General features: G+C 39.9%; 5 protein-coding genes across 5 annotated transcripts; 3 read left to right on the plus strand and 2 right to left on the minus strand.

The window, feature by feature from the left end:
* Positions 1 to 2707: 2707 nt before the first annotated feature.
* On the minus strand, positions 2708 to 7810 carry LOC109095511 (mitochondrial basic amino acids transporter-like). Its single transcript, XM_042773416.1, has 4 exons — positions 7411 to 7810; positions 6855 to 6898; positions 5260 to 5343; positions 2708 to 4310 (listed from the first exon to the last, which is right to left on the minus strand). The coding sequence occupies exons 1-4, from the start codon at positions 7442 to 7444 to the stop codon at positions 3564 to 3566; spliced, it is 909 nt and encodes a 302-aa protein (XP_042629350.1). The 5' UTR covers positions 7445 to 7810; the 3' UTR covers positions 2708 to 3563.
* A 1680-nt stretch (positions 7811 to 9490) lies between these two features.
* On the plus strand, positions 9491 to 12471 carry slc25a47b (solute carrier family 25 member 47b). The gene is made up of 4 exons (XM_042773417.1): positions 9491 to 9586; positions 10637 to 10819; positions 10902 to 11151; positions 11865 to 12471. The coding sequence occupies exons 1-4, from the start codon at positions 9506 to 9508 to the stop codon at positions 12140 to 12142; spliced, it is 792 nt and encodes a 263-aa protein (XP_042629351.1). The 5' UTR covers positions 9491 to 9505; the 3' UTR covers positions 12143 to 12471.
* Positions 12472 to 23614: 11143 nt separating this feature from the next.
* On the minus strand, positions 23615 to 39857 carry LOC109069893 (brain-enriched guanylate kinase-associated protein). Its single transcript, XM_042773362.1, has 7 exons — positions 38069 to 39857; positions 36601 to 36629; positions 30617 to 30778; positions 29941 to 30007; positions 26495 to 26602; positions 25838 to 25921; positions 23615 to 25016 (listed from the first exon to the last, which is right to left on the minus strand). Exons 1-7 carry the CDS (start codon positions 39296 to 39298, stop codon positions 23835 to 23837), a joined length of 2862 nt encoding a protein of 953 aa, XP_042629296.1. The 5' UTR covers positions 39299 to 39857; the 3' UTR covers positions 23615 to 23834.
* Positions 39858 to 55475: 15618 nt separating this feature from the next.
* Positions 55476 to 58866, plus strand: LOC109058850 (protein delta homolog 1). Its single transcript, XM_042773418.1, has 5 exons — positions 55476 to 55914; positions 56142 to 56205; positions 56619 to 56749; positions 56894 to 57044; positions 57752 to 58866. Exons 1-5 carry the CDS (start codon positions 55848 to 55850, stop codon positions 58467 to 58469), a joined length of 1131 nt encoding a protein of 376 aa, XP_042629352.1. The 5' UTR covers positions 55476 to 55847; the 3' UTR covers positions 58470 to 58866.
* Positions 58867 to 69710: 10844 nt separating this feature from the next.
* Positions 69711 to 71559, plus strand: LOC109058856 (thyroxine 5-deiodinase-like). Its single transcript, XM_042773419.1, has one exon. It carries the CDS (start codon positions 69977 to 69979, stop codon positions 70754 to 70756), a length of 780 nt encoding a protein of 259 aa, XP_042629353.1. The 5' UTR covers positions 69711 to 69976; the 3' UTR covers positions 70757 to 71559.
* Positions 71560 to 72089: the final 530 nt, after the last annotated feature.

A 72089-nucleotide genomic window follows, 5' to 3' on the forward strand; every position in this document is an offset into this window, starting at 1 on the left:
TGTCACAACAGCAGCTGGAGATGCGGCTGATGAGCATCAGATATTGATCTGTGCTTCTGCAATAATCAGATTATTTACTGAAGCTGCTGAACTGAATTAGTCTCCGTAAGAGGCTCGTTTTCACATAAACACTCTGAGACTGTGTTAAAAAGGCCGTGTGGTGTTCTTTAATGATGATTACTGGCTTTGGTCATTTTACTGTGCCACACAGTTCGAGTCAGAAGCATTAGAACGACACAAAGCATCCATTCTCCTCGGCCTGATTCCCATCTCACATGATGACCTCATTAAGACGTATGAGACATTTATGTTTTGAATATTAGGGATTCAGTTAAGTAGATGCTGTGGGACGTCCCACAGCTCAGTTCAGAGGTTATTATGACAGCCTTAATGTCACAGCTGGCACACAGGATCTGCAGTTTTCAGAGAGATCCATTTAATTCTAAAGGGACAGTTCACCCAAAAATGAAACCAAGCAGTTGACGGCAGCCATTGACTTCCATAGTATTTTATTCATACTGTGGAAGTCAGTGGCTATCAGCAGCTGTTTGCTTCCCAAATTCTTCAAAATATTATCTTTTGTGCTCAGTGGAAGAAAGAAACCCATACAGGTTTAGAACGACGTGAGGGAGAGTAAATGATGACACATTTTAGGATGAACTGTCCCTTTAATTTTATATTTTGGTTGCACTTAGTTGTGTAAGAGGCGCATAATTCCATAATATCGATCGATCAAGTCACATTTATTCCTATAGCGCTATATACAGGACAGATTGATTCAAAGCAGCTTCACAGTAATCAACAGGAAAATATTAATGTAGAAAAATTCATCAATTATAAAACAAATTCAGTTTCAGCTGTAAAGCAGCTCTACAGAAGACAGTAGCGTCATTATTTAGATCAGTTTAAGTTTTGTCATGAGCACCTAAAGGATGAAATAAATTCAATATCTATTTTCTAAATGCATGTTATTGATCTTACTGTGAAAGTTTCATCCATAAATTTTACATTTATTTTTTACCCTTTTTTTTTACCAACATGTCATACCAGTAAGCGTCAGTCATTTCTATGGTGATCATTTAGTCTTCTTAAACTCCGCCCCTTTCTTACAATCCAGCGCAAACTCTCATTCAGATCCACCTCCAGATGCCACGCCCACATCTCAACATCCAGTCAACTGATGCGTGGAACCAAATCCCGCCTTACATTTTTTCTCTCTTGTTAATCTGTTTTATTCTGATGTATGTCACAATATGGAGGAAAAAATCTTACTCTAATTCCATTGCATTGTGACTTTAAATGACTAATGAAACAAGACTAAAAATATCACCCACAATATCACCTCTGCAGTGAATGGGTGCCGTCAGAATGAGAGTCCAAACAGCTGATAAAAACATCACAATAATCCACAAGTAATCCACAGCACTCCAGTCCATCAGTGAACATCTGGAGAAAGACAAAAGATGAAACACATCCAGCATTAAGATGTTTTTAACTCAAATACATAGAGTCTATAATCCATAATAACACTTCCTCCAGTGAAAAAGTGTTCTGGTGTGAATCAGGAGAGAAATCTGCACAGATCAAGCAGCGTTTAAACAGCTCTAAACAAATATGTGTCTGGATTTTGATGTGAGAGACAACAGAAGATGCACTTTTTCACTGGAGGAAGTGTTATTATGGATTATAGACTCTATGTATTTGAGTTAAAAACGTCTTGATGGATTTGTTTCTAATAAACACACAGCTTTTGGCTTAAAACAGACAGTTTCATCTAGAGTTGCACAATTAATAAAATTTCTAATCATGGTAACAATTACATTTATTTTTATGAATAATCAGGATTATATCGTCCCTTTAAGTGACTAGTTGATGAAACAGTCTGTCTCTGCTTCCAATAAACATTTCAGTGAGAAATACAGATTTTTCTCCTTCCATGTGTTTGAGAGTGTGGGGTTTGTTTCTGGTTTAGAGCCACTAGAGGCCGCTCTTCATCATCTGTGCTCCTCCTCTCCATCATGTCTGTCAGTAATCAGCTGATGGTGGCTGTAAATGGGTTTGTTCTTGTCCTTTCAGGTTTTGCTTCTGTGTTTAGGCTGGCATACACTACACTACACCGGCACGGAGCTGGCATTCACAGATTTCAAAGAAAAATGGTGCAGTGCATGATGGACGCAGACTTGTGTTTTACCCTCAGACTTCGATTCTATCCAGCTGGAGGATATTTAGAGCTGATTTTATGTCACATATCATAGTTTCTGATGCTCTGCTCAGTGCATTTGATTATTGTATTAAAAAAGCCAGCATAGACACTCAGTATATACAGCGGGTACAGAAAAGAATCAGCCCACTTTAAAATAATCACAGTTTGTTGCTTTGTGGCCTGAAATGAAGATGGAAACAGTTTTTGTTTTATCCAGCTGTATTTACTCAGTGCGACTTATAACATATGACAGATGAAAACTAAGTGTCTAAATGTGTGGAATCACAGTCTGAAGCTAAAATCAGAGTCTGTGTCCATCATACACTGAGATTTTCTATGAAATAATTGTCTCGTCCAGATCTGAAACTGAGGATAAAGTTGTGTAGTGTGTTCTAGCCTGAAGTCATTGAGTGTATGATGGTCAGTTTTCTCTCTCATCGTTTACAAAGCTGGCAAGAGCGTAATCCTTTAAATGCCCCATATTCAGTGAGAGACAAATATTCGTGAATGTGTTTCCATATTTATTGAATGTTGAAGGGAAGAAAGTGTGTAATGCATGTTCCCTTGAGCTTCATGAATCAAAAACACTGACAATCCGTCGTCAAATATCTGTCTGCTAAAGCCCTCATACTATTTACATTCATAATAATACTGGTGAACGACAATAAATGATGCACATACAGTATATCATATATACAGGAATATGTCAATTACAGTCATGCCAGGAACTAGTCACATGTTTAAGGTGCATGTAAAGATGAAATAACAATTACACAACTTTGCACTTTATTTAGCCCTAAAAATTACATAGTAGTACTTTAAGAGCACATATTGCTACTCTGAGGTGCTGATATTTATGCATTATTGCATTTCCTGGAAATCGAACCCATGAACTTGAAACCATATGCTTTCCATAATATTCATCTTTGAGGCATAAATAAGGTACAGTCGTCCCTTCACCTGTCCTGTCCCAGCAGATGCACCCCTAAAGGAACCACATGTAGCATGATGTTTTTGACTGTGTGGAAAATAAGTTGCAGACACGTCACAGTTCAGCCTCTCATCCGTGATAGTTTACGTCCAAAGCTCCTGAAGGACGTCACTCTCATCCTTCATCAGCATCAGATGTTTCTATAGATGTTGATCTGGGAGTCCTCAAACACAATGGAGACTCTTTCATCCCAATAATTCAGCGGTACGGTCCATTAAACATAAAATGGTAGAGATAATGCGAGGTCATTGTTCAGCGTTCACTGACCTTTTCTCTCTTTATAAGACAGAATCAGCAGAGAGTCTGTCAGTGCAGTTAATCTGTGGTTTGCATCTCAAGACGATCCGAGTCATTCTTCAGATCTTGGAGTCACAGGCTGCTGTGCTGCAGACTCGGCCGCATGGCCTCGCAGTCCTTCATGCTGTCGGCGTCCTCGCGCATGTACATGAGGAAGAGCGTGACGGTGGCGAATGTTGTGGCGTTGACGGGAAACGCTCTCAAGAGGGTCGAGGTCAGGCCTCGAGTGAAGGTCCTCCATCCTTCCCGCCGCCAGCTCTGACGGACGCAGTCCACGATGCCGTCGTACCTGTTGGCTCCGCCCACTCCGTCCGCCTGGAGGCGGGACTTGATGACGTCTACAGGATACGTGGAGATCCAGGACGCCATTCCCGACATGCCGCCCGCCAGGAGCAGCTTGGGAATGATGTATCCGTCATCAGAGTCGCAGCCCAGCGCACGACTCAGCGTATCGTAGGTGAGGAAGTACACGCCGAAGCCGGGCGTCTCGCGGATGACGGTGGTCACCATTCCTCGGTTTATCCCTCGGACTCCCTCCTTCCGGTGGATGCGGATCAGACAGTCCAGAGAGTTCCTGTACATCTTCCTGGAGGCGCACTTCTCGCCCGTTCCCTGCATCTGCATGCGGGTCTTGGCCAGCTCCATCGGGCAGCAGATCACGCACTGGATGAGTCCGGCCGCCGCGCCCGCGAGGAACTGGTGCAGAGGCGTGTCCGCGCCCAGCATGCGCATGGCGTTCCCCTGCACGCCGAACACGATGGCGTTGATGAAGGTCAGGCCCATCATGGGCGAGCCGATGCCCTTATAGAGGCCCAGCATCTGCAGTCAAACGAGAAACAGAAAGAGTGTGAAGGGTTAACGACTTGAGAACCTGAAACCCCTCGTCTCTCCACCCACGGACAGATATAGATGTTCCCCGTGCTTAATTTAGCTCTGCGTGCTCGTTCCTGACGCACCGGGTCTCCAGTATCTCCTGGTGTCAAACATCTCAGCGTTACTGAACCTCGAGCACATGTACTTCAGATCAACTCAACATCGCTGGATTGATTCGTGTTCCTGGAGATGATACGCTCTCAAAAATAAAGCTTCCACAGTGAACCATTTCTGGTTCCCCAAAGAACCTTTCAGTGATCAGTTCTTTAAAAAAAATCTGTTTTCTTCATCTTTAAAATAACATATTACAAGTCTAAACAACCTTTATCCTCTATAAAGAACCTTTTGTAGAAGGGAAAGTGATTCTGTGGATGTGTAGGAAACATTTTTGGTCCCTAAAGCACCTTGCAGTTAACATTTCTTAAAGAACCATTACTGTGAAGAACATTATTTTTAATGATCTAAAGAACCGTTTTCCACTAGACACTTTTAAAAATAAAGTTTTTTTTATTGACGTAGTTTATTCTGTTAAGAACCTTTAACATCCACAGAGTCTTTCCATTCCAAGGTTCTTTAAAGTGAAAAGGGTTCTATGAAAATATGGTTCTTTTAAGATCTGTTCACATGTAGGTACCTTTTGGAAACTTTTATTATTATTATTTCATCCAATTGAAAGATTCCATGGATGTTAAAGGATCTTCATGGAATTTATTTTTTAAGAGTGTCTTAATTTTTGATCAAAATCTGGTGCCCTCTCTTTCAAGGAATCGGATAAAAATGATTGATAAAAAAATGTGGAAGCCAAATGGTTTTCATCTGTCAGATCAGTGTAAAACCAGCCTGTTGAGCTTTCAAAGACATCAAGAAAATCTTTCATCATTAATCCTGTACTCACCGACTCCTGCCGGACGATGGACTGGAAGCAGTGGTACGTGCCGCGGTACAAGGGCTTGTCCACGCTCTGCACCTGCAGTCTCACCTAGAAAATTGAGTTTTTCCCGTTAAACCTGCTGTGATCAGACACCTCAAACACAGCAGAAATCACACAGAAGTGAATGAATCTAGAGCTGGTGATGCTAGACCATATTCAGTTAGACTCCAGTCCAGTGGAAAGAGGAATGGACCCGGTCTTTACTTACGAGGTTAACCCCCGAGCGGCCGGAGTAACAGCCTCGCTCTCATCTACAACAAAGTGACACTTTTGCTGTAAAAGACCCTTCAGCTGTGAGCTCATGATCAGAACAAAGACACCAAGGCAAGACGTGAGATATTATGGCTCAAACGGCTGATTATGTGATTAATACATGACCTCACGTGAGGAGGCAATGGACTCGATCAAAACCAGATCTTTCTGTGTCTTGCCCTTTGCCTTTAAGTACAACAAGCACACTTTGAGTTTTAGAAAAGTGTTAGTTTTATGGCAGCCGATGACGGAATACACAACAACATTCACAGAAACACACACATGCAACACTAATAACAGCCCATAATCCTCAACACAATACAGTCTGAGCATTCTGTCTCTAATGCAGGAATATTATCTAAGGACGTGATCAGGGTTAATGCAGATTTATGCATTCGGAGGATGCTTTTATCCAAAGTAACTTGCATTGCATTCAAGATTTCTATCTATTTTGACAGGTGCCATTCTCTAGTGTTTGACAGGAACAACCAAACCTCAAGCTCAAACATTGAAAAATTAATGTTATTGATAGTTGTGCATATATTTGTATTGATTGTACAATCTAATAGATGATGATTTGTCAAACCATGAATACAGGAACAGAGCAGATATTAAAGACTGGAAGACAAACGGTCAGTTTGTTCACATGTGTTCAGGGTTTATGATGAGCTGAAATAATAGATGCACTCTTAAAAATAAAGCTTCCAAAGAGGGGTTTTGTCCAGAGGAGCCCAAACTCTTTAATATGAAGAGTTGGAAATCTAACTTAATTGGAAGCTGTTGGCCATAAGAAAATGTTGCATTATACCCAACAGTATCATATTCAAATGTATCAATAATTAAAAACAATTCAATACATTTTTGAATAATAAATGGTTTTTATATTTCCAAAAAAAAATAAAAAATACAATGAATATATGCTTCAATGGCATGTTTTTCTCTATTTTCCCTCACTCTTGTGATAATGGCATGGCTGGTCAAATCATGGTCATCATGGGCCAGTTTTGGTCAACGAGTTTGTGCTTCTCTGCCATAACAGAACCATATTTGGTTCCCCAAAGAACCTTTCAAAGAACTATTTTTTCTTAATCTTTAAAATAGTATTTTATGAATCTGAAGAAGCTTTTTCCACTATAGAGACCCTTTTGCACAATGGAGGGGTCTCGTGGATGTTAAAGGTCCTTCATGGAACCACCAATGAAGAGCCTTTATTTTTAAGAGTGTAAGAAGAACCATTTTTGGTTCCCTAAAGAACCTTTTATTCAGCAGCTCTGATGAGTTTTATAGTTTAGTCAAAGCACACGTACCTTGACCGTATCAAACGGATGTCCGACCAGCACACCTGCGGCTCCTGAAACATGAAGGACTGAGAGTGAGACGAGAGCTGCAAACGACTGATGCAATGTGTTCAGCCTTGACCCGAGCGTTATTCATGCATGAGGCAAGAGCTGTTGACCTCACACAATCACCAGTTACTGACTGCAAAACTCTCTCGCTAACATCTGGAGAAAGTCTTCCTGCTTCTCAAGATCATTCGTGTTTAATGAGCTTCAGTTCTTATCAGAAGGATTGACTGATTCAGCAGCATGGGAAGGATTCTGTATGATGACGTGTTTGATGATTAATTAATGCATTTCAGATCAGCATGATTGTTTATTGGCTCTTCAGCTGCTCACATTAAAGTATCTGGTGGCATTTGTTGGATCCCTGTGTGGGGTATTAGTCAGTGAGCTGAGAGCATACAACGAGTAGCTAGTAATCAGTTACCAGAGCTGTTCTCTGTTAGCTAGATCAGTTATTTGACTCGTGTTGAATGTTTCAGTGAGTGTGTTCAGATCTTCAGACAAATCAAGCACATTTTACCTCCAATACATCCTGCGACAAAGTCCATAGCCATTCCTCAGATGATGAAGATGAAGATGAAGAAGATGAGTGTCTGTGAGCAGCAGCAGCAGTGTTTGTTCAGTCGGTCAGTCGCTGGACGTCTGCGCTCCTGAGCAGCTGCTGCTTCTGTGCTGCTATTTTTACTGAATGAAGTTGATATGAAGGGGAAAGTCCATCTGTGACCAATAGAAGCTCCAGGATGAAGAAACACCCCCACCACCATCATCATCATCATCATCATCATCGAGGCTCATACATGCATGTCTGTGTTTGGAGACACTATTGAGTAAAAAACAGAGTAAAGCACTGTCAGAACTTCAGCTCACTGTGATTTAGTTCTGTACATAATAAATATGAAGCAGGTGCATGTTAATCAGCAGTCATATAATAATAATAATAATAATTATGATTAGAAAGCATGCTTAATAATTCTAATCTATTATTGATTACTGAAAATGAATGTTGATGCTTATGCCAGGTTTATATAGTAAACTAAGCCATAAACATAAAAATATGTGTTTGAAATAAAATAAAAATATTTGAAATTAAATACATAAACTGAAATATATATATATATATATATATATATATATATATATATATATATATATATATATATATATATATATATATATATATATATATATTACAATATGGTCTGCTATGGTTTGATAATATCTGACGGAACTCTTTTCTGTTTGGCTGACTTTTAATGAAGCGAGATCAGACTTGGTTTTATTTTTAATTTTTTTATTATTATTTTATTGTATTTTTGTTTTTTAATCTAATATAAACTTTAAACAGCTTTAGTACATTTTGTTTTTCCCTTTTTGTTGTTTATTTACATATTTATTATTATTGTTGTTATTTAATTTATTATTTATTTATGCATGCACTGAACCTGTTTCTGCTCATGAAAATAGCCGTGGCGTGTCGTTAAAATATAAACAAACAATATTGCGCTGGCTGTTTATTAGTAAAACTGGTCGGGATCTGATTGGCTGAGCGGCGTTTACAGTAGCCGAAGCTGTACAGTAATCGTGTGTATTTGTGTAACACGTGACTCTTGTCCTTCATCATCATCGTCATCGTCAGTGGTGTGAGGGAATGAAGAGCAGCGCCGCTCAGCGGTCACTGCAGGAACACGAGCGCTGCTGACTCTGTCGCCGGTGGCTTTTGATCTGATTCTGATAATATTTCCTGCGCTACAGTGAATCACAGAGCATCAAAGGAGCCGAACATCAGCGCGGATTCACGCGCTACTGTTACACGGCATCGGTGACTCGGAACCTTCGTTTCTGAAGGTGATCGTGACCTTCAGTGACGAAAGCGACACATACACACACACGCGCGCGCGCACGCTTCTCTTCATCTGTGTCTTCTTCACAATCATCATCAGTTCGTTAAACGGCGTTTGTCCGACTCGCGTTCGGCGGGTCGAACCGGATGATTCCGATGCTTCTGCTCGACCGGTTCGGATCGGCTCTGGTTCTTCTGTGTGATCGGTTCTGCTGGTTTCGATTCTTCTGTTGGATCGGTTTGCTCGCGGATTTCGTGGCCGGTTCTGTCGGAGGTCAGTGATGTAAATCAGCTGTTTTTAGTGTCAGTGTGTGTGTGTGTGTGTGTGTGTGTGTGTGTGTGTGTGTGTGTGTGTGTGTGTGTGTGTGTGCGTGGCCGGTTCTGTCTGAAAACAATCATTTAAAACAGCCAGTATTTCTTTGCCTATTCTTTCGTATGTCAGTTATGTAAATCAACTTGTGTGTGTGTGTGTTCAAGTGAAGAACAGTTTGTCCGTGTATTATAGCCAGTGTTAGCAGCTAATTTAAAAAAAAGTGTGTGTGAATGTGTGGGTGTGTGTGTGTGTGATATATCAGGGGCTTTTGGAGTGGCGGTGGGGCAGGGGCTACACTATTCACGGTCTTTTGGAGTGGCGGTGGGGTATCATGAATGCTGCACTTGACACACTGAGGGGTATCCGCTAGACAAACCATCAAACTCAAACCAACATCCTCAACCACATGCATTCACCATATCAAGTTACTGTAACACTTCCTGCAGAGTGTAACACTGATGAATGCTGCAGGTGAGAATGCAGACTCAGACACGTGACTCAGGGGTCTGGGAGTGTGTGAGAAGAACCTGCAGAACTGAAGGAGTGAGTATCTGCACAAACACACAACTATCTCATAGAAATAAATAAAAGGATCTGTGAGAATTTTTATCTCGCAGTCTCACAATTCCGACTTAAAAAGTTCCAAGCATAACATGAGAATTTTTATCTCGCAGTCTCACAATTCCGACTTAAAAAGTTCCAAGTTTATTTTAAGCCTGAGAGTGATTTTGGTGCAGCACAGATATGTAAGCAGTCATACAAAGACAAGAACAAAACACAACATTCTGACAAGGAATGTTGGAAATTAAATTGTGATATGTAAAAAATAAAAAAAATGTCCAAAGTGTGAGATTTAAACTTAGTATTGCGAGAAATGAAGTTCTGCTCAAAAGTGTACACACCCTTGCAGAATCTGCAAAAAATGTAAATTTGAATGGTAACACTTCACAATAAGGTTCATTAGTTAACATAATTATTATTAATATTTAGTTTATTTCCATTTGCACAGGTACATTACAGTATAGGAACATTGAGTTTCTCGTGCGTTTATCAGAGTCAGCTTTATAGAACATAGTCAAATAAATAAATAATATTTCACATTGTTTTAACATTAGTTTACTACTTTAGTTAACATCAACTATGAACAACACTTCAACAGCATTTATTAATCTTAGTTAATGATAAAGTTGTGTTTGTTAACATTAGTTAATGCTCTGTGAATTAACCTGAACTAACAATGAACGACTGTAGTTTTATAAACATTAACAAAGATTAACAAATGCTGAAATAAATGTATTGCTCATTGTTTGTTAATACATGAACATTAACTAATGGAACCTTATTGTGAAGTGTTACCATTTTAACAAAATAAGAGCGATAGTGAAATTACATTTTATTTCACAAAACAGATGTTTACATTTAGTGCACGGGACAAAATAATAATAATATGATGATGTGTAAGTGGCAGATTCTGCAAAGGGTGTGTAAACTTTTGAGCAGAACTGTGAGATATGAACAAAAGTGAGATAAAGTGAGAATTGCTAGATTAAATCACAAATACTCTTTATATATTTTATTTCTGCTGTGTTTCAGGTCAGTGGTTTCTACCGTGGGATGTCCATGCCGCTGAGCACCGTCTCCATCAGCTCCTCGCTGGTGTTCGGCACCTACAGGAACGTCCTGCACCTGCTGCAGGAGCTGCGGCACAGAGGCGCAGCCGATGCACACCGTAAAGCTGATTTATTTGTGTCTGGGTTTGCTGGAGGCGTCGCTCAGGTGCTGTGTGTTCCTCAGCTCTCAGGCAGTGCTTCTCGTGTGCGGCTGCGTGTGTGAGTCTGGTGTGTTCGTCTGCTTCCAGGTGCTGGTGATGTCACCTGCAGACATCGTGAAGGTGCGTCTTCAGTGTCAGAGCGAGCTGCCGGACTCCAGGCCCAAGTACCGCGGCCCGGTGCACTGTCTGCTGAGCATCGCGCGGGACGAGGGTCTGCTGGGGCTCTACAGGGGCTCCGCTGCTTTAGCGCTGCGTGACGGACCCTCCTTCGCCACCTACTTCCTCACGTACAACAGCATCTGTGATGCCCTGCGCTCTACAGACAGCAGCCAGCCAGGTGCAGTATTCAGCTGTCACACACTGCAGGCAGAAACCGCTTTGAGGTCTGTTTTGCTTCTGTAACCCGGCTCTTGTTACAGACTAGTGGAGAGAAAACATACACATTTAATGCATTATTTTATTGCACGTTTGTAGATTTCAATCTTTAAAGAGTTTGTTTTTTCTTTTACAAACACCAAACTTTACAGTTTTATTCCTCTCTATGTTCTGGTGGTTCATTCACACTGATTTCTACACAGTTTACTCCTAAAAACATGGTGAAAATGTGTCGACTGTTTTATAAAGATAACTGTTTCTGCCACAGCATTAAAAAAATGCAAGAAGTACCTGCAAGTTTTTGTTTCACAATTTTTGAATTCACAGTTTTGATGCTTTTTTTCTCTTAATTCTGATGATTCTGAGAAAAAAAGGCAGAATTGTGAAAAAAAAAAAGTCTGTGGTGGAAACAAGCTTCCATAACTTTCTGCTTTGTTAAGTGATTACGAAGAAACTCTAATATATCAACAAAATCAAATAAGAATTTTGAACCTCAGTATCCAATCTTCAGATTTCTGTTCTGGAAATGCATATTTAATTAGATTCACGTCTCATTTGCATATTTAAACATTCCATTTCAGAAAATGTATAATATAAAACCACTGAAAAGCAAAGCGGTTCTAATGGGTCTCAGTGCAGGGCTGTGTGTGAGATCTGTTCTCCGTGTTGTTGCAGGCTGGACGGTGGTTCTTCTGGCCGGCGGTGTGTCTGGGATGTGTGGCTGGGCCGTGGGGACACCGATGGATGTGATCAAGGCGCGTCTGCAGGTGTCCGGTGTGAGCGGCCGGCGCTACAGAGGATTCTTCCACTGTCTCTCACACAGCGTGAGGAGCGAAGGCCCTGCTGTTCTCTTCAGAGGTCTGACGGTAAACTGCATCCGTGCCTTTCCGGTCAACATGTCCGTCTTCGCCATGTATGAACTGGTTGTTCGTTTTCTGCGTTCGCCGTCATAGATCACATGTGATTCCTCACTGAGGACGGTTTGCATCAGTGTTTTATGAACCGCACAGCCAGACGTTTCTGTGCTCCGCTGTGATTTTATCACGAGCTGCAGAAGCTCCTCAAGCACATAAAGTACAGAGTGAATATTTATCCTTTGTATTAATATATATTTTAGTGTGTTTTGCAGTGTCTACCTCCAGATCCATCTGTGCATCATGAATGTTTAAAGGAATAGTTCAGCCAGAAATGAACATTTGCTGAAAATGTGCTCATCAGAGATCAGGATGAGTTTGTTTCTTCATCAGGTTTGTAGAAATGTGGCACTGCATCAGTGTCTCAGCAATGGATGCTCTGCAGTGAATGGGTGCCGTCAGAATGAGAGTCCAAACAGCTGATAAAAACATCACAATAATCCACAAGTATTTGTTTCATCTTCTGTCTTCTCCAGATGTTAACTGATGGACTGGAGTGCTGTGGATTATTGTGATGTTTTTATCAGCTGTTTGGACTCTCATTCTGACGGCACCCATTCACTGCAGAGCATCCATTGCTGAGACACTGATGCAGTGCTACATTTCTACAAACCTGATGAAGAAACAAACTCATCCTGATCTCAGATGAACTGAAAGTGAGGAAGCATTCAGCACATTTTCATTTTGGAGTGAACTATTCCATTAAGGACTTTGATCATATGAACAGGTTTAACCCTTTACTAACAGTCTCTGATGAGTGAGACTCTTCTCTGTGTATTTAATCTCAGTTGGAGTGACTGAAGATGCTCATGTTTCACTCATATCAGGGATTTGCACATTAACACACGCTCTGTGTCTGATGTGTGTCTTGTTTTACAGATGCACTGTGTATCTATCGTGTGTTAAATGGACCATTTATTCATGTGAATGTGCACTGAATCAGCAGTACTGTAATTAGGACATTAAACGTGTCATTTACAGCATCAGAGTGTGATTATTCATGGCAGGCATCAGTTTTATCAGACCGGAGCGGAGCGGAGCGGAGCGGTTAGTATCTGTGGGTCACGGAGGGTCAGAGTCTGGTCTCTCGTGGTTGAAGTGTAGTGTGCGAGGGCTCATGAACTGTTCACGTACTAGACTTCATGGTTACACTTTACAATAAGGTTTCATTAAAAACATTAGTTAATTCATACAATACTTCTACAGCACTTATTAATCTTAATGTTAAGTTCAACATCCACTAAAACATTATTAAAATCAAAAGTTGTATCTGCTAACATTTACTTAATGCACGGTCAACATGAATATTATGAACATTAATAGATTAGTTGGTCATGCATAGTCAATACATTGTTCGTTCTTAGTTTGTTAGTTAATGCATTCACTTAAATTAACAAATTATTGTAAAGTTGTATCATTTTTATTAATATTTAGATTTTTATATTTGCAGTTTTAATTTTTAATCGCAAGTTTTAGTAAGTTTGTTGTGTATCAGTCATTTTTATTATATATATATATTGTTTGTTTTAGTCATTTTAGTACAACAAATTACACTAAATGAACATGATGCATTGGCATCTAGCTGAAATAAAATATTTTTGTCATTTAATTTTTTTTATATGTCTATAAGCTTTTTATTAATTTTTATTTCAGATTTTTAGTTCGTTTTGCAAGTAAATGAAAACGAGAAACAAAGCCTTCACACATTTTTTATATTTAATTTAAATAACTTTATTTTGACTAATATTATGAATATATTTATTTTACTTTTCAATTTCATTTTACAGTAAAAGTTTTTTTTTTATTTCAAGTAACATTTATTTGTATATAATTTTTCATGTATGAAGTGCTTCACAAGATAAAACAGAAGCATAAAAACAAACACTGAACATATGGTTTCACACAATAACAATAGAATACAGTAATATTTTCAGTGTAAGCTGAGGATAATAACGGACATAATCCGCTGGATCTCGTGAGGATGTCTGATCTTCTCCAGCTGATCATCGTCTTCCAGAAGGTGGAGTGAAGCAGAGCCGGCTTCAGATAACCAATCCGAGGAGCCACATCTCGCATCTTCTGGAAATATGGGTCCTGAGGGGCAGACGGTCACATGATCACACGCTGGGAAACTGATCATACCTGCAGAACACGTGATTAAACGCCACGCACAACAAACACTCGCCGGATCCCCGTCACACAGAGACGCTGTCTGTGAAGCCAAAGATGCCTTGGATCTGGTTAAACATCACATGCTTCTGGACCTTCACCACGTTTGCATAAAACAAAGGACTCACACTGTCAGAAACAACATCTGGACAAGTCTTTTCATAATGCAGCTTTACAGGAGATCATGATGTTATGTTTATAATATCTTAATATCTTCATGCATTACAGTCATATTTATCAGATTAGAGCTGGACAATAAAAGAGTTACATTTTGCGATATAAACAATCAAGCAGTTGTGGTTTGCTATAGAGTGTAAATATCGCTTCATGTGATTGAACTGTATGTATGTGGATACATTTAGATTTATACACACTACCGGTCAAAAGTTTGGGATCAGAACTAGTATTAATGTTTTTTAAAGAAGTCTCTTCTGCTCATCAAGGTTGCATTTGTTTGATCAAAAATACAGAAAAAAAAACAGTAATCTTGCGAAATGTTATTACAATATAAAATAATGGTTTCTATTTTAATATCCTTTAAAATATTATTTATTTCTGTGATGTGCAGCTGTATTTTCAGCATCATTACTCCAGTCTTCAGTGTCACATGATCTTCAGAAATCATTCTAATATGATGATTTATTATTAGAATAATCAACAGTTGTGCTGCTTCAGATTCTTTTGGAAACTGTGATGCTTTTTTCAGGATTCTTTGATGAATAAAATGTTAAAAAGAACAGCATTTATTCAAAATATAAATCTTTTCTAACTATATAAATCTTTGCTGTCACTTCTTAACAATTTAACACATCCTTGCTGAATAAAAGTTTTAATTTCTTTAAAAAAAAAAGAAAGAATAAACATTTACTGACCACAAACTTTTGAACTGTAATGTATATTGTTAGAAAAGATTTCTATTTTGAATAAATGCTCTTCTTTTAAACATTTTATTCATCAAACAATCCTGAAAAAAGCATCACAGTTTCCAAAAGAATCTGAAGCAGCAGAACAGTTTCAGCACTGATAATAAATCATCATATTAAAATGATTTCTGAAGATCATGTGACACTGAAGACTGGAGTAATGATGCTGAAAATACAGCTGCGCATCACAGAAATATTAAAATAGATAAACATTATTTTACATCATAATAATTTGACAATATTAAATTTTTTCCTGTATTTTTGATTAAATAAATGCAGTCTTCATGAGCAGAAGAGACTTCTGTAAAAAACATTAAAAATCATTCTGACCCCAAACTTTGACCGCTAGTGTGTATGAGTGACGTGACATACAGTCAAGTGTGGTGACCCATACTCAGAATTCTGCTCTGCATTTAACCCATCCAAAGTGGACACACACAGCAGTGAACACACACACTCACACACACTATGAACACACACACACACACACACACACACACACACACCGTGAATACACACCCGGAACAGTGGGCAGCCATTTATGTAGATATATTTACATATTTTTCCATTTACATATATTTTATACATGTATTTACACATACATTTATTTATTTATATTTACTGACACACACATAACACAGTTGTGATGTAATAGCGCCACCTGCTGTCTTGCAGTATAAAGACGTGTGAGGGGTTTAACCCCATATAGTCGAGGTCAGAGAGGATGAAGGGCTTGTTGATGTCGAATCCGCAGGCGATGATGTCTCTGAGGTTCTCCACAGTGTACCGGTGACACTCGTCCAGCAACAGATCCTTCCACAGATACTTCTCATCATCGGTCATCTGAATGACCAGAGGAACGTCAAACACCTCCTGAAGCCTCCTGTGACACACACACACACACACACACACACGCTGAACACTGAGGCACTGAGGAAGACTCACCTGGTGAAGATGAAGGGGATCAGGTGACCCACATGCATGGCCTCAGAGGACGGCCCCCGACCCGTGTACAGATAGAAGGACTTCTGCTTCTGATGCATGTCCCTGCAGATCACAAACATGGCCAAAGGGTCAGTCTTTCAGATGCTGTGATCCTCATGTGAGCGACACACATCCTACAATTGAACATGAGTCACTGGAGGCCTGATTTACACTGTGTATGTGCTGTAGGCTTGCTGCTGTAGTCTGTTACCGGTGTTACCTCACAATTTAACCCACCATTGAGGTCCCCGAGCTCTGGACCTCTGTATTTTTCGAATAACAAAAGTTGTAAAATATTTTTTTATAATTATATTAACCCTGCTTTGGTGCTGCAGGGATAAAAAGCCAAACGATAACAGATCTTCTCATACAGTAATTCTTACAGCACACATCAATGTGACGAGGCAAGAGACATTAACGAATGTTTTCATCATATTAGGCATAGGATTAATAAATATTGTGAATGAATTTAATAAACTCAGTCAAATTATCCTGGTAGCCTTCAGTAAAATCACCTATCTAACATGATTAAACATGAATATCAGCTGACCCAGTATTTACATTCTTCACTCCCACAGAAGAACATGAACAGACTGTCAGTCAAAGCTCAGCTTTAGGAAGAGAAAGAGAAGGAGACTGTGATAAAGAGAAAGAGAGATGTGATGGAGAAGAGAGAAGAAGTGCCCAGGATGGGATCAGCATTATTATTTACAATCATGCTATTCCTAATTACCAGAGATTTATGATCTTTGTTAATTCCAGTGGAAACTGTAGGCTCAATTTAAAAACACCACAAACACTATATATATTTTGTCACAATACTATTATTGAATAAATATATTTTTGTAGATACAACTGCTCTGTTTTAACAAGAGACGTACCAAGAATGCTGATATTTCACCAGTAGATTTGGGATTTTTCACTTTGGTATCACTCCTTTGTCAGTGTTTGCACATTTCATACTGATGATCTAAATCGCCTTGACTTTAGCACAGCTTCCATAGTGACGCCAGTAGGTGGCGATAAATGACTCTTTGTGTGTGGAACTAAACCTTTCCTTGGACAAAAACGTATGGCCTGTTTCTTTTTTACTTGGTTCCACAGTGTTTGCTGATTTTTATGTATTTTTTATTTAACTTTGTGTAAGTTATTTGTTATTTTATATTAGGCCTATAGCGTGGTGTATTTTTATTCGGTTTGTTAGTGAAAGTGTTTAATATAAGTGAGTTTGTCGTTGTACTGTTTTGTTGTTGTCCATTCACTCAGCTGAGAGGACCCCCAGTGAGCCACACCACCCACTGATACCAGTATTACCGCTGCGGTCACCCCAGTATACTGTATTTAAATGTGACTAACATAACATTTTATTTCTAATGAGTTTCATTATTATTTTATGGATTTTTTTCTACTCACTATAGAACTGTACTATTATATGTATTTTTAGTTTATTTGAATCTTTATTTTTATCAATGTTTTATTTATTTTAATATATTTATGTATTTAAATTTTATTTAAATATTGCTTATTTACTATTTATTTGAATCTGTGTACTTATTGATATTTTGTCTATATTTATTTATTTATTTAAATGAATGTTTTATTATTTATATAAATTAATGACAGCATTTATATAAATTAAACCACACTGACAGCAGGAGAATGAGCTCGTTAATGCATTATTCATCCTTCATATACATAAAACAGACCTACAGCAGAAATACCACTGATGGACCTAAAAGATGATGACAACATTGACTGACCGATGAGTTTATCATAGTCGACTCCTTTGGCGCTGCTGGAGGAGACGTTCCATGGATCCATCTGATCATCTCCTTCCTCCAGCGCTGCTCCGGAATCAACCATCATCTCACCGTCCGCCGGCGGACATCCATCATTATAGTCCTGACCGGTGAGACACTTGTAGTCCAGCTTCATCTGCAGCAGCAGCTGTACAGCCACATCAACTTCAGCCTGAGGAACCAACACATCACCTGTCAATCATGATGAGAAAAAAACCTTGTAAGAAACCAGGCTCAGTCCAGTTCTCCTCTGGCCAGATGAAACCAGCATGATGTGGTTCAATTCCAAGCTGCAGCAAAGTCAGATTGTGCAGAGGACTCAACTGGTTCCTGTGGTCTTGTCCCGGTGGCGCTAAATAGGAGAAGGATCTGCCGCCCGCAGTTGACTTTGATATTCTAGGTATTATCAAATTGCCAGAGTTTTGAGAACGCAGCGGACGTGGAGGACTATAATGTAACAAGAGCTTGTTCAAATACTGAGGTGCTAAACCATTCAGGGCTTTATAAGTAATAAGCAAGATTTTAAAATCTATACGATGTTTTATAGGGAGCCAGTGCAGTGTTGACAGGACCGGGCTAATATGATCATACTTCCTGGTTCTAGTAAGAAACTCTAGCTGCTGCATTTTTGGACTAACTGGAGTTTGTTTACTAAGCGTGCAGAACAACCACCCAATAGAGCATTACAATAATCTAACCTTGAGGTCATAAACACATAGATTAACATTTCTGCATTTGACATTGAGAGCATAGGTCGTAATTTAGATATATTTTTGAGATGGAAAAATGCAGTTTTACAAATGCTACACATGCGTGTGTTTCGTGAAGGTGTTTTCATGTCTCTGACGTGGAGCCGCTCTGTTACTGTAGACCCTGGAGATCCTGAGGAGAGGTGAATGACACACACACTGAACCCCATTCACGAGCCCTGCATCACCAGCCGCTCGGATATACATGAGAGCATCTGTGTGATTCATATGGATGGACTAAACACTGAGACACTTATGATCACGATTCACTCTGGAGAGCGCTGATGAAGACTCATCAGCGGTTTGATCAGATGTTCTTGTAAAGCGTGTAGGTGATGTCTCATATCTGTGTGTCTGTAGGAAATGAGAGCCGCTGCTATCAGATGCTGTTTCATGTGTGTGTGTGTGTGATTAATAATGGAGCACAGGAAGCGTCTCTGTGGAGGGTCAGAGGAGCTATTCCTGACCGGCTTCAGTCTTCAGACTGTGATCAGTTTCAGTCCGGCCTGCGGAGATGATAATGCGGGTTACACCCGTTGGTTTCCATGCAGTTCACTAAAAATCAAAATGTAAAAACACTAGAGTCAAGTGAAAACAGAAAACCTCTATTGAAGCAATGAAATATATGTAAATAAAACATGAGAAGTGCTGAACTCCTATTGTGTTGAAAAACAGTTCCTCGTTTTTTGCTTTGGATCCGTTTGAATCCTATATTTCTATATTCAAAATCAGCTGCACATACACTTTAAAAAAACATTTCATGGATGATTTTTATTTGTTATGACTAATCATAGAGTCTGTTTGCTCACTGAGGTGCAAATGACTACAAGTATAAATATTATCTAACATTTTTTTTTACTTAGTGTAACTTCTACTTCCTTTTTATATCTGCTTCACACACACTTGGGTGTTTCTCACACTTATTTCAGTGCTGTAACAGATTAATAATTAAGATCCAAAAAACGAACATCTAAAAACAAATAGATGAAAAAACTGTCAGGTTTCCTCAGATGAGTTTTCAATTTCAAGTAAACTTTGAGTCTTAAATGTCATAAGTTCTCAAGTATTTCATATTTCTCTTTGACAAGCTACAATAAAATAATTTTTCCTGACTCTTTTGAGTTGGTTTTGGTGAATTGCATGGAAACCAGTGGGGTTCAGTCTGATTCCAAACACTATCACAGTCACCAAGCTCTGATTTAATGTTCAGTCTGTCGCATTCATGGCAGAATGTCACATCAGTTTGATCAGAGCGGCTTTAACAGAGTAATACCATAGTAATAATATCATCTGAGTCTCTGTGTTTCTTATCAGCAGCCAGCGCTGTGCTAATTGCATTTCTTAATTAAAAGCTCTGAGGAAGCGTGTTAATTATGCAGAAGGATGATTCTCATCACTCCCCAAACATCAGCCTATAATTGACGAGACGATGAGATTGAAATCATGTGCTTTTCTCCCATTAATATGCATACATGTGTTCATCATCTTATGAACCACGTCACTGTGGATCTTGATTTATGAACCTGTAGGGATTTGCATTGATGTTTTGTGTTCCCTTTCATTTATTCCTCAAATTTTCTTTACTTGGTCTTAAAAATATTCTTAATCAAACCTGCAGAAATCCTGTTCAAAAGAGTCAAAACTGTCCTTTTTCTCTTGTGAGTAGAACAACAGTTATAAAACTGAATCAACATCAAACGATATTAAACCACTTTGGTTATGCTAATGAACTATTTTAATCAGCAGAAGAATAGTTTATTCTGGTTATTATTCATGTGTGCTCTTTATTGAACATCTGTATTTTTCCTGTGATGCAGAAGTCTCTTCTGCTCATCAAGGCTGCATTTATTTGAACAGAAATACAGAAAAAAAATTATATTGTGAAATAGTATTGCAATTTAAAATAATGTTTTTCTATTTTAATACACTTTAAACTGTAATTTATTTCTGTGATGCGCAGCTGTATTTTCATCATCATTACTCCAGTCTTCAGTGTCACATGATCTTCAGAAATCATAATAATATGATGATTTATTATCAGTGTTGAAACTGTTGTGCTGCTTCAGATTTTTTTTGGAAGCTGTGATACTTTTTTCAGGATTTTTTGAGGAATAAAGTTAAAAAGAACAGCATTTATTTAAAATAGAAATCTTTTCTAAGATTCTTAGTCTCTATTATCACTTTTTATCAAAGAAAGAAAGAAAGAAAGAAAGAAAAGAAATTACTGACCCCAAAGTTTTGAACAGTAGTGTATATTGTTACAAAAGATTTCTATTTTAAATAAATGCTGTTCTTTTTAACTTTTTATACATCAAAGAATCCTGAAAAAAGTTTCACGGAATATAAAAAAAATACGAAGCAGCACAATAAATCATCATATTAGAATGATTTCTGAAGATCATGTGACACTGAAGACTGGAGTAATGATGCTGAAAATACAGCTGCACATCACAGAAATACATTACACTTTAACAGAGATTCACATATATTAAATATAAAATAAAATATTAGATATTCAGTTATATTAAATAGTAAAAAAATTTCACAATATTATTTTTTTCTGTATTTCTGATCAAATAAATGCAGGCTTGATAAGCAGAAGAGACTTCTTTAAAACACATTAAAGGTCTCACTGATCCTGAACTTTTGAACAGCAGTGTATATTTACAGTAGAAGCAAAATCACATAAAATATTAAGTCTTCTTGTCTGAAAAAATGTACCAAAATTAAGTGAGTTTATGATTCATTGGCATTTGTTTGTTTTAACCTTAAACTGACTTCATTTTGATCAGCTGATCAGACAGCAAGACTTCTTCTGTCATTGTGCATCTGCAGTAAATGTATCTTGATTTATGAATCTTTAGATGTTTGCACTGGAGAACAAGACAGAATCCAGAGGAAGGACAGCAGTTTTCTGCAGTGTGATCAGAGGATACAATGAAGGTTATTTTCATGTTCTCTACTTGGTCTTAAAAAGGTCTTTAAACCTTGTGCATCAATTTTAGAAAGCTACATAGAGGTCCTTAGAGGTAGTTATTAAAATATAACAACAATGCATCAATTTTCAGAATTGCCCTTTAAATGCCAGTTTGTTTACATAATGCCACTGTTGTCTTTTTTGTGAACAGAAAAAGTCATTAGAAATTAAAAATTATTTTCCATATGCTAAATCTTAAGTACTTCTTTGTTTGGATTATTACAGTTTTGGATAAGTCAATGATTAATTTTAATGCTTTATTTTTTGTGCAGATTAAAGAAGAAACAACACCTGAAGAGCTCATTAGCATTTAAAGCAGAATGCAATAAAACAGCGCTGTTTTTGTGTTGTTTTACACAACCATTGAGAAATTTGAACCAAACTATGTTACAGACATTTCATTAAGGCCCTAAAGAATCATATCAACTTGTGTTAAATGGGCATCTGATGACCGCTTTAAACAGTAAAATCCACTGAATGTTACATGGTTTCATGTTTGTTTACTTTTATACATTTGCTTTATTTGTGTCCTTTATAAAACAGATAAAATTATGTCATTATATGTTTTTTTTATGTTTTTCACTATAACATATTGTAATTAAATATACTCATCAATTCACACTAAGAAATGTATTTAGTGTGGGAAGGATTTATTTAGTAAAGAAAAATACAGCAAAAATATAGAAACATGCATCTAGAATTAGTTTCTCCTTTAGTGCGGTCAGATCGGATGGTGAGGTAGAAACATCAAAACACACAATCACTGTCACTTTAACTACCGACATCTGTCTGAATTATATATATGTATAAGCTTTCATTACAACACAATCCTATTCATGTTTTAAAGATGACAAGGGTTCGGCTGCTGTGGAAGAACATCTGTTAGGCACCAGCAGTCTTCTAATGTGATTTGATTTCCATCAGCTGGAAGACAGAAAGAGATCCTTCCTCTCAGAGCAGATATTCATAATACAGCACTGTGTGTGAGTTTACATCTGCTCAAAACCTCCACATCATGACTGAGATCCGCACTGAAAACCAACACAGTGACTTTACACGAGTTCAGCCGGAATCTCTGCAGATCATCGCTCACTTTGGGTCTGTATATTAATATAAAGCATAAATAACCTCATTTACACACTCTATGTACTGTACATTCCTGGTGTATCTTGTAGATAAAAGCAGTGTTAGGTGAAAACTGTAAGTGTTTGAAGAGCTTCGATATCACTGACAGACTTTAGCTGCTAGAAAAACTGTGAAAATGACGTGTGTTGATCTGCTGTGGTCCTACAGATGAAATAATAACAAATATTTACAATCAAATAATTTTTAAAACATTGGAGCTGCTTTAGTAACAGAACAAACTGTATTGTGACGTTTATGGCTGTTATAGTTTCTGATTTTGTCTAAAGAGAAAATGGTTTAGATTTCACGAGCTTAATTAATTACTGTCTTGATTAAAGCTGAAGTATGCCACTGAACGGATAATACTTAATCACTAAATTAAACATGTGACTAATTGTTAAAGATATACATTTTGTATAAGAAAAGAGTTTGGAACAAAGTTTGGTGATTAATTTGTTAACTATGGATGGAAAATACCATATACACAAACAAAAATGGATAAAAAATAAACCAATATCATAACATTTAAAACTGAACTGATGCAATATATTGAGACTATAAAGTTGCAAAAAGTAATAAGGTGACTTAAAACCTTTTTCTCTTGTTAATTCTTTGTAAGGTTTTTCCTGGATGATTTATTTGGTTAATTTCAGTTTATTTCCTTTGATGCTGCTGTTATTGTAACAGTAATCCACTGTTTAAATTCTCTGTATGTATAAAAACAACATAGATCTGTTTTTTTTTTCTGTTTTTTTTTTTTTTTTTTTTTTTTGAGCAGCCCAAAATGACAACTTCTGACTGAACCAATCAGGTGAGTTTGGGGCGGGACAATCTGTCAGAACGACCAATGACAGATAAGAGGCTGAAGAGACAGTACAAGTCTTTGGAAACACATACTTCAGGTGTAAAATCAACCAAGACTCTTTCCACTATCCAGTAAAACTCAACATGACCTGTATGTTCACATATTGTTCTTTATTTTGCTGCAGTACATTTGACTGATTATTAGTTAAGCAGCGTTCCATAAAGCTGAGCTTTAGTCAGACTGTTTTTGCGACTGAGTCCAGCGTTTCCAAACTTCTGATGCTGTGGCATCATTTTCTGAGCTCCAGGGTTTTGAAGATCTTTGTATTTCTGGACGTCCAGACCCTGGTTTAGTGACTCCACTGAACTGCCGGGACTTTCCTCAGCGTAATCTCTCTGTAAAGCGTCTTTAGTCGTGTTCTCCTTGTCTTTGGTGTTTTCAGTTATGAAAAAGCTGCTTGTCGAACCCTTTGAGCGAAACATCAGTCCTCTCTCGGCCTTCAACGCATTCGGACTCATCTTTGGGTACAGCGCAGGACTCGATCCCACCGACGCAGGGAATCGTGGATCCGGCACGCGCCTGCGGAAGATGTTGTCTTCCTCCTGGAAGCTGCTGTAAAGAGGATCTGCTTTGATCATGGCAGGACCGAGCGTGAAGTGGCGCTCTGGGAAACTGAAGGGCGAGAAGCTGCTGATGTCCTCCATGCTCATCTGCCGCCAGCCGTCCGTTGGGTCCGCAGGGACGTGGACGCGTCTGTCTCCGGATCGGCCGTTCTGTGAGCCCACATGCTGGGAGCTGCTTGACTTGGGAAAACCTGGACGTTCCTTTCCATATGAGGATAAGTTCTTGCGCTCACGCCAGTCAGTGAACAAAGCCTGCTGGGAGGAGGACATCACGTGATCCTTCTCATCTGAGGCTGTGCTGCAGCTGGAATAACGGCTGGAGGAGGGAAGAGATCCGAGGACGAACCCACGGAAAGGGTCTTCATGCAGGTGGAAGCTCTCATCGTCCAGGTTGCTGTCAGTGGATGTGTGTCCTCGGATCCGTCCGCTCTGGTCCGCGCTCTGCCGTCTCTCCGGCCAGCGGTCGCGCCGCCGCTCATCAGAGGGACAGTACAGCGCCGTGTCACTGCAGTACAGGTCAGATGACTTATACGCCGTGTGCCACTGGACTTTGTTGTCTGTGCCAGATGGGAATTCTGGGGCTTGCGGGCTCGGCGAGCGTGTGACCGGACAGCTTCTCCCAGGCTCAGGTTTCTCCAGGACCCGGCCGATGACGGCGGTGGGAACAGCGTCTGAGAAGGAGTGATGCAGCGCTGCGCTCCGGCCGCGACCCTGCTGCTCCATGTGGGAGCTCACTCGCTCCTGAAGATCAGCGGGAAGCTAAAACAAACACACAGAGAAACTCTTAATAGAGACAAGACTCTAGAAGAGAAGAAATGTGTTGGAAATAAGAAATCATAGTTGCATCTTTCTTCTATGGAGCCCCTAAAGGGACATGGTGAGGGAAAAATCTAAAACTTTGCATTCACTCGCAAAACTTCTGCATTCTCTCACAAAACTATTGCATTCCTCCAAGAAACTTTGCTTTCTCTCGCAAAATGATTCAGAGAAACTCGTCCATATGTCAAATGGCACATATAATGAATCATATGAAGAAAACCTTCATCTGACCTCATCATCCTCTGTAGTCCATCAGAAACACACAACAGAGCTGCATTATGGGAAGAGCGCTCTGTTCTCTCTGTGATTAACAGTACATGGGCCATGTCTGTAGACAGACTCTGTAAGCAATAAATCCAGTGCATTTCTCTTTGCTACCATCAAACAAAGCAGAGAGAGTTTATATTCAAATGAAACCCCTCTGGCTTTCGATAGAAAGAGACATAAAAGGATTCGTTGCGCCTCTGACTTTCTTTAAAGTTGTGCAATTTTTAGGATGAGTTTCCCTTTTAGAAAGAAACCAGTGGTGTGTGTGTGTGTGTGTGTGTGTGTGTGTGTGTGTGTGTGTGTGTGTGTGTGTGTGTGTGTGTGTGTGTGTGAGTGCGTGTGCGTGTGCGTGTGCGTGTGTGCGGGTGTGCGTGGGTGCGCGTGTGTGTGTGTGTGTGGGTGTGTGTGTGGGTGCGTGTGTGCGTGGGTGCGTGTGTGCGTGTGTGTGTGTGTGTGTGTGTGTGTGTGTGTGTGTGTGTGCTCATCAGTCATACCTCGGACAGTTTGTGCGCTCTGTAAGGAGATTTTCCACACTGGAGCAGTTGAGCCGCCAGATTACAGTCTTTCCTGTACAGATCCTGCAGAAGAAAAGCACAAACCATCAAACTAACACAGTTTAATCTGGCAAATGATCATTCAGTGTACAACTCTCAATCCATCAATATTACACATCTGTCATTTACTGACAAACACAGCAGACAAATGTCTTTCGTCATTTCGTTTGAGCTGAATGAGGCTGATGTGAACACTAGATAGTCTAGTTAGGCATCAGTGGGTTAAAACTGACGAGAAAAGTTCTGATGGTTACCCATGATTCACAAACTAGCATGTTAATCTTCCCAGTCCATCAGCCTTTACATCTCGTTTGAGAGGGAATCTGTGAACCTAGAGAGAAACCAAGTGGACACTGAAGCAGCAGCTGCTCCTCAAACCTGAAACACTCGCTCCATCACAGAGATCTCGACGCCAGAGGCTGATAAATATTAGGTGAAACCTGTCAGGAACCATCAACTGATCACATCAGAACACTTCCTGCCGGGAGACGACGGTTCCTGTGAGCCGGCTTTGATGAAAACAATCAGATTTCAGATGAAGCTGTGAAGGCCTCACTAGTCTGTGGATGATGGAAACATTCAGCATGTGGTACGTACGTTATCCTCTCGCAGCTTCTGGATGGTGATCTTGTCCTCCATCAGGTGGTTTTTCAGTGTGACGATCTCTCGATTCAGAGATCTCTTCTCCTCTTCGTGATGTTGAGTCTGGAACACAAACAACCAACATGAACGTACTACAGCACTATTGATCAGTACAGATTAGTGCTCTAATCTGATAGATGCGACTATAAGACATGAAGATATTAAAGCGATAGCTCTCCCAAAAATGATCATGTTGTCATCATTTACTTTCCCCAAACCTGTATGAGTTTCTTCTGTTGAGCACAAAAGAAGTTTTTTTGAAGAATGCTGGTTACCAAACAGCTGACGGTAGCCATTGACTTCTATAGTATTGAAAAAATACATCAGTGTAATACATCAGTACATCAAAAATACATACATGGAAATCAGTGAATACCGTCAACTGTGTGGACTCTCAGAACAACTTGAGGGTGAGTAATTGATGGAAGAATTTTAATTAACTATCCCTTTAACATACAATCAACATAAACATGTAGATTTTCTGTAAAGCTGCTTTGGAAATGTAACCGTGAAAAGTTCTTCACAAATACATTTCAGTCAGCTTCAGTTCAGTCTGTAATTTCTGCTCATCAATCAGACGAGTTTCATAAGAAAGCACATCTCTAGCAGATCTCGAAGCGTCTGTTTGTGTGTTTGTTGAAATAGAAATCCCTTTATTTTTTGACTCACATTCATTGAGCAAACCATGTGGAGTATCAGCAGTATTTGCGTATGACTAATGGATTTCATTCGACAGGATTTATATCTGCAAGGATTATTCTGTTTGACTCTGGATGTAATTAAAACAATCAGACACTCGCTCACATGACAGATGTTCTCCAGCATTTAGTCTGTGAAGCAGCTTTTATATAAACCAGAATCAACCAGTATTTCATAATTGTCTATATTTCAAACTCAAATAAGATGATTCAAATGAATAGCCGATCTTTGCTGATGAAAACATCAATGCATTTACACTCAAGTGTCTTTTCTAGACAGCAGACGTTCATCAGAGATCAGCGCTGGACTGAACTAGTGATGGACTGTGATTGTTGCTGAATCACAGGTATGTCGTCACTCCTCTCTCTACACCTGAATTACCGCAGTGATTTATATGATGCTGTTTCTATGGCAACATCTAGTCAAGTCAAGTCAACTTTATTTCTATACTGCTTTATACAATACAGATTACATCAAAGCAGCTTTACAGTGATAAACAGGAAAAATGTGTGCTGATAATGCAAGAGCATAATAGAAACGTTTATCAGTTAAAGTCAGTTCATTGTTGATTCAGTGATGTCATCGTCCAGCTCAGTTCAGCTTTCTTCTAGAAGTGTCTGTGCAGTCAGGTCAGAAACTGTCAATCATGGTCATGTGACCTGCGCTGATGTTTCACTTGAGCGCCTCTATGAATATTTTCAGAGTTTTACATGGGAGTTTAACCTGTGTGTGTGTGTGTGTGTTTGAGAGAGATAGTGTGTGTGTGTGTGTGTGTGTGTGTGTGTGTGTGTGTGTGTGTGTGTGTGTGTGTGTGTGTGTGTGTGTGTGTGTGTGTGTGTGTGTGTGTGTTTGAGAGAGATAGAGAGAGCGTGAGTGTGTGTGTGTGTGTGTGTGTGTTTCTGGTCAGGTCTCAAATCCCCCGTGAGCCAATCACTAAAAAACTGAAAGCAATGAGGTCTGAAGTGTCAGATGCTCAAGTGTCTTTGAACAGCGTCCAGTGTGTTTCTGGAGGCTGACGGTGTTTTAGAGTGAATGTAGACGCCGTCTCTCAGTTTAGAAAGAGCTGAATGTGGATGAATGACCTGTCGTAAGGTTCTGTACATCTACTGTTTGACCGTATTTGAGATGCTGCCGCAGCGATTCCTTCTGCAGGGTTTGAACATCGTCTCTGGGGTCTCATTTGTGTTTTCACTGAGAAACTTGGACTAATGAGGACGGAAAATGCCACATTCAGGAAAAACACTGAATTGCTCAACAGCATCACTAGACAGATTGAGTTCTGAGCTGCAGTTGACCGTCACGGCAAAATAAACATTCATAAATCCAGATACATTTACTAACTAATTACGATTAAAACAAGAACAAATATCTGCCAATGGGCTCAAAAAAATCAACTCAAAAACATTTATCAAAATCTTATACTGAAGATAACAAGGGAGTAACATGATCTGTTTCCCCAGCATTCATTAACATCCTTGCAGCAGCATTTTGTACTAGCTTCAAGCGAGCAACATATGTTTGGCAAGTCCCAACATAATTTCTGTTTTGTTTTCAATCAGTTGAACAAGGTTTTCAGCCATCCACAGCTTTACTTCCTCCAGACACTTAAGGAGTATGGCATTGGAGTTCTTGCTACTTGGTCTCAGCGGCAAATAGACTTGAGTGTCATCCGCATACAGATGGTAAGAAATACCATACTTTTTAAAAATCATTCCCAAGGGAGCAAGGGAGTGTAAACAGGACTGGACCCAAAACAGACCCTTGTGGGTCCCCACAGGTAATAGGTGCTGAAGCAGAGAAATAGTTACCAATCTTCACTGAAAACGAATTTACATTCCGAATAAGAGGCAAACCATTTTAAGTCAGAAGGATCTGGTGATCAATGGTGTAATAAGCTGCTTACAAATCCAATAAAATTAATGCTGCATGATTACCTGCATCCATAATTAAAAGAAGATCATTAACAACCACTGATTCTGTACTGTGTCCACCCCTTAAACCAGACTGGAATGTATCTATAATATTATTCTTTGTTAAGAAAGTGGATAATTGTTTGAAGCCAATCAGTTCCTCTAGTAATCAGAGCTGAAACCACACAAAATCATTTCACAGCTCATCTTTGTGCTTTAAGATGATGTTTACATTTTGTAAATGGCTTCATACTTTAATGGGATTTAAGATCATCAGACGCCACTGATCCGCAGCTCAGACTCATCCTTTCATTCCAGGACAATCACTGCGCTCCGGTTCTGATCATGTAACCGCTCTGAGAGTGAGAATCTTGTGTGGTTATTGATCTCTGTCTCTTTTTCTCCACCTTCATTTCTGTTGTTCAGTTGTTCAGAGAGCAGCACTTGTTGATCACCAATCAAGAGCTGACGCTTTCAAAATTCTTCATGTAACTGCTGACAGTGCTTCAACACGTCAGTCGCTCTCGATAAGTGATAGACACTGAAGATCTGGTATAAGAGTGATTCTGTGTGATCCGATGACCGTGAGGATCTGCTGCTGTTCAGTGTTTGTCTCTGAAGAGTTACTGTGATTATTTATAATAAAGCATCATCAGGGTTTGAGATATAAACAAAGGGATACAAGTTTTATCATCAAGCGGTAATGAAGCAACAAAAGAAAATTTATCAGAGCTTAAGTCACTCTTTGGACTTTTTTGAAGTCATTTGGTTTTTAAATTAATTTTCTCTTACCATTCGGTGGATTTTCTCCTCCATGTCCTGGTTTATTCTCTGCAGAGCTGCATAGCTGCTCTGAATCCTGCAGGAGAGATGAAGATGATGAAGATGATGATGAAGTCAAACTCACACAAACCTGTCATGAGTGTATAGTGGGATTGAAGGATTCAGAAATCTTTTATTTTTTTCTCCAGGCCTTTATATTTGGTGCATCTTGTTAAATCATGACGCTTGTGTCTTGTGTTTATGTGCATAATTAATTTAGAGTCACATCTCGCAATATTGACACTGGCATTGAACTGAACTGAATCAACATTAAACTGACTCTGCTGCCTTTTGTAGAACTGCTTAAAGCTGAACAGAACTCATTTCAAATTAAACTTCAAATTGCTGTTGATCTGAACTGAACCAAAACTGAACTGACTTAATCTAAATAATGACACTAATGTCTTTTACAGCAGAACCTAAACTGACTCCATAGTTGAGTTTCCATCACTGATTCTGCTCAGTTCCTTGTTATTTCTGTGAAGCTGCCTTGAATAAAGTGTTGAAATAAGTGTGACTTGACTTGACTAGTTAGTTCCAGATCATTGTGTGTGTGACTGTAAAGCTGTACGGTCACTTTAAGCACTTCACTCAGACACAATATTCTCTGATCAGCTGCTTCATTCAGTGACCGTGTTGCTCGGACCTGCGCAGCTTCTCTGTGAATTTGTCCAGTTGGTCTTGAGCTCGTCGCAGCTCCGTCTCCAGATACTGCCGCGTCGACTCGCTCTCACTCTGCAGCTGCTGCAGTTTGTGTGTGGTGCAGTCGAGACGCCTGCGCAGATCCTCCTTCTGCTCCTGCAGCGAGCTACACACAGACAAACACCGGCAGATCATTTCATTCACTCCTCAACAACAGTGCTTCTCAACCACAGGCACAAATATGTCTCCGAATGACTGAGATGTAGTTATATGAACCAAATCTCAATTAAAATGCCTCACTCGCTCCACAGCAAACACACCCTGTGATCAAAAGCCCCAAACATGATTTATTCATGCGCTTGTGGAATATCCATAAGCCTGAGATACTAGAGTTAAACTTTAATGACTCTCAAAATCATAAAATGAAAGAGAAATAATTATGATTGAGCAGCATTCACTTAATCTGATTTCAGTGCATTTATGTCATGTTCAACTGTATGTAAAGGCTAAAAACTCTAAACTCTAATGTTTGGTTTTACTAGCAATATTATTGTTCTGTTTTACTGAAGTATTTCACTTTAGTAATTTACTCTGACCCAAATAAGAGACTAGTGTCTCTTTAGTGCACATTTACCACAGTAAAATGAGATCAACAGAGACTAAAGGACAGGAACACGGATGATGAGCATGAGAAGAGAGTGATGGACTGAAACTGTAAGTGTGTGTGTGTGTCCTAAACTTGTGTTTTTCCATATGTGAACAAAACACCAGCGCAGGACCAACATAAGATTCAGCCTCACAGTTTCCAGTACAGGAAAAGCTGATTTTCTATCATCTTTAATGTTCAGAATGGCGATACGCATCAGGACACGTCTGCTTGGCTGTAACTGGATTTGAGCAGCTGCTGATGGCATCGATCACACGCGGGTCTGATGGCTTCAGCTGATGACATTTAAATGAAGAGCCTGATGGATGGATTGATGATTCAGTCACTCGCTTTCTGTTCGATTTTAGACTCTTACCTCCTCTTCTGATGTTTACAACCATATCTTGGTGCTTTTAGTGCCGTTTTCCCAATATAAATCTTTTTCATGTTTTCTCAGTGTGTCTGTGAGTGTTTCCTGCAGAGACACAGACAGCTCAGCGAGTCAAGAGTGTTCAGCTCATCCGCACACATCATTATTCAATAATATCACGACCACATACAGACAGACGTGAGAACTGTTACAGAATTTAAACATTGCAGAATTACTGTAAATACTGTAATTTCTTTTTAAAAACCATTTGATTCACAGCAGCAGAAAGAGAGAAAACAGCTCAAGAAAAACATTGAGATTCACTCAGATCCATTTTCTGGCCGTCTCTCACAAAGACCCTGTTTTTATTGTTGTCGGGGACTTTAAAAGGACAAACCTGAAAAAAGTTCTCCCAATATTCATTCAACATATAACTTTTCCTGAGCTGAACAGATGCTTGATCACTCCCCGCCCTGCTTTCAGGAAAGCTGATCATATCTCCATTCTCCTTCTGCCTGCATAAGAACCAAAGCTAAAGCAGGAAAAACCTGTTATCAGTCAGTCTACAAATGGACAAATGGAGGATGTCCTGCTCACACTTCAGGACTGCTTCTAAACCACTGACTGGCAGATCTTCTGGTATGCAACAGACACAGACATTAATGAATACACTGATTTTGTTATCGATTATATCTGTATCTGCATCAAGTCATTCCCAAATCAAAAACCCTGGAAAAATGCTGATGTCAGGACCAACACCAGTGATACAGTGGCATAAAGGAAGTCCAGGTATGAACTTCAGAGGGCCGTCAGGAATTCAAAGAGAGAATACAGAGATAAGATGGTAGCAAAGTATAAAGGATATGACATCAAGCGCATGTGGAATAGTCTGCACTCAGACTACAGAGACAAAAAGAACAGAAAAACCTGTGATGTGGGTATGTCTGCCCCTCTATCTGATGAACTGAACATCTTCTATGCAAGGTTTGAGAATAGCAATACCTTCCCTGCAGTGAAATTTTCAGCAGATGAGAACAAATGTGTTTTAAATATCTCTCTACCTAAAGTGTTCAGAACGGTCAACCCACGAAAATCACCAGGTCCTGATGGTGTTCTTAAAGCCTGTGCCAGCCAGCTAGTGAAGGTTTTTCACAAAGCACTCCAGAGAGTCGCGAGAGCAGCTGAAATCATTATAGGCACCAAACTACACCTTACAGGACATCTTTTACACGAGATGTCTGAGGAAGGCTCGCAAAATCACCCAGCACAGTATTTAATCCAGAACCAGCAGACTGAAGAACTGCATTTACCTTCAGGCCATCAGAGCTCTTAACACTCTGTAATGCTTACTACACTCCTTACAGATATTTATACAACACATATACCTCATGAGGACCATTTTTCTTTACAAAGATCATTTGCACTTTAAAAACAGACTGCACATACTACAAACTTTTTTTTTATTTTCTCTAATTTGTATTGGTTTGTTTTATATTGCACTTACATTGTATTGCACTAATGTAGAGAGCCTCAACGTAAGCATTTTAATGTGCTAACTGTCACTGACATTCTACACATGATAAATAAACTTGAAACTTGAATACGACATTGAAAATAGCAATAATGCTCATCAGACGTTTGTTTGACTGTTTGTGACAATTAACACATTTCCCTTTTTTACAGTCCTTATCATTTTTCTAGTTTTAAGGCTTTCAAGTCAATATAACAGATTTTCCTAAATGAACAAATGCCCTGCAGACACTGATGTTCTTCCTCAGTATTGCTGTCTTGTTTTTCAATACAAATATCAACATTTAACAATAACATTTTTAAATCTATGCAAATAACGCATAAGACTAGAAGGCTTGTTTTATGAGAAAGGTTTATGCTTAAAACAAGAACAAGTATCAGAAAAATAACCCTTGTTCAAAAAGAAAGCAGCACACGCAGTATAATGCTGAACGCTTGACTGTATGTGTTGGACCCGTCTCATGTTGAAGTGATCATGCTGCTGTATTTCCTCTGATGGGTCTATAATAACAGTCAAGGGTTCACTTTTACTGTGATTTTCACAAAGCAAACTGAGTTCTCTTTGACATTCAGACAATATGAACCCAGAGAATCTCAGGTGAATCGCGTTGACAGATTCGCTCACGGCGTTACAGAGACGTCATGCTGCATCGACACTAGAGACCCTACAGGAGATCAGAGAACCATCTGTCAAATGACTAATGAGAAATGACACCCGCTGACACACACACACAAATAGAGAAACACACACACACTCTCTCTCTCTCTCTCTCTCTCTCTATCTCTTTCACACACACACACACACACAGAATCGCAAGCACAAATACAAAAACACACTTTCCTCTACAAGCAGAAAGATAAAGGCTTTTACTCTCGTTTCGCATGAAGACTATCTCAGTCTGTGATCTGCTTTTATACAAAGATAAATGTTCTAATATAATATACTCTGGATCTTTACTCCTGTCAGACTGACACTCAGGCCTGCAGACTGAGGCATAACGTTTGTTTATTAGCTGCTTTCCTCTTGTTTTCTTCCTCTTTGTCTGTTTTCTTCTCATTCTACACATGTCAGTGAAATGGACATTCTCTCGATCCCGACGGGTTTGTGTGCAGCTGGAACATCAAATAAACATGTAGTGCAGCGATGCGACAGACGCTGCTGTCAGAACAACAGTCTGATTCACGTCAGAAATCAGCTCTGCTACAGGAAGCTCTCCATGTGCTCACAGACAGATGGCATGATGGGAAATCTCTGCTGACTGAAGGTCTTTCTCGAAAGCGAAGCTGTCAGTCAGACAGGGAAACTCAGAGCAACTAGAACCGAGAGAAAATCCACAGGAACGAGCGCTTCACCTGAACACAAGATCCGATTTCATTCAGGCTGTTGATGGATGAAAATATTTACTTGCATTTGATTGTGTAAATTTGTCATAGTAAACACATTTAGGTCCAAGAAAACGAAATAACAGACTGCTGCGTAACAATTTGTGGGGCCAGTTTGTTTCTTCAGATTCTCTCTTTTTTGAAGGACTTCAATATTCGGGCTCCTGCTGACTAGACAGATTATTGAGAAAGATAAATGTACTGTAGGATGGAGACTTGATTTTATCTGCCAGTTGTTGACTGGATGTTGAGATGTGGGCGTAGTATTTACAAATAGAGGCGGGTCTGAATGTGAGTTTGCAGTGGATTATAAGAAAGGGGCGGGGTTAAAGAACATTAAATGATTGGAGGAGACCTGCATACATCACCAGAGATAAACCTAAAATTATTTAACAAAACTGCACAGATGAATCATTCACAAAAATATCTATAACATGCATTTAGAAAATACATAGAGGGTAAATATTTATTTCATGCTGACTTTAACATTGGAGATATGCAGCTTTGTGTTCTAATGTTTCAGTCTGTAAATAACAAAATACTCTCTGTGAGCTGCACGAAAGAAGAACATCACAAAACAACCTGAAAACCCCAATCCTCAAAGTCTAATGAAGCCCTAGTCATTTCTGCATCATCATCTGAAGCTTACATTAAACTCAGATGCTGCTCGCTGTGACACACGTGATGCTGTTCAAACGAGCTGAGAATGATCAAAAACCTGCTTAAACATAGTGTGTCTGTTTGGTTGTGAGGGAAAAACCTCAGCAAATGTCCTCATAAAGAAACAGTAAAACATGGAAAAGTGGCTGAGAAAAGTGAAGTGAGAAGTCTGACGTTTGATCACGTTTCTCTCCGAGAGCTCATTAAACTCCATTAAATAAGCAGCCTAGACTAGTTTCCTAGCAGAGATCTCGTTATAATGAAGTACAGAAATACCACTATCAGTAACAGCTGTATTAACCTCAGAATAACCCGTCATCTATCATTCTCCAACAGTTTACCGGGTGAAATATCAGTGAATAGAGCTGAGAGCAGAGAAACACACACTGACCACTCCAACACACACATTAAATCATGCAGCACTTCACGAGTGTCACTCACCGTCTGTGTAGCTTGCGTGTCATGATCAGATAAGCATGTGCACATGCGTGTTCTACCTCTAAACACAACGTTCACACAGCACGAGAACAGCCGGAGCTCAGATTGAGATGCTACAGAGGAACCAGAGCGAGATGGAGGAGGGAGGGAGGAGGACAAACACATTCAACGGAGAGGAGAGGACAGGAGACGAGACAAGAGGAGACGAGAGGAGTGGACAGGAGAGGAGAGGAGAAGAGACGAGACAAGACAAGACAAGAGGAGTAGAGACTAGACAAGACGAGAGGAGAAGAGACAAGACGAGAGGAGAGGAGACAAGAGGAGAAGAGACGAGACAAGACGAGAGGAGAGGAGAAGAGACGAGACAAGACGAGAGGAGACAAGAGGAGAGGAGTCAAGAGGAGAAGAGACGAGACAAGATGAGAGGAGAAGAGACGAGACGAGATGAGAAAAGAAGAGAGGAGTGGACAGGAGAAGAGAAGAGAAGAGAAGAGAGGAGATGAAAGGACAAGAGAGAAGACAAGACGAGACAAGAGGAGATGAGAGGAATGAACAAGAGACGAGACAAGAGGAGACGAGATGAGAGGAGTGGACAAGAGTGGACAGGAGACGAGACAAGAGGAGATGAGAGGAGTGGACAGGAGAGGACAGAAGACAAGAGGAGACGAGAGGAGTGGACAGGAGTGGAGACGAGATGAGATGAGATGAGTGGAGAGGAGAGGAGAGGAGAGGAGACGAGACGAGACGAGACGAGACGAGACGAGACGAGAGGAGAGGAGAGGAGAGAAGAGAAGAGAAGAGAAGAGAAGAGAAGAGAAAAATGAAAAAAAAAGAAAAGAGAGGAGTGGACAGGAGTGGAGACGAGACGAGACAAGAACAGAAGAGACGAGAAGAGACGAGAGGAGAGGACAGAGAGGAGAGAGATTCACATCTACCATCAACACATCACATAAACCTTCACCTGCTGCTGCTCGCGTTTCCATCAGAGACCTGAAGAGACACATGAAGAACACTGAGGTTATTCACGTGATTGACAGCTGTCATCAACACATCACAGAAACCTTCTGTGTTTGTGAGCCATTAATAACTGCTTGTTAATTAAACACTCTCGTTTGGATAGTGATATAAATGTGACAAATGTGAAGACCAACTCGCAACATATTTGCATATATTATGAAAGAAAGGATGTGCAGAGTGTGGCAATTAGAAAATTAGAATTTAACGCAGAATCTGAGGAAAGCAAGTAATAATTTGTTAATAAAGAAATGGAAAGTGTCAATAATACACTTTCACAATGCAACTACAACAATGTAAACACATGGCTTCACTCACATATGCACACAGATGTTGGGTTTCCATGTTTTATTCCATAAACATAATTTCATAGGCATAATGGTTTTTCTACTGTACAAACTATATTTTCTATCCTCTAATCCTACACCTTAACCTACCCCTCACACAAAACTACAGGCATTTTTAGATTTTTAAAACACTTCATTATGTATAATTTATAAGATGTTTTCCTAATGGGGACACAGAAAAATGTCCACACAAGGTCAAAATGTACTGGTGTTTATCTCTTTTGGGAATACCAGGTACACAAACGCACACACACACACATAGAGTCATTCTGCGGTATCAGTGCATTTATACCTCGAGACTTGTGTCACCACCTTAATCTGAGACTTCTTCATAACACACAACCCAAAACTGTCATATGGCAACAATCCACTATATTCACAAACACTGAGTAACTCCGCTCACAGCTGAACACCCATCATACCCTGTCACACACTGTTTCCTCAATGTATTTATTTCTGAGCGAGAAAATCCCGTCACGCACACTATTATCCAGATGATCTCAGAAACATGTGCATCCGCCCACCAGAGCTGAATCAGCCCACACTCACTATGCTTTGCTTTATTTTGGTCTCACTGTCTGTAATGCAACAGGGCGATTATGAATAATTATTTACTCGATCCACGATTTGTATCATTTCTCCTGTGACCTCAAAATAATCGTTAATAAGATGCCTTGCACATTGTTTTAAAGGACAATATATTTTATTATGTCAAGTATCTTGCATTTGGTGACTTGTCATACAAAACAGCAGAAGAATCCAAACCAGTTCCTTTAGAAAGTAAACAAAAAGCAACTGGAAAAAATGACTGATCAACCATTTCCTCGATAAGATCCTCTAGAGCTGGATTGTTAATGATTCCTAAATTTAGTTTTTGTCACTATTGGTGCCAGGTCTTTTGGTCTCAAGACATTCGTCAAGCTTACTCCCTACTTTCTTTGTTTCAAAACCTTTTAATATTACTCTTCAGCTCTTGGTCTGTGAACTAAAGTCATGCTAGAACAACACATACGCAGAACAGAAAGAAGGTTTCAAGAGGGTATAAGGGTTAATTTCTCAGAGGCTCACCATGATGCCACTCACAGCAGGTCTCGGGAGCGAGGTGGTGCGGTGCGGTGGCTGCGGTGCCCCGTCTGAGCGCTTTAAAACAGGACTCGGGCATCCGCAAGAAGATTTTCCACTCGTCTGTAAAGTTCTCTTCTCCACGTCTCGTAGATGTGTGGAACTCACTTCATCTTCCCTCCTTACTCTGTCTATGTCAGTCTCTAGGTAGGTCCTTCCTAACATTTCCATTTCCTCTTGAGTTCTTCTCAGGGTTTCACTGGCATCCAGAATCTTGCAGCTTGGCATGCACTTGGCCCACTTGTACACATTACTGTCCCTGGAATTACAGGTAGAATCCCTACTGGAACCAAACCAAGGACTGGAAACTGGGGTTAAGTTTAGGCATTGGGGAGATGATGTTTGTGGACAAGGCGACTCCTTCTGACGAATGGGCACACCGAAAGCTTGTAGACACTCGGGTTCCAGGACCCTACATGTAACCTCATCAAGAAACTGAGAAAACTTGAGCTTCTCTTCAATCTTCTGCTCTAAGTTGGATGATGTGGTTGAAGCAACAGAGGTGCCCTGACTTGATGACGAATCTCTCCGCCCCACATCGACCTGCTCCGCTCCGTCCTGGCTCTCCGATCCCACCACACTGCCCTGGCAGCTGTCGGAGTTCTGGTAGCCTGTCTCGGAATCACTCGTGCCCTCAGGTCGACTCACAGAGACAGCACGTACCCGGAAAACCTCCTCGCTGTGCTGCTTAATAGAGCTGCGCAGCAGACATGTGGCTCCGGAGCTCCAGCTGTTGGTGTCCCAGCTGTCGTCCTCACTGGAGCTGCGCTGGCTGGAGCTGGAGCTCCGGAGGCTCGGGCTGGAACTCCGCAGGCTGAGACTGGAGCTCTGCAGTGTCGAGGAGGTAGGAAAGCTCTTGAGGCTTACCACCGAACCCTTTAGGCTTGACAAGGAACCTTGCAGGCTGGAGACGGAGCCCTTCAGATTGGAGGTGGAACCAGGCCTGTGCAGGGAGGGTGAGGAAAGGCTGGATGGACAGCGTGGCTGCAGCTCTTCGTCCAGGTCGCTCTGGCATCCAGAGAACACTGGACAAGAGGCTGTTGAAGAACAGGAGCCACGTTCCTGCCTGCCTGACGCAGTCTTGGGCCTCGGCTGCCTCTTCAGGGTGGACACAGTCCCATTGACTGTAACCCCTCGTCCTGTTTTCGATGAGCCGTTTTGCATTTTCGCCTCCATTATTGGTGTGCATAGAAAACTGGACCATGATGAGCTGGGCTGGCCAGATTTCGATAGCTTTCACGCCCTAGTCCTCTCTTGCACAGTTGCCCTAAATGCATTTACCTCCCATGACGAGTGGCTGAACTCTGTGAGGGTGACACACTTTCTCAAACACTCTCTCGGCTCTGCAGGAACAAATGCATACAGCTATTAAAACATGCAGATGCACCGCCCGTTTTCTGAATATGGAGACACCTGTCAAAAGTGAAAATGCAGTCTTGCTGGTGGAGACATAGTGACCAAACCCTCCATATGTGTTCTGGTAGAGTCTAACAAGAGTCCTGGTTAACTTTCCAGGTCAGTTGCTCTTTAGAACAGGCCATTGATCATGATGCCACATGATGGACGGGATGTGGGGCAGAACTTGAGTTCCATAAATCGATTCCTCAGTGGGGTTGTTGATTACTGTGTTAGAGGCGACTGTGTGATCAGTATGACTGCTTGATGATGTCTCTGTTTTTAAGTTTTATACTATAGACTGAAGGCTGCCGGTTTGCATGTAGTTTAATGGAGCATCAGAGCCAAGTGCAGCTGAACTAAAGTGAAGAAATGAAGAACATTCAAAGTGACGATGTAAACCTGAGACCAGCTAATGTGAACAGGGATGTGAAGTGAAGCTATAATAATAAAATTTAGATCTGTAGGCACTCTTACTTCATTCTCAAAACTGCAACAAACACACAGCTGTGAGAAAACTGATATATCACAAAGATACTGGTTTTGACCATATGTCCTGCTCAGATTTCCATATTGCCTAAAATGTCCAGGTTTTAGCTTTGTGTTCCTAATGTTTTCATACTTGCCGAAGGAATTGACTGAAAAGTAGTTTGACCAATGGCATGCAGAAATTGAACATAATCAACTAATTGTGGCTTGGGATACAGTAGGATATACAGAGAACAGCCAAAGCTATTCAAATAAACTTACATATGATGTATGAAGACTACAGAGAGATCATCAATAGGAAAGCAAAGCCAAAACCTGCATTTTAGGCAATTTAGAAATTCCAGCCAGGACATATCTAGGAAAAAGAGTATGTATGGTCACCCTAGGATAGTTCAACCAAATGTGATCATTCTGTCATCATTTACTCTCCCTCATGTCGTTCCAAACCTGTATGTCTTTCGTTCCTTGTGGAGCATGAAGATATTTTTAAGGACACTGGGAACCAAACAACACTGGAGCCCATTGACTGCCATTGTATGGACAAAAAAAACCAAAACAAAACACAGAGACATTTTCAGAAGACACAAAGTCAGACAGGTTTGGAATGACATGAAGGTGAGTGAATGAAAACCGAGTGATCTATTTAGGTGAAAAATCCCCTTAAGGTGACCAGGTGACCAGTTCTCTGATTAAAGAAAGTATAGTGCTGTATCAACTAATAACAGCAAGCTTGTGAATCTGTGCCATTCTGAAGGCTGAAACTAAGAAACATCTGGCCTACTTAGCACCTAAAACATATATTTTGCAGTCTCTTGGGTCATTGAATGCCTATGGAGTCACATAAATTTAAGAGACAATTGAATGGAACATTGTTTAGAATGAGTGATGACGGAACTGTCGGAGTGAGAGAGGCTGGCAGATTCATCAATACACACGTCAATAGACCCTTAAGCAATATGCTGAGCAGCACATGGAGAGTTCAGCACAAAAGAGTTTGTTTCACACACACAAACACTGAACATCTTGCTGAGGATGATTTCAGATGACGTCCGCTCTGTGCTGCTGTTTGCATGGAGAGCGTCCGTGTGCAGACACCAACAGTGTGTATAAAACCTCTGTAGTAATATTACGCTTATTTTACCCTTTTTTTTTAAGTAGTTCGGGTTATCTAAGCATATATATATATATATATATTATATATATATAGTATATATATATATATATATATATATATATATATAAAAATAGACAATGTGAAATTGCACTAAAAACATGAATTGTTCAGTTTTCGTAGGGGAATATCCATATTTTCATCTGCTGTAGAACTGTAGAAATCAATAGACATAAGGAAGATTAGATTAGATTAGATTAGTTTATTGTGCATGGTATCATTTTGCAACAGTACTCCCTTGTTTTTTTTTCCTATCCTCTATGTAAATATCATCCTAAAAGTTCAAAGATTTTGAATCTCAGGGGAAATTTCAGCTGCTGCGAGAGCCGATCATTAAAGTCAATGGAGCAAATCCTCCTGTGGTGCGTGAAACATACGCGGATGGTCGCGGTTTGTTTTATGCTTTAGTGGTGATCAATAACTGTCTAAAAGAAGCCAATGAAGAGACTCAGAAGCAGAAATCAGAAACTTCTATGCACGTGTCTTTACTGTGTTTGAATCTGAACGGTCATAAGCAGAAGCGCTGATTAACTCGAGTCTCTTGTTCACACTAATATCAGCAGATATCAATGCAATGCACATAACCACCAATCTCTGGTGTTATCGAGACTTCAGATGATTTATTTCATCTCAATACATCATTTATGCATTTGACAGATGCTTTTATTCAAAGCAACTTAGTTTGCAGTGCAAGTTGGACTTTTTTTTAAGTTTAGTGCATTAAATGAAAAAATGTATAGCTTGAATGCAGTGCAATTTTGTGGGAATCATACCCATGACCTCAACTTGAGATTAATTTACGTCAGAATGATCCAAATTCAGTGATATTGATGTGTCAGCTAGCTGATGACACTACTTTGTTTCTTAAAGATGAATCACAAATACCGATTGCTATAGAACACATTAAGTTGTGTTTTTAATGTGGTTTTAATGGCAGTATTTTTTATATATATGTGTACTGTGCAGCATAAAAACAGAAGCGCACTATAATGATTGTACTCTCACGGTTTCTGTTAATTTGGACTTTGTTTTACTTTTGCACCGCTCCCCTTGTTGTGCTGATTGTATTATTCTGTCCAGGTGTGCCTAGTTAATTATCCTCGTTTGCTCTGAGTACTTACGTTCCTGTATGTTCACTTTGAGTTTGTCTGGTCTTATGTCTCCATGTCTTAAATGTTGCTGTGCTACATTGTGTTTGGATTTACCCTTTTTGGATTAAAGACTTATGATATATAACCTTTCATCTTCATTGTGCGCTCTTTAACACAGGGCAGCTATGACACTCACAGACTTACTGTGTAAGAAGAGAGTCTGACTGAGAAACATTTAAATTCAGACATGTGAAGAACAGTTTTTAAAGTAGTGGAATGTGTCTTTGAATATTTATCTGTGACATTTTAATTGCTGCTTGTGCAAAACTTGGGTCAGGATGATTTTATCAAGGACACATTTCTGGAATTTATTTGATCATTTTTAAATTTCTCTTTACAATGTTGAGTAATGTTGATGCATAACTCACTTGAGGCTTAGTGTGGCCCAGATAATGTAAATTTATGGTTTATTTGGTTCATTATAAGCTAAAATGTGGCTGTGTAGTGGCCTGCTTGTGGACCACTGCCAAAATGCCACCATTCCATGCAGCATGTGGTCCACAGGAGGAATGTGAGGAAGACCAGGGTTAGAATAAATATCAACTGTGGCCCACTTTAGGGCCAGTTCTGGTTTATTTGATTGGCTTACATGCAGCAATGCTAAGGCTAGCTGAGGTTAGCTATTATCTGGGTTAGCTGTTAAAACTTATTCTCCTCCTTATCTTTACAGTAATCCAGTTAAATCCCAGGTGACCTATCTTTCTGAATCTGTATGTAAGGACGATAAAGTCAGATGTAGGTTAAATTTTGACCCAGTTATTGGGAAAGCTAAAAGGAAATTAATTTTGTGGTTACAGAGAGATTTATCTCTCGTTGCTAGAGCTGAGGGTATTTCAAGAATGACTTCCCTCGCTCTCTCTTTATATGTAGATAAACCTGTTTGTGTAGACATTGATAGAATGATATTTGACTTTCTGTAGAAGCATAGGAGACAAAAAGTCTGTTGTAATAAATAAATATATGTGGTGGTTTAAATTTATTAGATTTTGCTTCCTTAAATAATACTTTTAAGATAAATTGGTTAAAGCAGTACTTAACAAATCCTGATTCATTTTGGAATATTCTTCCTAATAATGTTTTCTCTCAGGTGGGCGGTCTCCCTTTCTTATTGTTGTGTAATTACAATATCACTAAATTGCCCCTTAAATTATCAAAATTTCATAAACAAGTGCTTTTGGCATGGCATCTAATTTATAAACATAATCTTAGTCCTCATGGAACAGAAGAATTAGACAGCTGTTTCAGGCTGAGAAAACCAATCATCCTTTTTACCCTGTTAAGCTCTGTTTAAAAAAAAAAATGCAGATATCAGGGACGTCTTCTCTGATTGGTGTATAACCTCAACACAGATCCATCATTTAATTATACTGCAGTGACTACAAACTTGAGAACTCATTAGTCACCTCGTCAAATGTGTGTCTACCTGATCACAATCTCATTTCTTCATCCACAGTCACAACAACACAATCATACTAATATACTTTTAAAATATTCACTCGATTGAACACAGCTATATTTAACACTAAGCAGTCAATGAAACAGTGTTTCGGATGTAAGCTGGTAATTAATCAATCACACCTGAAATACTGTCAGGTCAGTTTAGTTTGTGCACTTTCACTATCGTATCAAAGCGGCTTACAGAAAACAGGCTCTTGTGAGTAAACCAACGAGGACTGGAAAAGTTTTTATTGTTGTCTTTTCTGCACTCTTCGTCGTTCCTGTTGCATTGCTGCATTTCATTTCCTTCAGTTTGTAAAACAGTGAAAATGCAATGTATAAGTTGCACGATTTCAAGATCTCTTGCATTAAAGAACGCAGTCCACTTTATTTTTGGTATAATGCTATAAAATCAATGCAGTTGTTTAATGTGGGGTCTGTGGGGGTTATGACCTTTCACACACCTCTCATATGCATATCTTAACAAAAACTGATCTTTTGTAAAGTGTGTTTCAGCGTCCTCTAGTGGACAACATCAGACACTCATTAAACTGGTTTGTAATGAGATCAGAAGCTCTGAATATGGATTGGGGCTAGAATCTGTGTCTACTTTCAGCTCTCATTTTAGCTTCTGCATATTCAAGTTCGCCACGGCGACAACACACACAAGAGCCAATGAAATGTGTGCACCATTTCTGCTCCGCCTCTTTTTCCTTATATGGCATTGAGCTCTGAACTGCGCAGGTGTATCAGGCAGAAAATAATTAGACCTGCTCCTCACACAGACCCCTATGACTTGCATTGCAGAGCACAAACTCTTATGTTGCTTTTTAATTGCTTTTGGAGCTTGACAGCAGATGTGCTGTGGCTCTCACACTATCTATACATACATTTACATTCATGCATTTGGAAGACACTTTCATGCAAAGTGATTTATTGTATTCAAGGCACACATTTACATTTACTAAATGTTATGAACAAATGCTGAAAAGCTGCGCGTCTGTTGCATTGTTTTGTCCTGTGTTGTGACTTTTTGTAAGGGATGTATGCACAGTGTCCAGTATATTATATTATATTATATTATATTATATTATATTATATTATATTATATTAATGACATTGTTAATAAATGTCTGGTTTAATATTTTAAAATATTTGATGTTTTTATTGTTAGAGGGCTATTTCAAGCTTTCATATGGTTATGTTATAGTGTGGCCCGCTTATATAGGCTGTATTTATCTTGTAAGCATGCATCTATCAAGGACATACATGGCATACATATTTTTATATAATTATTAATTACATGCGATAACAACAACAAAATGTATTTATTTATTTAAATGTTTAGTTGATATATGTTTTTAACATAGTTCCAATAAAGAGCTCAGAATAACAGAGACAAATCTAAAATGCAAATTTCTTCAAAACAAAAATAAATTTATATATATATATATATATATATATATATATATATATATAATAAAAAATAAAATAAGTCGCAGTGGAGCCTATTCAGGCATTTACAATCATTCACTCCTAGTTTTAAGTCTTCGCAACAAATTCTTTAGGAAACTGTAGGCAGTTATTCAAAGTCAAATTAGCACAGTCCGAACATATATTATATAAGAATGCAACATTTATGCCAAAAATTCTTTCACAAGTTTAAGCCATTTTTTGAGTAAATGAAATGACTATCCAGCATGTCAAAATAACTTTCCTTGGAGCAACAGTTAAAATACTGAAAAGTCTCTTATGATATCTGTTCACAATTTTTGTAATAATAATAATAATAATAATAGTACATATTTCCAGTAATGTACAGTTTTATTCCAGTACATCAGAATTTTGTGACATGAGCAGAGACAGAGAACAGTGCATTTTATTATTCATCATACAAATGAGGGACTCACTTCCTTTTTAAAAAAAATATTTGACAGTGCAAACTGTACTCTCAGTCTTTACACAAAAACACATACACACATTCATAATGTCACAGTGATCATCATACAGTATCTCCAGCAGTGTGATGTTACTACAGTAAAACCCTGTGAATCAGTGATGCATCTGAACACGTGGAGAAGCTCACAGGTGTCATGAAACTTCAGGCTGTTTATGGATGTGTTCAGACGCACCTGCTATTAGATCATGTTCTTCGTGAGATAGTGAGATCTAATTCTCTCTGATATACATCAGTGTGTGTGTGTGTGTGTGTGTGTGTGTGTGTGTCTGGAAATAGAGCAGGAGAATGTGGTCTGTTGCCATGGCAACCGCTGCCTGCATATGTATAAAGACTGGCTCGTATCCACCAGGACCCAATTATTTTTCAGAGGTACGACACACAAAAGAGACGCACTGATGAGCAGAATACAGCAGCAACAGATTCATGTGAACATCGGCCGCATATCTCTGAGAATACAGATCTTCTGATAGATATGAATGAATTCTGAGGTGTATACGCAGTAAACCAGGTTAATATTAAAAAGATTCTGATTCTTTCCGATAGTCAAGCTGTGGTCCTGTTTGAAGCGTGAATGACAAACACTGTGATGAGATCAGTTACTGTACTTATTAAAACCTACTCAGATCATATGGATTTACATCTCATTCTATTAAACCCACATTCTCACACACACAACTCTGAATGTTGATCAGCATAATGAGCGCTTTATGAACTGAGGAACTGAACTCTTTGATGCTTTGAATTTATAATCATCACAGACTGGAAATCCAGCTGATATCGAGCATATTTGTCATTTTAAAGTGGCTTTATTTTGTTTTGTTTTTTTGCTGATGTGTCTCTGTTCAGATCAGACGCTCTTATGACTGAAGCTCAGTGAACTGGAGGTTATTGTACTGTAGATACAGTTTATAATGGAAAACTGTTCATGCGCTTATTCTGCTCTAATCAATCTCTTGTCCGGCTTTCATCATCAAACAGACTTTCTAACACTGATAGAGTTTCCTTTGACATGACACATGCTGTTAAAACATCTTGTTTTGTGTTGAACAGAGGAAAGAAAGTCATGCGGGTTTGATGGCGAGTAAATGATGACAGAATGATGATGTTTGTGTGATTTATACCTCTAATATTAATATGTGCTCTTATAAAATAACTGATACATGCAGTAATTAAATGTCATTTATTTCAGAAGCTGTTCCTCTTATTAAAAGCCATCTAATAATTATTGTACCGTATTGTCCTCCTAATCAGGCAGCAGGATTCATCAGTCGTGATTAATGTTCCTGTGAATAAGTGTGAATCTTCTGCGTCAGATTAGAAATCTCATTTTCTAATGAATGATGTCAAACAAAGAGAGATTAAAAATTCATTTGTGCAAGTACAGCGCAACATCCAGTTAATATTCAAGTATTATCTGCCAATTAAGACTCCTAATAATCATCAGACATCAATCCCAGTCTGATGAAATATTGTGTCTGTCATTCACAGCGCAGGTGACCGTAAAAACATGAGCACACACTGGGTAATTATCTCACCTCATGATGCTTTAACACTAATGATGTGTGTGTTCATGGAGACCGCCGGCCGAAAACAACCCACGGCTCGTTATTAAAAGCTTTATGTGTCACGACACTCTGAAGCATTTTGTGACTAAAATCCTTTTTTTTTTTTTTGTGGCTTAATCCTTTAAAATCTCTCACAAACAAACTGATTGGCATGTGCTTTTGTTGTAGGATCTGAGAGACAGACGGATGGAGATGACATGAAGTGATTCATGCGTCTGGAGCTCCTGAATACTGATGATTTCAGAGTCTGCTTCTCATGTGGGATCGTCCTCGTCTCTCCCGCAAAAAACACTTTTCTACTCAGGATTTTTGTCTTGTTTTCCAGTACAATACATTAACTTGAGAAGCAACATGTGACCCTGGAGGACAAAACCAGTCATAAGGGTCAGCTTTGTGAAATTGAGATGTATGCATCATCTGAAAGCTGAATAAATAATCTCTCCATTGATGTATGGTTTGTTAGGAGGACAATATTTGTCTGAGATACAACTATTTGAAAATCTGGAATCTGAGGGAGCAAAAAAATCTAAATATTGAGAAAATCATCTTTAAAGTTGTTCAAATGAATTCTTAGCAATGCATATTACTAATCAAAAATTAAGTTTTGATATATTTACGGTAGGAAACTTACTAAATATCTTCATGAACATGATCTTTACTTAATATCCTAATGATTTTTGGCATAAAAGAGAAATGTATAATTGTGACTCATACAGTGTATTGTTGTCTATTGCTACAAATATACCTGTGCTGCTTATGACTGCTTCTGTGCTGCAGGGACACGTATTAAGTCTTAATTTTTGAAAAGGTGTGAGTTTATGATTAAAACAAGAACAGTTGGCTCAGAAAATAAACTTAATTCAATCAGAAAACATTAATATTGATAATTTTGGTAACACTTTACAATAAGGTTTATTAGTTAACATTAGTGAACTACTTTAGTTAACATGAACTAAGAAAGAACAATACTTCTACAGAATTGATTACTGTAATGCTTTATTAAAATCAGAAGTTGTGTTTGTTAACATTAGTTAATGCACTGTGAATTAACATGAACTAACAATGAACGACTGTATTTTCATTAACATTAACAAAGATTAATAAATACTCTAATAAATGTATTGTTCATGTTAGTTAATACTGTACATTAACTAATGGAAACATAATGTAAAGTGTTACCATATTTTTTCAGAAAACAAGACTTAATATCTCCTGTCCTTGTGAATCTCCAGTAACTGTATTTTATTTAAGAAAGTTTAGATATTTGTACTGGATAACAACACACAATTACTATACAGGGAAATCCTTTTTTGTTGTTGTTTTTTTTGCAATGCACTTGTAAGAGTTCACTTATTAGTGTTGTTCACTTAAGTCTTTGTTCTCCTTTCTTCTGTTTGGCTCACAGTTCAGATGTCGATTTAACTCTCTAATATACCAGTAATAGTCATATTACTCCATTTCTATTTAAATATAAAAACAGTGCATGTGGGTGTTTTTAAAACAAATGTGATGAATCCATGATTGTGAGTGTAAAGATCATTTGTAATTATTGTGATATGGTCTGTTTCCAGATCAGCAGACGGCTGCAGACGGCTGCTTCACGCTGAGCTGTTAAGAGAGAGACAGACGGAAGAGGAGACGGATTCAGTGAAATGCTTCTTGTCCAGATGAATCCTCAGGTTTGTGGTTCTGCGGATAGAGCTCAATTTCACAAGGACAGATTTTCGAGTGACTGGGGTTTTAATCATCATTTGCTGCTTGCAGTAAAAATGGACTCATATCTAAGAGCATCAGAACTGAAGATGAGATGTTGAGCAAATCTCAACTGCTTGATTGTTTATATCGCAAAATGTAACTCTATTATCGTCCAGCTCTAATCTGATACATGTGACTATATGGCATGAAGATATTAAGATATTATAACATCATGATCTTCTATAAAGCTGCTTGGAAATGGTGTGCATTGGGGAATGAGTTTTAGAAATCAATGTAACTTGACTTGATGTTCAATTAAACGCTGAGTGACATAATGCATCATCCTCAATCTCTGGCCATCATATCACACACATTGAGGCGGATGCAGGAAACTCATATCTTCATCATCCTCATCCTCCTTTGTGCATGGTTTCTATGGCAACGTGATACAGATGGAAGCTGTGAATGGAGCCGCAGCAGCGTTTTGCCCTCGTTCTGTCGCTTTTGCTGCTGAATCCTGATGCTTCATTACAATCCTGCTGGAAACACACACACACACACAAACACACACACATCTTGCATGATGAATGAGAGCGGCTTATGAAATTAAGTATGCCGTCATGGCAGCTGGTTACACACACACACACACACACACACACAGCGCATTCTGAAGTCCCTCCACAGGAAGCTCCTCTAGGAAATAAAATCAATAGCTTTATATTCCTGCAATCAATTAATCGCCCTGCGGCTCTAAATAACAGACGCAAACAAACACTCAACGGGAATCAGTTAAAGGGCAGCAGTATTCAGACGACAGACACGCTTCATGGAAATAAGAGATTGACACACGTCAGAGGTGAAACACACTCACACAGACTGATGGCATTCTGCAGAACAGCTTGAACAGCTTTAACTTCTGTAAAGGTCCCGCTGAACCTGAGAAGAAGAACATGGTCACACGGCCGTTCATCAAACATGAACGTACTAACTGTTTGACTCTCATCTTTCTGCATTTCTCCACAGATTCAGTAGAAACAGCTGGAGAACAGTTTCTCTGAATGATGTAAGAATACTGTAACTCCGTCATATCTAAAGGACGATGTGAACGAGAGCCTCCTAAAAGACCTTCAGACCAGCGTTTTCCAGTTATCCTGAACAACAGGAACTGACCTCTCCTCCAGTTAGATTTTCATTCAGAGTGACGTGCTGTAGTTTCACAGGTTATTATTTCTGAGGTGTAGGAAATGTTCTGCATTCGACACCAGCTCTGCTCTGGTGGCATCATTTGCATTTGGCAGACGCTTCATCAAAGAGACTGAATTCAAGATATATGTACGTTTGATCAGTTCATGCAGTCCCTGCGAATCATACCCATGACTGTTCTGTGTTTGAGCTTCAGGAACATGTTTATAGTCTGTTATCACAGAAATTCAACTCATCCTCTTCTACTCTGCATTTCTGCTCTGGTTTGGTTCTACTAAATCTGGCATTGTACACTACGATTGTTGGCTCTGTAACAAATTGCTTATATTTTTCTATTGAATGTCATTTTTGATAGAAACGTCTCCTAAATGCATAAATGAAAATGTTACTTAAAAGCCGAATTGTGGTTGCTGTTTCTAAAAGGATCACCACAAAACCTTAACATCACACATGCTAGCTTTCACTGACAGGTTTGGATTGTTCTTATAATCGCATCTTTCTGCAGTTACATCTGTGTGTGTGTGTGTGTGTGCGTGTGTGTTCATCTGATTGCATGTCCTGGCATGAAAATTGGGCTTTGATTTGGTGCACGCATGAAAATTGGATAAGATTCACAGCCCTGCATCTAATGTGGGTGTGAATAGAGACCAGTCTGACTCTTCTCATGTGTCAGGAATCATGATCACTGGAGGATTGTCCCACAGACTCATCATCTACTATCCACTGTAGTCAGTGAGTACTGAAAAATGACCTCAATATCTCAATTGTTTTGTCAGACTAAAACAATTCAGAAAGGTTTGATTTGGGCGGGGGGCGAGGGGGGGGGGGGGGGGCGTAGTTCTCCCAGAGAAAGATAAAACTCAAGACTAATGAACATCTTTTATGTTGCCTGAGGAAAACACATTGATCTGCCCTGGACTCATTGAGCTGATTTAGTGAGTTATTCCTGCAGCGGATTCAGTGGAGAACTATGAATAATGGAACAATGGAAATGATCGTCTGGTCTTTGGGTCTAATGTCAGCTCATTAAATCAAACTCAATTAACAGGACTGCCGTTGATACCCAAGAGCTCGTTTTTACCTTTAAGTGTTTCTGGAATGGTTTATATTTTCAAGCATGAAAGGCATCTCTTGGCTGGAAAACGGGACGTTTATTGGAGGTCATGTGTGATGTTTGGCTTGATGGCTGTGTGTTTCAAGTGGAATCAGCTGCCATTGATTTCTCATCACTCACATCTGTCTGACCTGTTATTTTCTCTTTTTTCAGCACACCTGTTGAATATAAACATGTAGATAATATTAATTATAGCAAGCTTATTAAATGAAATTAAAGTGAACCAATGAGACTCATCAAACAATGAAGTGGCATTTGGGGACAAACCTATCCAGCGTCATGCATTTAATCTTTTAATACAGATGTTTTTCAGAATCACTCCAGAGACGAGATCACAGATGTAAAGGTGTGGAATAACTAATGGTCCGTCCCACAGCAGCTGGTTATTACGCTCACAGCTGTAAATCTACAGCACATTTACAGCAGACTCCATCAAAGTGTCAAGACTGAATTTACCTCTTTTTATTTTATGTCACAGTTATATGCAGGTCATTTGTTGTCATCTTTCTCTCTGCAGGTTGTATCAGTAAATATCAGCTCATCTCAGTGCTACCACGTTGGGTTATAGATAAAATTAGCATGCAAAATTCTCTAACATCATTAAGGTGTCTGTCCCGCTGAGTTATAATTACTCCAAATGAAGGCCAGAGAGGTTGAGCGTCACTTTCAGCACTGCTGTTCATTTGTTCATTTTCCCTGTTCTTGCTGTAATCCATCATCAAAGATTGATGACCACTTGTCCACGGCATCCCATCGAGCCGGAGAGACCCTCGGGGTGGAGGAAAATAACGGATCTCAAATGAGATCAAAGTGCCGCAGATCAATGGCTGATCCCTGTCCTCTAAGAAGCTGAATGAAAAACTGTTTGATGGCAGCTGTTGTGCTGGTTATAAAACACACTCAAATGAAGTTGGATATATTGCCTCCATGACGAGATTGAATTGTTTTTACAGTCCCCGTGTGATTTAATCTTAATGTATTGGAGCTTTTTCACATACAGCCTGTTTTTCCAGTAAGAGCGAGGTTATCAGTGTTTGCATCCAGACGTGTGCCGGAGCTGAGACACAGCGCATGTAGGTCATTGCTGAGAATAGAGATGCACTGCCCTGTGCTTGAAGATGTGTGCCAAGAAATAATTTCCTTGCTAGGACAGCAATTCCTTCAGTGAGAGTCGACGATTTAGAGGCTAAACTAACATTTAATTGGGCCTTTGGGTATAAAGGTACAGCTGAAATCCCCTCGTGTCGAGCTAGGGATCAAACCGTTCATCAAAACATATCATGAGAAATCTTTTAGAACCAAAAATTCTCTCTGCTATCAAGAAGAGCATGAAAACTAAGGCTGTGCTAAGAATAGCACACTAGTTTTTCCACATCTATAGTATGAATACTGGGCTGTTGCTCAATTTCAGACATGTAGAGGTCAGGCAGTCATGTTCTACTTACAGCTGCTGAAGCCATTTAAAGGCACAGCAGCAGGAAAATAGCCTCTTTAACGGTCAGGATTAAAGAGCAGTTAAACATGCTCATGAGAAATTAAGTCATGACTGACAAAGATTATGATATGAAATCATATTTAGAGTTCAGAGAGTTCAGAAAGTCTAACTCCACTAGTGTTGATGCTCGTTTAAAATGATGATGGTGTTGATGGGTGGAGTTTAGTTCAGCGATGTTTCTGTGTAGTTGGGTGATGATGGTGTTGATGGGTGGAGTTTAATTCAGTGATGTTTCTGTGTGTAGTTGGGTGATGATGGTGTTGATGGGTGGAGTTTAGTTCAGTGATGTTTCTGTGTAGTTGGGTGATGATGGTGTTGATGGGTGGAGTTTAATTCAGTGATGTTTCTGTGTGTGTAGTTGGGTGATGATGGTGTTGATGGGTGGAGTTTAGTTCAGTGATGTTTCTGTGTAGTTGGGTGATGATGGTGTTGATGGGTGGAGTTTAGTTCAGCGATGTTTCTGTGTAGTTGGGTGATGTTGGTGTTGTTGGGTGGAGTTTAATTCAGTGATGTTTCTGTGTGTAGTTGGGTGATGATGGTGTTGATGGGTGGAGTTTAGTTCAGTGATGTTTCTGTGTAGTTGGGTGATGATGGTGTTGATGGGTGGAGTTTAGTTCAGTGATGTTTCTGTGTGAGTTGGGTGATGATGGTGTTGATGGGTGGAGTTTAGTTCAGTGATGTTTCTGTGTAGTTGGGTGATGATGGTGTTGATGGGTGGAGTTTAGTTCAGTGATGTTTCTGTGTAGTTGGGTGATGATGGTGTTGATGGGTGGAGTTTAGTTCAGTGATGTTTCTGTGTGTAGTTGGGTGATGATGGTGTTGATGGGTGGAGTTTAGTTCAGTGATGTTTCTGTGTAGTTGGGTGATGATGGTGTTGATGGGTGGAGTTTAATTCAGTGATGTTTCTGTGTGTAGTTGGGTGATGATGGTGTTGATGGGTGGAGTTTAATTCAGTGATGTTTCTGTGTGTAGTTGGGTGATGATGGTGTTGATGGGTGGAGTTTAGTTCAGTGATGTTTCTGTGTAGTTGGGTGATGATGGTGTTGATGGGTGTAGTTTAGTTCAGCGATGTTTCTGTGTGTAGGTTGGTGATGATGGTGTTGATGGGTGTAGTTTAGTTCAGTGATGTTTCTGTGTGTATTTGGGTGATGATGGTGTTGATGGGTGTAGTTTAGTTCAGTGATGTTTCTGTGTGTAGTTAGGTGATGATGGTGTTGATGGGTGGAGTTTAATTCAGTGATGTTTCTGTGTAGTTGGGTGGTGATGATGGTGTTTGATGGGTGTAGTTTAGTTCAGTGATGTTTCTGTGTGTAGTTGGGTGATGATGGTGTTGATGGGGTGTAGTTTAGTTCAGTGATGTTTCTGTGTAGTTGGGTGATGATGGTGTTGATGGGTGTAGTTTAGTTCAGTGATGTTTCTGTGTGTAGTTGGGTGATGATGGTGTTGATGGGTGGAGTTTAGTTCAGTGATGTTTCTGTGTGTAGGTTGGTGATGATGGTGTTGATGGGTGTAGTTTAGTTCAGCGATGTTTCTGTGTGTAGGTTGGTGATGATGGTGTTGATGGGTGTAGTTTAGTTCAGTGATGTTTCTGTGTGTAGTTGGGGTGATGATGGTGTTGATGGGTGTAGTTTAGTTCAGTGATGTTTCTGTGTGTAGTTAGGTGATGATGGTGTTGATGGGTGGAGTTTAGTTCAGTGATGTTTCTGTGTGTAGTTCGGTGATGATGGTGTTGATGGGTGGAGTTTAGTTCAGTGATGTTTCTGTGTGTAGTTGGGTGATGATGGTGTTGATGGGTGTGGAGTTTAGTTCAGTGATGTTTCTGTGTGTAGGTTGGTGATGATGGTGTTGATGGGTGTAGTTTAGTTCAGCGATGTTTCTGTGTGTAGGTTGGTGATGATGGTGTTGATGGGTGTAGTTTAGTTCAGTGATGTTTCTGTGTGTAGTTGGGTGATGATGGTGTTGATGGGTGTAGTTTAGTTCAGTGATGTTTCTGTGTGTAGTTAGGTGATGATGGTGTTGATGGGTGGAGTTTAATTCAGTGATGTTTCTGTGTAGTTGGGTGGTGATGATGGTGTTGATGGGTGTAGTTTAGTTCAGTGATGTTTCTGTGTGTAGTTGGGTGATGATGGTGTTGATGGGTGTAGTTTAGTTCAGCGATGTTTCTGTGTAGTTGGGTGATGATGGTGTTGATGGGTGTAGTTTAGTTCAGTGATGTTTCTGTGTGTAGTTGGGTGATGATGGTGTTGATGGGTGGAGTTTAGTTCAGTGATGTTTCTGTGTGTAGGTTGGTGATGATGGTGTTGATGGGTGTAGTGTAGTTCAGTGATGTTTCTGTGTGTAGTTGGGTGATGATGGTGTTGATGGGTGTAGTTTAGTTCAGCGATGTTTCTGTGTAGTTGGGTGATGATGGTGTTGATGGGTGTAGGTTAGTTCAGTGATGTTTCTGTGTGTAGTTGGGTGATGATGGTGTTGATGGGTGTAGTTTAGTTCAGTGATGTTTCTGTGTGTAGTTGGGTGATGATGGTGTTGATGGGTGTAGTTTAGTTCAGTGATGTTTCTGTGTGCAGTTCGGTGATGATGGTGTTGATGGGTGGAGTTTAATTCAGTGATGTTTCTGTGTAGTTGGGTGGTGATGATGGTGTTGATGGGTGGAGTTTAGTTCAGCGATGTTTCTGTGTAGTTGGGTGATGATGGTGTTGATGGGTGTAGTTTAGTTCAGCGATGTTTCTGTGTAGTTGGGTGATGATGGTGTTGATGGGTGGAGTTTAATTCAGTGATGTTTCTGTGTAGTTGGGTGATGATGGTGTTGATGGGTGGAGTTTAGTTCCGTGTGTCAGACTGAAGCAGCAGCAGCTCGCGGAGGTTCAGTCGGATTCACTGCTCAAACTCGCTTTGACTGTCGCGGACTTTCTCAGATGAGTTTGTTTTCACTCTGAGTACTAGTCTGGAGGACTAGTTTAGCGATGTCCTGCTCGCGCGCTCAGCGGTAAGTTTGTGTGATGATGTGAAGGCGATTATCAGCGGAGGATCGAGGATCGAGCTGCGGGAGGATGAATGTATTTCTCCGGCTCGGATTCTCATTTCTGCTGCTCTTCTGCGCGCCTGTTTCTGCTCAAGGTGAAATATCGATATTAATATTTACACTAGGATATATCGCTCTTATTTCACTGATTTAGTGACGTGGATCATCAGCATCTGTTGCATTTCTACTGCTGTCAGTCAACTTCATGTGTTGGAGTGTGTAGGATATGATATATGACAGAGTCTGGACACATGATTGTTTATTCATCAGTAATGTGTGTGTGTGTGTGTGTGTGTGTGTGTGTGTGTGTTTGTTTGTTTAGGTCCAGAATGTGGAGCTGGATGTCATCAACACCATGGCTTCTGTGAGCAGTCTGGAGAATGCAGGTGTGTGTGTGTGTGTGTGTGTGGGTGTGAGTGAGTGAGTGAGTGAGTGTGTGTGTGTGTGTGTGTGTGTGTGTGTGTGCGTGTGTGTGAGTGTGTGGGTGTGAGTGAGTGAGTGAGTGAGTGAGTGAGTGAGTGAGTGAGTGAGTGTGTGTGTGTGTGTGTGTGGGTGTGGGTGTGAGTGAGTGAGTGAGTGAGTGAGTGTGTGTGTGTGTGTGTGTGTGTGTTACATGTCATTAACCTTTTTAGTAACAACTGAACAATTGAATGCTGTCAGTGTGTGAGAGATTTTAATCTATCAGTAGAAGTCTCCAGAGACTCGCGTATGTTTTATGGATGTTTTTTAGAAGCAGTTAAAGGTCAGTGACACATTAGTATGGATGTGTGTTGTAAAGCAAGTGTTGTGTGTGTTACAGGTGCAGAGTAGGTTGGCGAGGCTCGGTGTGTGATCAGTGCGTTCCTTCACCTGACTGTGTTCACGGAGTGTGTGAAGAACCCGGGCAGTGTGTCTGTGAGCGCGGCTGGACGGGCGCTCGCTGCGATCGAGGTCCAGTGTCCTACATGACCTTATTAAGGAGTATCAGCAGTGATGAACTAGCAGGGCCAGAATTATCTGAAATAGAACAGTCTTGTGAACGGTGGAGGTGTGCTGTGATGACGGTAACAATGTGAATCTGTTGTTTTCTCTCAGAGGTTCACCAGTGTTCATCAAAGCCCTGCTCGGGAAACTCTACCTGTGTGGAGACCGGAGGAGCAGGAGGAGGAGGTTTTGTCTGCCTCTGTTCTCCTGGATACACTGGGGAAAACTGCCAGCTGAAGAAAGGACCGTGTTCAGTGAACGGGTAATACTGATTCTAGTTCAAACAGAGACGGGATGACAGACCATTTCCTCTGTTACACATCTGTGGATTGAAAAACTAGAAAATATTGATGACATAAAGCTGCTATTGACGTGAGATCATCCAGCGCTGCCATTAATTACTCATCCTTATTTGACCTTTACAAAGAACTCAAATGTTCACTAATGCTAGATCAGTTGATCAAGCATGTACACCTCTGATTAGATGAGACAAACGAATAGACAGTATCTTTACTTTACACTTAAACATGTCTGAACTTCATTGCATTGGATGCAAAATATCAAACCAAGTTGTGTTTGTGTTTAAATGATGTTTTCACAACTAACTTCATTTTATTTTGAACTGATCTGGAAGTGAATTTTAATGTATGTATGATGTTAGTTCTCCTCACATGAACAAATTAACATGTTACATAAAGATTGGCATCCAAACAGAAGGTCAAGTCACCTTTATTTCTTTAACATTTTAGACAGTACAGATTGTTTCATAGCAGCTTCATAGTAATAAACAGGAAAATACCAGAATCAGTGATGCAAACTTCATCAAATATGAGACAAACTCAAATTCAGCTGTAAAGCAGCTCTACCGAAGTCATTATTCAGGTCATTTCAGTTCGAATGTTTTATTGCATAAAGCGACAGAAAGCGTGTGTGCTGGTGAATCTCTGACGTGTTTCCTCTCATCCGCAGCTCTCGCTGTCAGAACGGAGGAACCTGTGTGAACACGAGTGGTTTTGACAGCCGTTCCTTCTGCCTCTGTCCACCTGGATTCACTGGCTCTGTCTGTGAGATAGAGCTTGACGTCTGCGAGCCCAATCCGTGTGTGAACGGCGGCAGATGCGTCCGTCGTGACCCGAGTTACACCTGCGTCTGTCCGCCGGCCTTCTCCGGGCCGGTTTGCGACGTCAGTCTCTCTGCGTGTTCCAGCGATCGCTGCGTGAACGGAGGCACCTGCTTCAACGACACACTCGGCCGGATCCGCTGCGTCTGCCCGCCCAGATTCACCGGCCCGTCCTGTGAACTCCATATCAGCAAGCTGAAGCCCAAACCCCGAGCGAGAGGGGTAGGTCCGGGTCACTATGCCGCAGCAGCTCACGCTTTCCACAAGCTGCTGCGTCCACCCGAGCGTGAGCCACTCCAGCCGTCCGGTCCACTGGTCACTCGCAGCCAGATCATCTGCTTCACCGTTCTGGGTCTCCTCACCTGTCTGGTGGTCCTGGTCACGACGGGCATCATCTTCTTTAACCGCTGTGAGACGTGGATGGCTAACGCTAAGTACAGCCAGCTGGTGCGGCAGCAAAGGGATCTGCTCCTGAGAGCGTCTGACCGCGAGCAGCATTCGCTCAACATCATCCTGCCGGAGAAAATCAAGCTGAGCAACTACAGCAGGCATTACACGTCCATATGAAGCGGATCCGAGACCGAGAGGTTTGGTGCTTTAGTCTCTCGAGAAAAACAGCTGTAGGATTCCATGGTTTTTATTGTTGGAATACATGCATATATTAAGCAGACAACACTCACGGCTCTCTCTCATTCAGAAGGCCGGTGAAATTAATGGTTTTCACTTATCTCTAGTTACCATCAGTGCGTGCGTTCAGTGAAACAGCACCAGTGCGTCTCATGACCTGGTTTCAAGGTGGTGAGTGGATGAACGGTTCACCACGGTGTGAGAGAGACTCAAGAGCTGCCCGTTATCATCATGTCTTCATCACCTGAGCATTTCGTAATGGTTACTTTTCATGCACATATTTACATGGGAACAAATGATTAATGTAGCCCTAAATAAACCTTTGTTTCCAACTCCATGAACAATGTAGACTCTTAATACTCCTTCTGATGTGATGCTGTCTTGGCAGTATGGTTGTGCATTTTATTTAAGTCTTTTTCTTTTAAATACAGGGTTTCTGTGGGCCTTAAAAACTCTTACATTCATAAAGTCATGGAATTAAATGTTGCATGCACTGCAAAAAAGCAAACAAAAAAAACATCTGACTCTTTGTTTTACAGCACAAATATCTAAACATTCTTAAATCAATTAGAAGTAAAATGTCTTGTTTTACACTTGTTTTGGGGTGTATTTTTTTGAGCCCACTGACAGATATTTGTTCTTGTTTTTATCATAAACTTACTTCATTTTGATCAATTTCACATAAAACAGGACTTCTTATGTTCTGGCATGACATTATGACATGAGCTATTTGAATTGGAAAGCAAGGAAACGTGATTATTTATTCCTTATATTTTCTTGGTCTCAAGAAGGTCTTAAATTTACTTTCATAAAGCCTGCAGAAACCCTGGAATGACTCTTATAAATTAAACATAATAATTACCTTGACAATAGCTGATATTTAACCTGTATTCTTGTAAATCTCGATGTGTATTGATTATGTATCGTGTCTGAATTAATCGTTGAGCTGCAGATTTTTAGGAGACGGTCTTTGCTGCCATCTACCGGTTATACTCGGAATAACGTTAAAGGACATGTTTCACTCTCCGTGGATGTTTTCGTGCTCACCTTTGACCGTTAAATATTTCAGAATCAAATAAAATAGTTTGTTACATTATAAGATTTCTTCCGGTACATCTGTCAATACTCTCCGTTTGTCGTCCTGCATCACGTGATGCGTCGGTTTTCCAGCAGGCGGCGGTAGCGCGCGCGTCGTCCGTCCCCGAGCAGCGCACACCGGGAGCAGGTGAGAGATCAGCGCGAGCGTGTGCGGATGTGTTGTGTGTCAGTGATGAGCTGCGCTTTTATTCACGCTGTTGATTGACAGTTCATTGTTGTGTTTGGTGCGATGTGAATGCACGTCATCACTGCCCATGAGCACCGCAGCACGCGACCTTCAGCTCCTGCTCCTGCTCAGTGCTTCATTGTGCACAGACACTGAAGCAGTAATGTCACACTCAGCAGCGGTTGCATGGATGTTGTCGGTCAGCTCTCTCCAAGAGAGGCATTTCATCTGTTTCGGTGTCATTCTGAAGCACAAGTCGGCTTTATTTAGGCTATATACTGTACTGATTGTGTCAAAGCAGCTTTACAGTATAAAACAGGAAAATAGTTGATGATTCAGTGATTCATCATCCAGTTCAGTTATCTTCAACAGTGTCTGTGCAATCAGTCAAGCGTCCACAACTAAACAAGACAAAGGAACCAAAACTCCTGAAAATACCTTGTAAGAAAGCAGGCTCAGTTGATTTGCATGTATGCTCCCATGAAGCGTTTGGTGAAGGCTTGAGGGCGATGTCCTGATGAAGAGAAGATCAGAGGACCAGCTGAAAATGGCTGTGAACTCATTGACCCCTGAGTAGAAAAATATTACGCTTTTGTCTCAGGCTTCAGAGAATTTCCAGGAATCAAATACCAGCGACACGATTCTGAATGTGTCTTTTGTTCCTCTGGAAATCCCTCCATGTTCTGCTTACATAAAAACACACTGTTTACAGTAGCAGCGTCAAAAACGTGAAGGAGAAAATAATCGTTTAGCTGCACATTATAAAATGCTTCATTCCACTCCTGAATGCCTTACATTCAACAATATAACAGCTTTGACACGTGCAGATAACCGTGACGAACAGAGCACCGCTTCATCATGTCAGGCCTGTACGGAATGGCACAATTAATTTGTGTGTGTGTTATTCATATTTTTATTATGTGGTGACAGTTTTGTCTAATAAGCACCCTCTCACTCAACCTCTCGTACATTATTTGAAGGATTTATGCTGTATGTAATGATAATGAAGTGATTTTTTACAGTGTAAGCCACACTAAAATTCCTTAACCGGAATGTTTTTTTAATTGCTTCTGAGTTATTTAGGGTCTGAGATATTAGATGATGATGATGAATATGTGCACAGATCAGAAAGAGCTGACAGTAAAGCAAGAAAGAAGCCATGTTTACAAACAGTGTTGGATGTGATTTACAGTAAAGATGTTAATGCATCATAATCAGAGCGCTTTCAGAGCCCGTTAGAGTCATTTAAGTAAAGTGAGTTACATGCATTAATCATTCTGGGCAGCTTTGAAGCTGTCGTCTGCGTGATGAAGGCGTTTATAACTCAAAGCGATTGTTTCTCGTCTCTGTTGTCCAGGGCTGCTGTTTGTTTCTGAAGAGCCGGAGCTCATGAGCCAATCAGTCATCTCATCACAAACACTCCAGTCTAAACCAATCAGTGAGTCCATATTCTCACATCTCCTTTATTAATAGGTGAATTAAGAGAAAGACCTGCAGATGTATTCATAATCTCTTCTTTTATCATGGAATTTGCGTTCGTCACAATAAAGCCTCTTACGTTTGGACTCTGTCTCTGATGAACCTAGAGAATCATTTGTCTCTGGCTTCATCTCATACATTTTTTTTTTTTTTTTTTTTTTTTTTTTTTTTACTAAACCACAGCTAAACGCCTGAATTTGTGCAATTGCTGCAAGCTGTTTACGAACCATCTACATGACGAGTGTCCACGTGACGCGACTCATCTGGTCCAGTTCTAGAAGATCAGGAAATAGTTTAGAAATACTTCAGCCAAAAAGGAAAATGTGGTCTGAGGTTTGCATTTTTGGGTCAACGATTCCTTTAAAGAACTGTGTGTGTCATTGGGAGGGTTAGTGGTTTTGGGTTGGTAAGTGAGAGGTTGAAGGTTTGATCCAGGAGCTTCTGTCAAACTGAAAGTTTCAGAAGAAGTAACCTATAACTCACTCAGATGAATGAAGCTCTTTCTGATCCCGAATGGTCCTCGTGATCTGAGTTTAAATGTTGCTTCGGTCTCAGATGTGTGATTTTAATGTGACCCTCAGGGTTTGATTTCAGTAAAAACCTGCTTATGATGAACAAGCAGGCAAGACTTTATTGTTATATAAGTGATGAAATACAGATACAGATGATGACTGAACTCATCAGGTTTCTTACAGTAAATCTACGCTGAAAAGCTTGATGGTTTGTTTGTAACTATAGGCAGATCATACATGGTTTTTATAGTCAACTCGTTGCCAGATTTCACATCTCCTTTCGTTCACAAACATCAGGACGTGACACGACAGTTCATCTGTCATCATCATACGAGCTTGCGGTGTTTGTTCAGATTGGATAATTACTTTGATGAGTAAATCAGTAAATCAAGCGTTGAAGAATGTTTCAACCACAGACCCGAGACAAACTGTGCTATATTTCTCTTACGGATTTATAATTAACACTGAGAAGCCGGTAACTCTCTTAAGAAAAACTCAAACCCTCTAACTGAGACACCGGCTGTGTTCAAAATCAGACTGTTTTTGCCTGCTTCTAATCCATTGTTTTTATAGGAACACAAACTACAACAAATGTAGAGTTTTTGCATTCCCATTGGCATATATAGCAAAAGACATATATATATATATATATATATATATATATATATATATATATATATATATATATATATATATATTATATATATATATATATATATATATATATATATACTGGTGCACACAGTGTTTGGTTTGGACAGAGGAATAGCTTTATGAAAACATTGTTCCACACATCAGGTTAAAGCGCTACTGGAATTATGTTCAGCCAGATGTATTTGCTGAACACGACCAGCGATCTGTGTTGTGGGCTAATATTTCACATCCTTTTTGTCTGTGTTTGTAACGCGATCAGAGGAGCGTCAGAGATGATCGCTCGAGAGCAGATGGAGAGACTCCTGCAGAGAATCACATTACCGAGAGCAGATTGAGTCTGATGATCTTCATCTGTCAGATCAGAGCAGGACTGTTCTGTTAGGGTCAAGCCCTGGCTTCAGCTCGGACTGCATCTACAATTAATACTCAGACAATAGAGGTCTATGAAATGTCCATTCAGAACCAGAACACACGTTTATAACCTTGCAAAATGTAACTATATTATCATCCAGCTCTAATCTGATAAACACAACTATAAGGCATAAAAATATTTACATAAAAATTACCATCATGATTTTATTTAAAACTGCTTTAAAACTGGGACACAAACCTGAACACACACACAAACTCATGGGGACTTGTGTCACAGTGGGCACCTACATAGAGGGTGCAGAAGCTTATAAATCATACAGAATGAGTTTTTTGTGATTGTAAAAATGCAGAAAGTTTTCTGTAAGGGGTAGGTTTAGATGTAGGGTGATAGAAAATACAGTTTGTACAGTATAAAAACCATTACATCTATGGAAAGTGCACGTGTGTGTGTGTGTGTGTGTGTGTGTGTGTGTGTGTGTGTGTGTGTGTGTGAAAAGAGCTGTAGAAACGCATATGATTTGTGTCTTTCACGCAGATGAAGGGAGGTTTAGTTTGTCCTCATTCGACCTCAGAGCTTTGCGCATGCGCTCCGCTGTCTGTGTCTCACTGCAAACCTGTCTGACAGCTGACGAGAGAGACATGATAGCACTGTGAGTTTATTATAGAGGATCGAGTCAATCACACACACACACGCACACACACACACACACATGCATGCTTCGATTGCATAAGCAGCACATGATAAAGCTGCTCATTTCCTCTGAAAATGAAATTCTGATTTGCTGGAGATACGGGCGGGACTTTATCTCCCATGGCAACCGACATGTGACGAAATATCAGACACACTTTACCTGCACCAATGTTCTTCTGACCGGTGTTTGCATCAACACAGAAATACATATACATACATATATATTAGTTGATCAAAATATTCCAAAGCACAGACAGAAAACACTCTTGCAGCACATGCAGGAAAGAAAGCGAACATCAGTTTGACCAGAAACAGTTCTGAAGTCTTCAGTCATTCTGTCATCTGGTTGTGTGAAGCCTTTCTGATGGGGATTGTGTTACTCGTGATGCTGGTCAGTGAGTGCACTTCATAGTTCACATGTTAGCCTTTGACCTCCTGGAATCTGGCAATGTTTGGCAGTGTGTGTGTTTAGGGAAAACTTGTCTAAATAAATACAGTATATCTGAAATGTTGCATTAAAGGATGAACGCTTTACTTTAGCTGTAGGAGATGAAGATGAAGATGAAGGTTTGTTTCAGGAGAAACACATGCACTGTCATCATGCACAGATTAATTTTGGTTAAATTGTTATTTAAGACTCAAATATGGAAGAGTGACTCAGAGTTACAGTATGAATATAAGAGCATTAAGTCATTAGGAGCTGCTAGAATGTGAAGCGTGCGGCTCCTCTGACATGTGTTCACTGTCTCTCCAGCTTCACGGTGCTTGTATTAATATCCTGCGGTTGAAAGCAGATTGCAGTGCGGTTGCAGCGGTGTTATATTTGCATTCCAGGCGTGGTGAGAAACTCAAACCCACTCATGTTTGGGATTTACTTGGAAATGTTTACTTAGAAATTGCCAGTAAATATCACAAATAATTTCAAAGAAATGGTAACACTGAACTAAACATTACATATAGACATTAAAAAGTAGAAAGAATGAAATATGTTTTTCTTTTTAAAACATGCTCCAGTAATCCTTGATTTATTTACAACTTTAAAAAAATATTTCGGTAACCCTTTACAATAAGGTTTAATTTCTTAACATTAGTTAAATACTCTAGTTAATTTGGACTAACTGAACAACATTCCTCGACAGCATTTATTAATCTTAGCTAATGTTCATCTCAGCATTTATTAATAAATTTTTAAGATCAAAAGCTGTATCTGTTAACAGTTAATGCACTGAATGCATTGCACAACTAGTTAATGCAGCTAACACAAATGTGAACATTAACAGAGGTTAGTAAATGCTGTAATATAAATTTATTAATTGTTAGTTTGTTATTAAATTAACTGATGATGACAAATGAGACCTTATTGTTAGTGTATGAGACGTAGTGTAGGTTTTTTTTTTTTAATATTTTGTCACTAACATGTATTGTGGAAAATTTATTAGTTATGTAGTGATGGCAAAATCAAGGTTTGATGTTTTCAGAAGCAAGGAAAATATATGTTTGCTTGTACAGGATCATTTAAACACTTTAATTGATTCATGAATTGTGTGTTAAAAAGAGAACTTTTTTTGTGCATCAGTACGGGATAGAGATCATTTATTTGATTGAAAAACTAAAAGATCCCATGCCAGTGTGTTGTTCAGTGATAGTGTGATCTCATGAATCTACACTGAGCTGTGATTGGACAATACAGACGTGTTTGTTTAGTGGTCATGAAGGAAATACTGTAAATCTGTGAAAGTGTGTGCAAGACTTATGTTTGATCCCTTCTTAAAGAAGACACTTGGAAGATTATTGCTGACATTGAAAAAAATATAGAAGTTTCAGTTTATTATGAAAAAAGCACAAAAATACTATTTTAACATTTTATATAAATTATATATATTTTCCAAGATGTGATTTAGACTAAAATGGCAAGAAAATCAAAGGCATAAATCTAAACAGGTTGATATCTCAAAAACGTATGCACTAGATGAAATTCACTCCCTGTTAATTTTTGTAAATTTTTCCGTTAATTATTTTATTTTGGCCAGGAACAGTACAAGGATGACTGTTTTTCAGGACCATTTAACCATTTTGAATCATGTCCATGATTGTTCTGTGTTCACATTGCAAGTGCCAAAACCATTACCAAGTTTCGTACCATTCTGATAAAGTAAACAAATTCTAAAAAACCAAAACATTAAATTTTTCAGGGAAAAATTACCAAACACCACCAGATGGTTAAATAGCCTAATTAATGTATATATATATATTTTTTTTTTTTTCTGGGTCTGTCTTCCTGCAGTGTTCAACCCAATATGAAGCCCAACATCATCCGGCCCCAAAACCCAAAAATGTTAATGCTGGGGAACATTTGAACAATTATAATTATAATAACAGAAATATGTACCATCTAACACTTGAGTCACTAACAATCCTTACAGTGTTGTGTTGTTTTTCTGTCTAGACTCTTTAGTCAAAGTGTGATTATGATGCAAGCCTGTAATTAGGAGTCTGACTGAGACAAAGTGTTTTGTCCAGCCGTTAATGCAAGATTATTTAAATGTTTCTGCAGGAAATTAAAGGCTTTGATTGTTTTGTGCTGAAAATCCGCTTACAGACTTTGAGCTTCTGAATGTCGGGCCCCAAAATGCTGAGTTTCCTGGTGAATGTTATATATGTCAGTCAAGAGATTATACGAAAGCATTGTTCTTTGCAGGAGAATATGCTTTATAGAAACCATTCTGAAAGATGAACATTTGGCTATTTAGATCAGATCAATTTTAAACTAGTATGTCCTAGTGTTACACACTCTCAGAGATCTGTTTAATCATATTGGGTTATGACATTAAATAAGTACTTTAAGTGATGTGCTCTTTTGGAAATGTTTTCATGAGGTGTCACTGTGACATGAATAAATCAGTGCAGATCTCCAGACCGAGCGTTAGTAGTCTTTCATTTCAGGAAAAACAATAAAAGCTGATGAGACCGAAATGATGGGTTACAGGCCTTTCATTCCAGCTTTCTGAGCTCGTGAAATCACGCAACGCTCTTAAACAGAAGACGAATGTAATCACTAGTGCCTCATATAATCTGTAAATTACCCAACAGTTCCCTTGTACGTCAACAAATTCACATTAACATTCATATTTACAACTTTCAGATTTTGGATTATTGCTTTGCAGCATGTATTTCATCTGCATGCAGCAGTGTTTTTGTACTAATGTGGCATATTTACACTCTTTCAGGATTTATTTGAATTATTTCGACCCATAATTCTGTTTTCCATGTGCAGCCATGCATTTACATTTATGCATTTAGCAGACGCTTTATCCAAAAAACGTACAATAAAAACAAATCATCAAACAATATTCACAATGAAATGGCAGGTTCATTAGAGAAGAGTTTATTTTATTTCTGTTTTTATGTGAAAGGGCATTGGTTGAAGAGTGTGGGATGCATTGCGTCAGGTCAAGTCACCTTTATTTATATAGCGCTTTAAACAATCCAGAGTGTGTCAAAGCAGCTTTACAGTGTCAAACAGGAAAATAAATGGTGTTAATAAAGCACTCCTCAGGCTGTATAAAGTGGCATATGAGAATGATATATTTCAGTTACGTGTGCATCTTTGTATGAAATGCAGGGCCATTGAGTTCGAGAGAAAAATGCATTTAGATCAAAGAGCCTCGTGACTGTGGATTATCAGATGATCGGCTGATAACACGCCGTCCTTTGTGCCTGCGGTTGCTGAGAAACGGCGGGTAGTTCATGTGAGTCGAGCGGGAGCTGACTGAGGGATGCTGGGAATCAAAGTCTGTTTATTAAATACTGTATGAGTGACGCCTCTGCAGGATGAATCGGCTGCGGTCGCTGCGATGACAGTTATCAGTGACAGCCTTCATCGTGTTTCATCAGCGCTGGACGCGAGCCACCTCCTCAGTAAGCCTGCGGATCACACTGGATGCTTTTCCAACTCGCTGTCCTCGGATGAACCGAAGGCCGCTGCCAAGATTCAGCTCAGTTTATAGAAGGTAACTGGGTTACAAACCAACCAGCACAACAGAGAGATGCAGGCCCAGAGAATGAACCAGTCAGTACTGAGGAAACACACAGTAAACTGAAAACTCCAGATCTGGACCGGGTTTGTTGATGTTGACCGTTCATGTGGTGAAATCCTCAAACACACGACGAGAGCTGCTGTTCAGAGGACAATCCTCAGCTGACTAATGCTAGAAAAAGATGTCACCGCAAAGGACTGCAGTCGGGATGAAGATGACGTAGGTCTCGTTTTGCACTGATGCAGCGTTCCTGTTTCAGACTCTTTCTGCTACAAACCTTCTGACTCTCTTAAACTGAGTGAAGAACATAGTTAAGCAACACACATTCAGCAGAATGACCTCATGGCTGTCAGAAGAGCTGCTTCCATGGAAACACCATAATCCAGTTTACAAAGAGACGGCGAGACAACGCTCCTCAAGTGCCTCATCTAGACATACACTCCTGTTCCTCTGACATGATTCACCTGATCCTGAAGAATGCCACAATGAGAGCAGACTTTTGTTGTTGTTGCTTTCACAAAGAATAGCCTAAGAAATCTCCGATATCTCCACAGCCTGAATATTATTTGTATGAACTAAGCTGTTTGCATTAAGAATTATAAACCAAAGGAACGATTCATTTCTTCTGAAAGAGTGTTTAGAGTGAGTTTCATCATCATCTGAATGCTCTGTTTGTCTTTGTCTCATTTCAACAGTTTATTCTGTGTTGAAGATGTTTGAGGTTACAGCAGTTGATTCTGGAAGGATATTACACTCGTAAACAAAACTCCATATGACTGACGAACAAAATCTGCTACTCGAGTTGCATCATGACATTCGGTTCAGACGCTCACCTCAGTCCGTTTTCATAAATATAGAGTTAAAGATTGAATGTGATGCGTGACGTAAGGCAGTGGCTGAAGAAGGCATCTGTCACAGACGTGCTCCTCTGCATATTTACATGTAACATACACTCCTTACTCTGTCTTTACTAATGGTGTGCTATTTTTGTCTGGCTAAATGTTGTCTGAACATTGAATGCATTCTGAACTTCTGAACTTAACAACATATTTAAAGCGTAATATGATACAGTGTGCAGAATCTTACATGTTTAGGTTGAAAGGTGATACAGTAATGCACGGCTGTCACGTAAAGCAATGGCTGTTTTAAGATTCTTGCCCCGAGCATATATGTGAAACAATAACTACCGTGAACACTACAGCTTTATATTCAAATAAGAAATGCGGGACACTTCCATTTCCAAAAACAAAAACACGGATTCATTTAAGGAATGAAATAAATGACTCATTCATTCAAGCGATTTGTTCAGAAATGTTGATTTACTGAATCATGAATGAATGACTTGTGATTCTGCTGAATTTGATGCTGTTCTTTGAACACAGCACACAGGGTTTAGATAAATGGAAAACACATCATTTTTAAATTTGGCTAATCATGTGTTGGTTTGTATAGTACTGATTTCAGTAATTCTACTGATAAATCATCTTGAGTAACTCTGTACTAAGGGTACAAACCTAAATCTGAAGTCTAATTTGAATGCACTTCTTGAATGTGTATAGCGTACTTTAAGCATGTGAACAGTAGTGTCGACCTCCTGGAAATCATTTGCTGTGCTACAACAGAACAGTCGGCTGCTTTACACTGAATTAAGGCGGGTCTGTGCCTGCTCAAAATTCTGTGTAAAGACATAATGCAGCATAAAAGCCAGACTAAATAATGCCTGCTCTGACCTGCCTCAGCCCCAGTATCAGTACTGTATAAAGGTGTAAATGCATTTATGCCACCTCTGAGCAGCATTAAACCATCTGTTTAAAGACACCTGAATGCCACTTGAGAAACGCTTCTGTGCCATCTTTAACTGCACTTTTTCATTCATCACTACTGAAAGTTTTGAGACTAAAAACGCACTTGAAGTTTAGACAGCTTCGTACTTGTGACGGAAGTGATGCAGTTTTTTGCATCGCTGTGCACTGAATGCTGAAGAAAACTTGATAACTGACTGAATCTTTTTCACTTCAGTTTCTAGAATTCTTAAATAGTGCCTGATTGAAACTCTCGTGCTGCGCGGCAATGAATGCGCAACTGATCCGCGCAATTTGGACGAGCGCCGCCTGCTGTCTCCAGATGATCGACTGACTCTCAGACTCAATCCCTTCAGACATCCGTGCGCTGCTGCAGGTCATGCAGTGACCGAAGAGAACTTCTGAAGACATCAAGAGTTTTGATGTTAATAATAGGAGACGCATTGATTTTAAAAACGCACTCCGGTCCTCGACGGAGTGACATTCTGATGAGCAGAAATACGAGTGAAGTGCCTCTCTATCTGTCTGTGGTTTATTCCAGCATGTGTTTGGAGGCGGAGTGACTGACTGACATTCATTCATCACATAAAAGGGAAGTTGAGCAGCTGAACATCACAAACTCTTCTGGGATTGATCATGAACACGGGGAAGGCGCTGAAAAACGCGCTCGCCTGTTTGGTCATTCTACCGCGCTTCCTCGTCGCCGCCTTCATGCTGTGGTGTCTGGATTTTCTGTGCGTGAGGAGGAGAGTTTTGTTCCATCTGAGGAGTGAGGAGGAGGAGGAGGACGAGGACCCTCCGCTGTGCATCTCCGACAGCAGCCGCATGTTCAGCTGGGAGTCGCTCAAAGCGGTTTTCCACGGACACAAGCTGGACTGGATGAAGTCCGCGCGCCTCGGCCACGACGCGCCCAACAGTGCAGTAGTTCCGCTCGCGGAGCCGAAGCGCAGACGCGTGCTGGACTTCGCGCGCGCTCAGAGGCCGCTGGTGCTGAATTTCGGCAGCTGCAGCTGACCGCCGTTCATGACGCGTCTGAAGGCGTTCCAGCGGCTCGTGCTCCAGTACGCGGACGTCGCCGACGCGCTGGTGATTTACATCGAGGAGGCGCACCCGTCCGACGGCTGGATCAGTTCCGACGCCCCCTATCAGATCCGCAAGCACCGGAGTCTGGAGGAGAGACTGAGCGCGGCGCGGCTGATGGCACGCGAGGCGCCGGGCTGCGCGATAGTCGCCGACAGCATGGAGAACTCGACCAACAGCGCGTACGGAGCGTATTTCGACAGACTCTATATCGTCCAGGACGGGAAGGTGGTGTATCAGGGCGGCAGGGGGCCGGAGGGATACCGGATCTCCGAGCTCCGACACTGGCTGGATCAGTACCGCGCGCGGCTGCGCGACGCCGTGATTCGCGTGTAAAAGTGATCAGAGATCAGGGTGCGAATTACAGCGGATTCGAGCTCAGTGAATAAGGCTCGATCCCCCCGAGGGACTAGATGTAGGGGGTCGGACAGAAAGTAGCCTACGCGTAATGTGAAGACGCATTTCTGGAGCTCTGACTGATGTGAATGATTATTATCTGACATCGCCTGAGTAGATTCGCTCGTTCAGGGACGCGCGTTTACTGCGTGGACGGAGTAAGAACAACCGAGTGTCCAAATGCACGCGCAGAGTTTACCCTCCTTAACGTCATGCTTTTGGGCTGAATACAGGGTTCACAACAAACACTGAAATAAGCGCGCGCGGCTTATCTGGCAAAGTTGATATTACTTCCTTCGGAAGCCGGTTTCTATTTAAAAAAATTTCAAATGAACTTTCTATATTGCATAATGTAAAGCATAATTATAAAGTAACATTAAGTAAAAATGAATACATTTTTAAATTTAAATCACAAATATGAATGTAAAACACACAAAATGACGCATTAGACCAGTTCAGGCGCGTAATTCGCACCCTGTCCGAGCTGCTGCTGCTAATGTTCGGGCATCAGGAGAGTGTCCACGACTGAGTTTGTCCTCGTGCGTGTTTCAGTGCTCGTCCTCGTGTCCGTTTCTGTCAAAAGAATCTTGTTGTGCGTAAATGGTCTCTGTATTTTTTGTGAAGGTCGATTTTTAAAAGGTTCACGACCAGAAGATCGACACTGATGTCTAAAATACAGGACGAATACATGTAAATTATTCCTTTTTATCTAATCCATTTCGTAATAAAACATTTCACCTGAAGACTTGTGGAGGATGTTGTGTTGATTGGACGTGTGTCTGATTAAGTCAACTTCAGCCTGAATCATGTCCTTCCATGAGCTGCTTTCTTCTGCTGAACACAAAAGACCAGGTTTGAAGAAACTGTTGCTGGTAGCCATTGACTTCCATAGTATTTTTTTTCCAGCAACTGTTTGAAATAAACATTCTTCAAAATATTTTCTTTTGTGTAAATGATGTCACATTAATAACTGGACTTGTGTCACAGCAGGAGCATCATCGTATGATTCGTGAGCTGATTGTTTTCTGTGGCATTACACAAATGTTTGAACACACGTTAAGAACACAATCAGAAGGATTGTTTTAGTTCATGGAAAACAAACAGAGATGATTTGATTAACTCGGCTCATATGTGGTGTGCAGCATGATAAAAAGCAAGTATTTTTGCTGCGCCGTCTCACCATCAAAGGCTAAATGTCTTTTCCAGTTGCTTGGTTACTGTTTTCCATGCAAAACTAAACAGATTTTTGACCTGCTTGTTCTTTTATTGCAGG

Source organism: Cyprinus carpio, chromosome A17 (genome assembly GCF_018340385.1).
Source record: "Cyprinus carpio isolate SPL01 chromosome A17, ASM1834038v1, whole genome shotgun sequence".
In the NCBI taxonomy this organism is placed as follows: Eukaryota; Metazoa; Chordata; class Actinopteri; order Cypriniformes; family Cyprinidae; genus Cyprinus; species Cyprinus carpio.

Bases quoted from the DNA above. Each gene is read 5' to 3' on its own strand.
- LOC109058850 (XM_042773418.1), top strand. From the start codon at position 55,848: ATGAATGTATTTCTCCGGCTCGGATTCTCATTTCTGCTGCTCTTCTGC. The intron at 56,206-56,618 runs GTGTGTGTGTGT...TGTGTGTTACAG, and splicing joins GAGCAGTCTGGAGAATGCAG to GTGCAGAGTAGGTTGGCGAG. The intron at 56,750-56,893 runs GTCCAGTGTCCT...GTTTTCTCTCAG, and splicing joins GGGCGCTCGCTGCGATCGAG to AGGTTCACCAGTGTTCATCA.
- slc25a47b (XM_042773417.1), top strand. From the start codon at position 9,506: ATGCTGCAGGTGAGAATGCAGACTCAGACACGTGACTCAGGGGTCTGG. The intron at 9,587-10,636 runs GTGAGTATCTGC...GCTGTGTTTCAG, and splicing joins GAACCTGCAGAACTGAAGGA to GTCAGTGGTTTCTACCGTGG. The intron at 11,152-11,864 runs GTGCAGTATTCA...GTGTTGTTGCAG, and splicing joins TACAGACAGCAGCCAGCCAG to GCTGGACGGTGGTTCTTCTG.
- LOC109069893 (XM_042773362.1), bottom strand. From the start codon at position 39,298: ATGGAGGCGAAAATGCAAAACGGCTCATCGAAAACAGGACGAGGGGTT. The intron at 30,008-30,616 runs GTCCGAGCAACA...TCTCTCCTGCAG, and splicing joins TTCACAGAGAAGCTGCGCAG to GATTCAGAGCAGCTATGCAG. The intron at 25,922-26,494 runs GTACGTACCACA...TTTCTTCTGCAG, and splicing joins AGAAGCTGCGAGAGGATAAC to GATCTGTACAGGAAAGACTG.
- LOC109095511 (XM_042773416.1), bottom strand. From the start codon at position 7,444: ATGGCTATGGACTTTGTCGCAGGATGTATTGGAG. The intron at 5,344-6,854 runs GTACGTGTGCTT...TCAATTTTCTAG, and splicing joins ATCCGTTTGATACGGTCAAG to GTGAGACTGCAGGTGCAGAG. The intron at 4,311-5,259 runs GTGAGTACAGGA...GTTTGACTGCAG, and splicing joins CCATCGTCCGGCAGGAGTCG to ATGCTGGGCCTCTATAAGGG.